The 72,089-nt window shown below is 42.5% G+C and overlaps 2 protein-coding genes across 9 annotated transcripts in view; one reads left to right on the forward strand and one right to left on the reverse strand.

The window, feature by feature from the left end:
- The first annotated feature begins 2,326 nt into the window (after window positions 1-2,326).
- On the forward strand, window positions 2,327-46,166 carry LOC124038393 (ligand-dependent corepressor-like). Of its 3 annotated transcripts, none has more exons than XM_046354226.1 (8): window positions 2,327-2,459; window positions 18,128-18,193; window positions 20,423-20,502; window positions 25,990-26,122; window positions 26,365-26,691; window positions 27,416-27,512; window positions 39,751-39,883; window positions 41,141-46,166. In XM_046354226.1, exons 1-8 carry the CDS (start codon window positions 2,363-2,365, stop codon window positions 46,109-46,111), a joined length of 5,904 nt encoding a protein of 1,967 aa, XP_046210182.1. In that variant the 5' UTR covers window positions 2,327-2,362; the 3' UTR covers window positions 46,112-46,166. The 3 variants fall into 3 exon arrangements, with proteins under 3 accessions (XP_046210182.1, XP_046210184.1, XP_046210183.1); XM_046354228.1 differs by lacking the exons at window positions 39,751-39,883; window positions 41,141-46,166 and adding exons at window positions 29,044-30,138; window positions 31,826-36,696; XM_046354227.1 differs by lacking the exons at window positions 39,751-39,883; window positions 41,141-46,166 and adding an exon at window positions 29,044-36,696.
- Window positions 46,167-48,707: 2,541 nt separating this feature from the next.
- The window catches only part of LOC124038394 (slit homolog 1 protein-like), a 194,382-nt gene continuing 171,000 nt past the window's right edge, over window positions 48,708-72,089 (reverse strand). For 2 of the 6 annotated variants that reach the window (XM_046354230.1, XM_046354229.1), the window contains 13 exons: window positions 65,861-65,932; window positions 63,721-63,884; window positions 63,401-63,525; window positions 62,863-63,097; window positions 62,658-62,751; window positions 62,374-62,511; window positions 60,498-60,726; window positions 60,056-60,186; window positions 59,588-59,790; window positions 58,188-58,476; window positions 57,794-58,005; window positions 52,590-52,622; window positions 48,708-52,432 (listed from right to left, as the gene is read on the reverse strand). In XM_046354230.1, the coding sequence (XP_046210186.1) occupies window positions 52,194-52,432; window positions 52,590-52,622; window positions 57,794-58,005; window positions 58,188-58,476; window positions 59,588-59,790; window positions 60,056-60,186; window positions 60,498-60,726; window positions 62,374-62,511; window positions 62,658-62,751; window positions 62,863-63,097; window positions 63,401-63,525; window positions 63,721-63,884; window positions 65,861-65,932 (2,164 nt within the window). In that variant the 3' untranslated portion in view covers window positions 48,708-52,193. The remainder of the gene's footprint in view (window positions 52,433-52,589; window positions 52,623-57,793; window positions 58,006-58,187; window positions 58,477-59,587; window positions 59,791-60,055; window positions 60,187-60,497; window positions 60,727-62,373; window positions 62,512-62,657; window positions 62,752-62,862; window positions 63,098-63,400; window positions 63,526-63,720; window positions 63,885-65,860; window positions 65,933-72,089) is intronic. The other 4 variants (XM_046354234.1, XM_046354233.1, XM_046354232.1 and 1 more) reach the window with 3 other exon arrangements.

Genomic DNA, 72,089 nt, shown 5'->3' on the forward strand with positions numbered 1-72,089 from the left:
CACAAAAAAACAGTCTCGACGTCAACAGTGAAGAGGAGACTCTGGGATGCTGGCCGGCATGCTAGTCTATACTCAGCCTTGTCTCAGGGTAGTAAATTGGTGGTTTGATGATATCCCTCTAGTGGTATGGGGGCTGTGCTTTGGCAAAGTGGGTGGGGTTATATCCTGTCTGGTTGGCCCTTTCCGGGGGTATCGTCGGACGGGCCACAGTGTCTATCGACCCCTCCTGCCTATTTATGCTGCAATAGTTTGTGTTGGGGGGGGGGTTAGGGTCAGTTTGTTATGTCTGGAGTATTTCTCCTGTCTTATCCGGTGTCCTGTGTGAATTTAAGTATGCTCCCTCTAATTCTCTCTCTCTCTCCCTCTCCCTCCCCTCCCGGAGGACCTGAGCCCTGGGACCATGCTTCAGGCCTACCTGGCTTGATGACTCCTTGCTGTCCCCAGTCCACCTGGTAATGCTGCTGTTCCAGTTTCAACTGTTCTGCCTGCGGCTATGGAACACTGACCTGTTCACTGGACGTGCTAGCTTGTCCTTGACCTGTTATTTTGGACTGTCTCTCACTACCGCACCTGCTGTCTCTAACAGCCAAACTGACATTTACTCCCGAGGTGCTGTTGCACCCTCTACAACCACTGTAATTATTTTTGTTTGACCCTGCTTGGTTATCGATGAACGTTTGAAAATCTTGGCCATGTACTGTTATAATCTCTGCCACGCACAGCCAGAAGAGGACTGGCCACCCCTCAGAGCCTGGTTCCTATCTCGGTTTCCTCCTAGGTTCTGGCCTTTCTAGGGAGTTTTTCCTAGCCACCATGCTTCTACATCTGCATTGCTTGCTGTTTGGGGTTTTATGCTGGGTGTCTGTACAGCACTTTGTGACATTGGCTGATGTAAAAAGGGCTTTATAAATACATTTGATTGATTGATCACCCACGTTAGCCAGAGTTGAGAATACAGGGAACATATAAAAAATGTCTCTATGCACTCGGTCTCTCCAGACGCAGCTTTTTCTTGAAATCGGCCATTTTTATCATTTGCATGGAAAATGTCGCTATCGCGTCACTGTATGGATGGGTTCGAGCAGCAGTCTCATCTGTAGGCCTACATATCCCGGTACAACGGTCCAATCGTAATCCATGTCCCGTTATGGAGGCCTACTTGTTCAGAACATGGAATATCTAACCTACAGTTGTATTCTGAGGCAACTCTTTGCAACAAAGAAAACCTTCATTTGTGTACAAGAAGCTGGCATTTGAAATGTCAGCTGTCTCATCTAATTGGATTGCAAACCAATTTGATGTTCAGGCCCTGCTTAAAATCTGCATGTGCCATATCTTGAATTCTACACGTGTCATTGGAAAGTCGGATTTCACTGATCTTTTTAGCAGTTGGTCTTAAAACCTCTCAGCAAGCATCCATGACTGAGGGCATGACCAGCTTTTCAACTACGTCACTTCGAAATGTTATGAGAGAGTAAGTATGAAGCCTTCAGTAAACTCTCATTGTCTGTGAAATTATTGTGCAGAATTTTCGTTTGGTTATTCATGTCTTTTTTTGTAAAACACAAATTATGGCTTATCCTTGATGTAGATGTTTTTGTTTCTAAATATCTGCACAGTTTGTGTAGCTATACTTAGTCATGGCAACACCATTTGTTTACTGCAGCATGTATAGGTCAGCGCATTGCAAGTATTTATTGGTGTCAAATATGTTGCAGACCTGCAAGTATTCCTCCATGGACTGGCACTGGTCCACAGACCAGGTTTGAGAAAGGCTGGTATAGGCTGTTGATCATTTTATTGAGACCACACTAGGCACACTTGATATTGCGTGCCCATCCGAGAATCAGGGATGAGGGGCATCATCGGGCACATGAGATACTTTAACAAGCAACTCATTCTCAAACCCTGAGCAATATTACATTTAATTGATTACAAATTACATGACCCTCCCCTGAACTACATTTAAAAAATACTAAACACTCCCCCTGACTGTAATTGAAAAAGCATGACCCTCCCCCATTTTCATTCAGGTAACTTTTGTGTACTTTTGACCTCTCACTTATTCTTATTCTGTCTAGGCTAAATTATATATTCTAAGAAAAGTTAGACATGAAAGTAGGCCTAAGACAGTCTTCTATTCAAGATCAGTAAATAATGAATATGTTAATATGTTTTTCAAGTTAATAAACTGTAGGCCTACTGCTGTGAAAATAGTAGCGCTTTGAATGCGCAGAGTGGAGCATTGACAGCACTGTAGTGCACATAAAGAACAGTAGTGCGCCTATTCTTCATTGCGTGCGCGCTCATCTAGCGCTTTCTCTTTGCCAACGCGCGCGTTCCCGAGAGGGATCGGTAGAAAATGGCGAGTCTGTGCAAGAAGCAGCAATGCACGATCGAGAGGCGAGGCTTTCGGCAGGAACTTGACTCGTGGCGGCACAAACTCATTCATTGTGTAGGTAAGTATGTTCAGTAATGCACGCCGAAGGGACAGTCAGGTTTTCAGGTACCTATTTACTGTTTTTGTTGACTTCTTCGCCATCAATGTTGCAAAAGAATTCGGGCTGTGACCATCAGGGGTAACACAGAGCGACTTTTTTTATCCTCAACTGTTCCATTTCCTCTCGACAGTCACTGTTGAGCGCAATGAAATATTGTTTAACGTTACATCGAAATGCAATTACATGGCTCTGAATATTATATTTACTATTTTTTTATGCATTTCAGGTTATCTGTGTACCTTTTTGGTTTTATCTATAGCTATAATTTGTTTAAAGGGCTCTGTGTTTGTTGTAGCGGGAGTGTCAAACACCGCACTAATTATGAGCGCATATTCCGTTTACTGAGGTGCGCGGTCCCGCGCGACTTTACAGTATTTTTGGTGGGGGGTGGCGGAGGCGATGCTCGGGGGTCAACGAGCTTTTCTCCAAAGTAGCTATCGGGGGCGCGCATTGCTGCAATGAGGAAGTAAGGTCAGACCATATATTTAAATTACTAGAGAGTCTGTCATAAACCCTCAAAGTTCCAGAATTATTAGGCATAATTAAGTAATAAGGCACAAGAGGCAGTGCTGTATCATGAATACAGTCACAGACAGGTAAATTACATTGTCCAGGACGACGTGATAGTTGAGTGCCTTATTGCTATTATAAAACTGTTACCAACATATTAAAATAATAAAGAATTACATATTTTCATTAACATTATTTTCAATTGATGCAATTTCATTCTTCCACCAGAATATATATTATTTTGGTCATGTTGCTTTAGACACGACGCAGTCTTTAATTATTTTTGCATAGTTGCTATGCAAAAGCACTGGTCATCCATAAAAAAATGGTTGCTATGTGGGCTGGATAACGTTTTCGTCGCTAGATAACCAGCCAACTTCAGCTAATTTAGTCACGGCAAACATTGAACCTGGAATGATGGTACACTAGCTGCATTTTTGTTTGCTTGATGTTTTTCTGTTTGTATTTATTTGGATGTCTCCATAATAATGACGTTGATGTGTGATTTTAACTGGCTCAGCAAAAGTTGTCTTGTCTGTGCACATTTCACTCTATGTGTGGTACTACAGAGCTCGAAATTCAAAAGTGAAACATTGTTTCCAAGGTCTGAAAGGTAGACAGCTAAGTTTATATTAACCCCGCTGTACCAAACTAAGTGCTAGGCTGGAAGCAAGGGGAAATAATGTGCGAGTTGAGATGAAGAGATGATTTGGACAGCAACATGAACATGATATTCTTGTGGAGGCGCAGTGATCATTTTCAGATGGAACTGTTAGCAGGCATCGGTGTGTCTGTGATGGCCAATACAGCACGGCTTAGAACGCTGCTCTTTCAATCAGCATCCAGGATCCAAACCACCAGATTTATAATGCTGATTTTACTTATGCAGGATAATTAAAGTAAGGCACGTGATATATCAAATTATTTAATAGAATTGTTAACCTAATATATTGTCATATAATTATAAATAGTTTTTTTAACCAATATTCTGTATAAGTGTGAACAGACCATAAATGTCAATGTTTTGTTTTCTTGGAAAGCTGTGTACAATGTCAGTACTTGTTGCATTTACAACTTGTCTAAGTTCTATCAACTGATTTCAGCCAGTGCATGGCTGCCTGTGGATTGACTGCATTGTTTGAATTGGAGGATGGCATATTGGCAGTTAATTAGAAACATTTATGTAATAATTCCTCTAAAACTGTCTGGCTAGTTAACAAACATACCGTACAGATAAGTTCTTCAGATTCATCATTTCAAAAAATATCTTGTCACATCACTGGCAAACTATGACTGAAATGGCTGACTTTTATCCCATCATAAGAAGGTTCATGTCCATTCTAGTATTTTAATTGGGTTAGACCCTCTAGGGGAAACTTGCTTCTTGGAAACAAAGTTAGTTAGTCGGCTTGCACTTTTCATCAACATTTGCCCCCATTTCCCCATGTGTATTTTCCTTCAGTACTCTAAAAGTGGTGTGCAACATCTTTGTATCTGAGTTTGTTCTTGCTCTGAGAAGTAGTATTAGTTTTTTTTGTTGGCATTGCATCAACCTTACCTACAATGACCTACCTTACCTACAATGACCTACCAATCTGGTTAATAGTAGAATCCCATAAAGTGCCTTTATATCTGTGCATGTGCCCTGTGGAAATAGCCAGGCCTCCTTTTCAGTGACCCACTCACCTACTTAGAGGGAGTTGAAGGTACTGTCCAAAGAACAATTTGGACCTCTTCTCCCATTTCGTGCTGAACTCAAGCCTGGCCAAATGCACTGTACTGTAAATGAACAGTAGAGTGAAACAACATATTTGGCCAACTTTCCTTGTCAAGATTTAAAAAAAAAAAATTTGTGGGGGGAAATGCATTGGTGGTAGCATACCTCAATGTACATTTTTATATTTCACATGCTTACTGAACATGACCCTGATCCCAGGTGTTTACTGAATGCAGTGAAATTAGAGTGGGAGGGGGGGGGGGGTAAAAGAGAAACCGAAACAGAAAGGACATTCTTGCTGTCCACTTCCCCAGGCCAAGTCAGCCCCTATGGTCAGCACTCCATCCTTGACCCACAACTGTCCTATTGTTCCCCTGCTGCTATGCTACAGTATGGAGGCCTGGGGAGCAGACTTCATAACAGCATCCCCCATTATTACCTAAAGTCAAGACAAAAACAGCCTTTTGTTCAGGTTTTTGGTGGAAAGACCAGAGTAGCACCGGCCTGCTCAAACTGAAATGGACATTTTGTTCCATGTTGTGTGTGTGTGTGTGTGTTGTTTTCATGTGAACAGAAAAGTCATGGAGCAGAGAGGAGTGATTGTCCAACAGAACAGCAGAAACTATTGTCTATCAGCCTCCGTATGCAAACGTGTGTATCCACTGTACATGAATCCTCGGTCTTGTTTTGGGAATGTTTTGCATTCCAAATGGCTTGGAATATCAAGGACTATGAATGCCAGCGAAACATAGAAGGCCAATACAGACTTTATGGTGGAGAAAAAGTTGATTTTGGGAGGGGGGTCATAACAATTTCAGATGGGACAACTGAACTGCCCTTTTTTACAACTGGGAGCAGGGGATCACAATCTTCGTGAATTGGATGTGGCGCCCAGGCTAGTTGAAATTGTATTTCACGACACTGCCACAACCCAGAGCTGCAGTAGGGGACAATACGGGGTACCTCTAAAATCCAACCAGTGTTGGGATACAGTCTAGTTCTAGATCTCTGGTGCTTTTGAGGTTTCTGAGTTTATAGTGCAGTGTTTATTTTGTATTTCTCAGTTTGAGATTGGGTCGAGGGTTAGCAACAGTCTCTGTACGACCACAGCGATTTCAGCTGAAGCCACAGCTAGGCCTAGTTCCTTATGATTACCTTTTGAAGTGTAGCGTATTGCATCTAGGGACTTGAGGGCTAGGTGGAGGACCCCCCCCCCCCCCTCCCCTGAAACAATGGAAGATTAAATACCGTGGTCTCCAAACAATGACATTGGTGACGGTTAGAAAACATTGTTTAGTGGATGTGCTTCTGTTATCCTGTTTAGCTTCTCCTTCCGTGACATTATTTAGTTTCTACAGATGCCATTGTTGTGACCTGTGTCTGTGTTATTACAGAGGGATGTGCTTAGACTACCAGTGCAGAGGCTACATATTTACACTAGTGAAAAATGTGTTCCCTCTGACAGTAGATTACTTGTATTGTCAACATAGTTATGAACCATGTAGCTGTTGCTTTGTTTAATCTTCTTGCCTTGAATAAACTGCTAAGGCCTATATCAGTCTTAGAATTCATACTTCATCCATAGTTATGCAGTCTAGCCCAATTTGCTGAATTCTTCATGCAGAGCCCACAATAACTAGGCCTACATAAGAAGCCATTTCTCTGTCCATAATATATAGATATCGATTTTTATATTTCTTTATACTCTGGTTCTCTTACTTCCTCCTTTCCGGTTCTCTCTGTCTCTCTCTTTCTCTGTGTATATGAACAGACAAAGCCTTCTGCACACAGCCCTGCTAAGGCTTTTTTAATGGAAGGTAGAACCCCCCCCCCCTACCCACCAATCATCTTTTTATTATAGCCATTCCTTTTTCACAAAGGAAATGGTGCACTTTTCATCTCTACAGGTAGCCAACGTTTTCCGTTGTATCTTTTAGCAGATCTATGTGTGTGACTAAATTGCTCGTTTTGCCTAGCCTAGATAAAACTATGCCTTGTTTCTAATTGGTAGGTTAACCATGATTTGGTGTATAGCCTCATTGTAATGGCAGTAGCCTATGCCAAAGGTCCGGTAGGCTTTACAGAGAGATGCACGAAAACTCCAACATCCTTTATCACATGGCTTTGTAATTGGTGTAACCTAGAGATGTACATACAGCATGTGTGTAGGCTGTAGTCCCCGTAGGTTTTGTTATTTTAAGAGCAGCAAAATGCCATTGGACTGTCTGGTGGCATCACATTTAGGTTTAGGCTGGTTTAGTGGAGCGTGGCTTTGTTTCCCTCTCAGAATGCTGCTCAGATCCCTCGCCACGTTCGTTACTCTTACTGGGTAGTATAACGGCATGCTGCTGCTCCCTATGTCGACTTGTTCAATGCCCTGTAGAGATGGAACACTACCTGTCGAAATCAATGTTTTGTTACCCACGTGTCATTATTGCATTGTGTAGGATATATCATTACCAGAACATCTTAGGTGCTCAATGACCTGTCCAATGTATTGCTCTATCAATATGGATCTTTTGGCTAATACATGTGTGTTAGCTACATGATTAGGCTATCATCGGCTCGAAGAAATAAAGCATAGGCTAGGATCATTTGTATATGATAGGCTTGTACCCCTAGCCCAGTGTGCTTGATTTTTAGTGTGCTCTGTGCTTTTTGTATCACTCCTCCTCATCCCCTGTATCTGTATCTGTGTCTGTGCACTTATCTGCATTGAGCCTCACTCTAGCATGTCAATGACCTCCTTTACACTGTGTGTGAGTGAGATCAACTGCACTGACCATGTGAACGTCATATGATCAAGCATGTTTTTAAGCATGATAAGACCTTGAAACTGATTTGGGTCCTCTATTTTGACCGGCCCCAGAACACAACTTGTGTGTGGTTTTAGTTATGACGATTACTTTCTGGAGCTCTAGGCTGAATGAGAGAAGCTCCCCAATTAGCTTTTGTTAAGATCCCCTCTGTTTTGCTCCCTGTGAAGACTTCTTAGGAGAGAGGACATGTCAGCTATTACCCAATAGTATCAGTGGAGTGGAGAACAAAGATGGGGGTTAGCATGAAGAGAGTGAAACTGTGAATCCTAAACCACCACCTCGTCCCGACCTGCCTCTGTTGTCACGTGTTGCTGACAACTCCGATGATGACTTCCAGAGTGGTGAGGGGATCAATAATCCCATCAACTTTGGGAAACACCCGTTACTTGAACGATGCAATTCATGTTCCACTTTGAAATAATAAAACAAGCATGAAATTCAAATGAATAAATTCCTCCCTGTCATTTTACAACATATAAGTTAAACATTTAATTTGGGAGGTAATTCATCTGTTGTGTCATATCTCAATTACACAAACCAATTGCACGTGGCATAATTAGTCACACCTATCCATTCTTTTGTATTACATTGCACAAACCCCAAATATATCAAAGGGTCTAATTAGCCCCTATACCCTCAATTTTCACTCAGCTTTGGGACGCTTGTGCATATGGCGGAGTTGCGTGTTCACATGCAAATGGAGAGGAGAGGGGAAGGGACTGATTTGGGATTCATCCAGAGGGAACATGGTACACAGCCCCTAACCACAGAATCTTACAGGGAAAAGAGAGGCGAGGTTGACGATGAAATGTTTGCATACTATTAAAATTTGTGGAGAGAGAGACATGATGTAACATCTTTCTCCAGTTCAAACAAACTGGTGTGAAGTATTGTACCCTTATTTCACTGCTTAGAAATGGCCAGGATTTTAAAGTAGGCTAGAGGCTGCAGGTAGCCTAGCGGTTTAAGCGCATTGGTTCGAATTCTGGAGACAACTAGGTGAAAAAATGTCGCTGTGCCCTTGAGCAAGGCACTTAGCCCTAATTGCTCCTGTAAGTCGCTCTGGATAAGAGCTTCGTCTAAATGACTACAACGTAGAGAGCATGCGCTGAAAATCAATCCCCTTTATCATTTGTTTACGTTCATGAATAGGATTCTGATTCACAGGCTACTGAATTGATTTACTTAAAATAGAAATGACTGCAACTCTGCACCAGCTACACTTGGAGATCTGAAAGATGCATCAAAAGAAACAGCCTACATCTCAGTTTTCACTTTTCCTCATCCATCATAACCGTTAACACCAAAGCTTGTGCACGCATGTGCAAACACAGGGCTCTATAAAATATTGTATTCCCTCCCTAAATTTTGTTTTCTGTAGTTGGTTTTCTCAGGTTTCTCTTTTTCAGGTTTCAGGTTTGGAGTTTTGGGTGTAGCCTTTTATGCAAGTGCACTAGCGGTCTTTCTCTAGCGCTCCTGTGATTGCAGAGTTTGCAAAACAAATGACCAATGGATTGATAATAATCATATAATCATGATATCTTTCTGCCAGCTAGGCTACTAACCTAGTTAACATTTCTATTAGGCTTGGGCGGTATACCGGGGATTGTTTTTCAATACTGTCAACTGTGTTTTATTTTGAATTTAAATTAAGTTCAATAATTGGAATATTTGTAGCTACTCTTAGCTTATTGTGTTCTTCGTTTCACCTGTCACATAATTTGACATGAATTGACATGAATCTTACGGTAGTTCCCTAGAACAGTTGATCTTGTCACGTGTTTGGTTTGTAAATGGCACAACGGGAGAAAGCAGGAGCTGGTGAGTCCAGCTGTGTATGTAGATAAACTTGCTAGTTAGCTAAGTAAGTGGCTGAGTTAATAAGGAGACGGAGCACCATATAGTGTTAGCTTTCTGCTGTGTTTGAGAAGTCAGTGCTTTGGATGAGTTATCTGTACAGCTGCCACTCCTGCAATCTTGATTTCCTTTATTTTTTTTCTCCTCTCTGTTCTGCTCCTCCCCCCTATTCTCTAGCAAACCAGGCAGGCCTGTTGCCCTAGCAACTCCACACACTGCCCCAGAGCCAGTACTGTTCTTCCTTCAGACAAGCATCTGTTTACTTTGTTCATTTGCACATTGTCTCTCCTTCACATTTGCTTGTAAATGTCCAAACTCACAAAAAACATTCGATAGCTACTATCCGTACTTGTATAATTTTGACCTGGTTTGCCTGTCTTTAATTTGTTTTTCATTTGCGCTCATTAGCATATTTAGCAAGCAACCTCTATTGAAATTCGCTATTAGTTTGTGCTAATTTTGTTCGCATTCTGGTTAGATGCCTAATGGACTTTTTGTTGCGTTTTTCGCACCCACTTGTGTACTATGACGGCAATACAGTAAATCGTGGAGTGTTTTGAGACTGGTGTTTTGCGGTATCCATGAGTTAAAGGGCCTCATTGCCAAAATCCCGAAGTATCTCTTTAAGATCCTACATCTCTATCCTACTGAATGATGTACTGTGTTTTGAGGAGACTAGGAGACAGTTTACTATAGCAGGAAACTTATCCTGGAGCAACAGGAAATGTGGATTATAATTAATGTAATTTTCTTTGTAGGGGTTAATGTTTTTTATATATATATTTTTTATTTTTTTATTTTTTTCTTCACCTTTATTTAACCAGGTAGGCTAGTTGAGAACAAGTTCTCATTTGCAACTGCGACCTGGACAAGATAAAGCATAGCAGTGTGAACAGACAACACAGAGTTACACATGGAGTAAACAATTAACAAGTCAATAACACAGTAGAAAAAAAGGGGAGTCTATATACAATGTGTACAAAAGGCATGAGGAGGTAGGCGAATAATTACAATATTGCAGATTAACACTGGAGTGATAAATGATCAGATGGTCATGTACAGGTAGAGATATTAATAATAATAATAATATAATAATTATAATTATAATAATAATTATTATTATTATTTATTATATGTTATATTGGTGTGCAAAAGAGCAGAAAAGTAAATAAATAAAAACAGTATGGGGATGAGGTAGGTGAAAATGGGTGGGCTATTTACCAATAGACTATGTACAGCTGCAGCGATCGGTTGGAGCAAATCAAGTCTGACATTTTTTAAAGTGGAATTACAAACATCCAGTCTTTTTAAACCCTTGAGTACACTACATTACATTTGCATTTCTTTCCTTGCAGGAACATTTTCAGCATTGAGTGATCAAATTAAGATCTTACATCTGTACATGCTCAAACACCCAAGTGGGGTAAACTGATAGCAGCCTATACCATGATAGCCTATAAACTGGTATCTTGTCCACTTTTAAGATCACTTATCCACTCTTCCACTACTGTAATAATAGTAGTTACTCTAGTAGTCCAGTCTTTTAGATTAGGATAAATTGCCCCTAGACACTAATGAAGGTCAGATTCTAGGTTTCCCTTAACCTCCCCGAATCTGAATCATTTAAGGTGATCCTAGATCTGTGCCTAAGGGGACTGCTACCCAGAGCTTTGCTAAAAGGGGACTTCAGTAGTTAAGTGCTTCTGGGAGGGGAGATGGTGTCACTCCAAATCTCTTCCCCCATCCTCAGCCCTGAATTGGTTACAGATATAGGTCAGGAGAAGGCAAAGCGAGATTGGGTAGTTAGTCACACTGAGCGGTGAGCACCGTGTAGCTGCATGGTAGGCCTAACTAAAGACAGACATGCTGCAGCTGGTTCCTCGTAGGAGCTAGTAGCTGAAGGGTCGTTCCACCTCAAACCATAAGGAGGATTTCGATACCCACCACCTTGGAGTGTTCTGAAATATTTAGAAACAGATACGTTTTGCATTTCTGTAAAATTATTTTGTTGAAATATTGATTGTACACTGAGAAATGAAGCTAATTGATTTAATCTACATTTGAAATGTATAGGATTCATATGATATTCACAATTTAAAAAAATGTTACCTTTTATTTAACTAGGCAAGTCAGTTAAGAACAAATTCTTTTTTTTCAATGACTGCCTAGGAACGGTGGGTTAAGTGCCTTGTTCAGGGGTAGAACGACAGATTTTTACCTTGTCAGCTCGGGGATTCGATCTTGCAACCTTTCGGTTACTAGTCCAATGCTCTAACCACTAGGCTACCTGCCACCCCAAATATAGTACCTTAAATTTGATTTGGACCAAACTTTTTCTAACATTGGGAATCCAAATAAATGGTCAAAAGCCAGCCATGGACCCCAAACCAACAAAAACTATACAGTATCAGTTCTCATGGCTTGCTGAAGTGACATGGAACGACCCTCAACTGGAGCTCCTATAACATTTAGATTGAATAAGAGATCTAATAAGTGCTCTTCTACACATACTGTAATCGCCTTTTGAGTTGTAGGAGGGTTGGCCCTAGTTCAAACTGCTAATATTACCTCACCAAACAAACAGTAACTCTTTGGAAGAGCGGGGATAGAGTGCTGTCTGAAACCGTTTAAGTGTGCCTTGTTGGACTTTGGAAGATAGTTCGCCAGTCTGTGGCGTTTTCGGCGCTGCGGGTGAAGCACGGCTTTTTCATGCAGTGCGCCAGAGCAGTTCCACTGCCGGGAGACATGGTAAAGCATATTAATATACTGTATGTTACTTGCATGCAAACAAAGGATGCTTTGCTACCACACCCACAACGGAAGCACAATCATGGTCTCTGATTCGTCTCGGATTAGACTTTAAGTCATAAACAGCGCTAGGATACAAGCATTGCGAAGAACTGCTGGCAAACACAGGAAAGTGCAGTTTGAATGAATGCTTACGAGCCTGCTGTTGCCTACCACCCCTCAGTCAGACTGCTCTATCAAATCATAGACTTAATTATAATAAGCACACAGAAATACGAGCCTTAGGTCATTAATATAGTCAAATCCAGAAACTATCATTTTGAAAACAAAACGTTTATTCTTTCAGTGAAATATAGAACCGTTCTGTATTTTACCGAACTGGTGGCATCCATAAGTCTAAATATTGCTGTTACACTGCACAACCAATGTTGTGTCATAATTATGTAAAATTCTGTCAAGTTAATTACTGTCTTTTTTAGGAAGAAATGGTCTTCACACAGTTCACAACGAGCCAGGCGGCCCAGACTGCTGCATATACCCTGACTCTGCTTGCACTGAACGCAAGAGAAGTGACACAATTTCCCTAGTTAATATTGCCTGCTAACATGAATTTCTTAACTAAATATGCAGGTTTAAAAACATTTACTTGTGTTTTGGTTTTAAGAAAGGCATTGATGTTTATGGTTAGGTACATTGGTGCAATGACAGTGCTTTTTTTCGCGACTGCGCTTGTTAAATCATCACCCTTTTGGCGAAGTAGGCTGTGATTCGATGATAAATTAACAGGCACCGCATTGATTATATGCAACCCAGGACAAGCTAGTTATCCTAGTAATATCATCAATGTGTAGTTAACTAGTGATTATGTGAAGATTGTTTTTTATAAGAGAAGTTTAATGCTAGCTAGCAACTTACCTTGCTGCACTTGCGTAACAGGTGGTCAGCCTGCCACAGTCTCCTCGTGGAGTGCAATGTAATCGACTTCCAAAAATGCCGGCTACCGATTTATGAAAACTTGAAATCGGCCCTAATTAATTTAATCGGTCAACCTCTAATTTGTATGGTACATCTAGAATCCTGCCATCCTTATGCTCAGCAATTTAGTTACATTTTGATATTAGGCCTCTGAACTGTAGATTGACAGTGTCTACTCTAGATTTCTGGAGACAAGGCACAAAGACCCTAGAAATTAAAGATACCAGTGTTTTCAATTGAAAAACATGGCAAATGGTGAGGTACCTTTCTTTGTAATATTCTGTGATACTAGCCTGAATCTTTTAAGATTGACCTTAATTGATTTCCTCACATTAGGTAAGTAGTGTTGCCTAATGGCTATTGGATCATATTTTGCAGTCTCTCTTATTAACTCTTTGTTCCACACCTCTTTACCTTGCGCCTTGTTACTGCCATGCCTGTAGGCTATAGGCTAGCTTCAGAATCGTATCTCTACCCTGTAGGCCTATTCTACCCTATATACTGTAGGCATATACCGTGGGTTATCCACAGTAGCCTAATTCATTTCTTCAATTAGTGGGTTAGGACTAATGGTTTATCAAGTGGTCACGATCCCTAGAAGAACTCCCATGTCACTGCTTGTAATGATTCCTTCATATATTGGATGGTTTTCAGTAGCTTTCTTCCATGCATTTGGTTGTATTCAGCATCATCACCATATCCACACCCCATTGTTGAATGCTCTGAGTTAGCAAAATTTGTTGTGGAGTTAACTCTTCATGAGATCCAGCATGTCAGCTACATGAGGTTGCCTCTAGAGCACATTTTACTGGCTCCCCCTCTACCTACCTCCCTTCGCTGGAAATGTAGGCCGCTGCGTTCACCAAAATTGTATTTTTTTTTTTTTTTTTTTTTTTGGGGGGGGTTGTTTCTTTGGAATTGTTGTTATTAGGTCTTACGCTAGTAATGACGTTGTGGGTATGATTGATCACTTCTTTTTATTAAAGCAGGTATGCAGTCTAGTGATTTATACAAAATCGGAGGAAAATAACTAGTAGTTGTTTATTACAATGTTGTTCTAGCACCCTGAGCTCATTGTTGTGTTGCTACTGACAGCCCTTTTAATAGTGCATCTCACTGCCTCATGTTTAAATGCCCTAAAATAAATTCCTGAAGAGTGACTTGATTTAATGGCATTGATTTGTCAAACCAAAGTGGATGACCTATTTTTTTTCTTTTTTTCTCCCTCTGAAATATTCCCGACATGGGATTGGATGGTTGGGTTAGCTAGCCGCTGCAGATGAAGTCCTGTTCACTAACCCAGAAACAGCACATCCCTCCCTCTTCCTCCAGCTAGGGGCTAGTGCTAGCCTATATTTTCACTACTTTTCTGTCTTTGCCTGTTCTTTTTTTCCCCTCTTTTCTTCTTCTGGAGGGGGTTGTAATTGGGGGAATGGGAGAGAGGCAAGGTTTTAAAATGAGGACTAGGTTAAGTTCTGTGCATGAACCCAGAAACGGAGGAACTCTCAGCTCTAGCTGTAGGCTTGAATGGCTAGATTGAACCATTTATTTATCTGTTACTTTTGTCACATTCTGTTCTGGAGGTGGAGGATGGGGTTGGAACAAGGGGATTTTAAGAGGGTTTTTACATTATTGGCACTTTGTTGGTTGAGGAAGAGAGTGGATGGCAAGTTGATGATGGGTTGATGACTTCGATCGTAGGTTGGTTTTGCTCGTGGAAACATTAAGTATTTGTATTGTATTAAAATGCACAAACGTGCTGTGTTGGTTTTTGTGTCTAGATGCAGTATTTTTCCAGTAATGTAACTTGTGGAAAGTGTTTAGGATGTGTGACTTTGGCTACATAAATAGGCAAATGACGAACATTTAGTTTTTGTATCCTAGTGGAGTAGACTACTGGAAGATACACTTGTTGAGAACATACTCTGTCCTCTTATTTGCACCAAAACAACACGATGGTAAACAACACGTATTCTGTTGTTGCAACTATGGTGTTGGTCTTTACTAGAGCATGTTGTGTGGTTTGTGACGTTCTACAGACAAGTGGACAGATGTCGCCTCTGACCTCTAACGCATCAATGGACATATTGCACTGAAAATTGGCCAGTGTACCAAGGTAATCTCTTGTTAAACCATCGATATGGGCTAAAATCACCCACACAGTTGATCAATTGCTACCATCATTGGCCACGATTGACTATTTCTTAAAGCGGATGAATGTCGAGATGTTCTGTTAGTCCTGATTGCTCCCAACATCTTTCAATAATATTTTGCCCTCTGAACAAATTGATTCTGCTTTGTTAGTACACTTAAGGGAGATTTATCTATTTCACAATCATTCTGTACGACTGAAATAAAGTATTTCCTCAGTTGGCATACCACGGCAAATCTGTGGCAATTTACCCAACACTTTGTATGAATGTAAAACTATCGTTGGTGTAGCCTATTCGTATAATTTGTTGTCCATTTAATTATATGTATCTTATCAACATCAGGGGGATATCCCTGGACTGTCCATATTTGAAATCTGTAGGCTATTAAATCAAGTCAGTCGTGATGAGTTTGGCCTATAATAATTTTGTGTCAAATGACAATGTGGTTAATGGTTATTTCAAATAGCACGCATCATTTTATTTATTTTTAAAGGTGAAACGTTTGCATGATATATAGGCATACTTCTATATTCTTATAAAAAAAATGTTTTATTCATCAGCCTTACGGTGTCCGATGGGTCGATGTTTCATTGGGGGGGGGGGGGGGGTGGAGAACGTAGAAGCAGCTGTCTAGTATCATAATCACTTGACAAGGTAACAATGAGAGATCAACTAATCTGTTGGTTTATTCTTGTGGGTTTAACACACAGGTGCATGTAATCTCCCATTAGTAGCGTTTTAAGAAATCCAGTGGAAGCAGGTCTGCCTGTTCGTTGCTATAAGTACCTATAAAGTAACAGGGTTTTAAATCTGTCATAAATCCCTGTGTGACATGGCAAAGGGAAGCTTGTTGTGTGCAACAAGGAAGGGCATATGAATGAAACATTTGTAATTAAATGCATTTCTAGCCTGTCTATCTATGGGTAACAGGGTTGACATGGTATGCTAGACCCACTCGGTTTCCCCCAGAAAATGACCAAAAAGAGTAGAACTAGCTCACCTGCTTTTACACTTTGATTTGACTATTAGATGTTCAATGTTTCTTTTGGCTAAAAAAAGGCATACTTTCACCATATTAAAACGGGTCCAATTCAAGTAGCAGGGTTGATCTTAAAATGAGGGCCAGGTTTTTATTTTTTTAATTATTTTTTTACCATAAAATGATTCGCTAATCATTCGCTCATTAAATAAATAATCTTCAGAAATTACATTTTGAGGCAACAAAATAACCCCAACATTGTAAAGCCAAGTTAGCTGGGTTAATATCTCCATGGAAGTCAAAGGGTGCATGGAGGGACATGTCACAAGGCAGAATTCTGATAATATAAGTCTTTTTATTCATCTACAAAATCTGTATTTAGTTATCCATGTGGTCTACGCTAAAGGGCACTTCGTTGAATATAACAGGCTTTTAAAATGCAATATTGGTGCACAATTATTAGTTAAAATATTTAAAGGGGTGCAAAAGGCATTAATTTTGTGGAACATCACACTTCTTATATTAGCCTATGTTTTGAAGTGAACGGTGCTCCGCCTAGTGAGCCAGCCACCCTTTCTCTATAGATGAGTGAACTAACTCCTGCTGATGGAGGTTAAGACTCTTTGGACGTTAATAGGGAATTGTGTTGACAGTCAGTGTATAGTCTAGCCTACGTATTTTGTGTGTGTGTGTGTGCTGGCACAATCATTGCATAATTGTGCAACTGACAATTATGGACAATAACCTGAACATTTTTAAAAATCATCTTTACTTGAGGGAAAGGTTGGTCGTTTATTTTACAAGCAGAACTGCACGGTCGGGAGAAAAATCTTGAATTCCAAAAGCTCCAAGTGGTCAAAATCATTAGCTTTTGAGACCGGGGTGACCAAAGCTGTGTTGTATTAATTAGTCTAAGTATGCTGTAGCAACATTTTGAAGATTCATTACAAACTGAAACCCTTTTTTCAATAAAAATGACAATTATCACAATGTCGTTCCCATGGTGTGTATCCCGTTGCCTCCGTCAGTACAGTATGTCCAGAGCAGTCTGTGAGACATGACAGATTCTGCACTACTATTGATTGACAGACCCAAACCCTCTGACCGTTGCCTCCGTCAGTGTAAGTCGCTCTGGATAAGAGCGTCTGCTAAATGACTTAAATGTAAATGTACAGTATGTCCAGAGCAGTCTGTGAGACATGACAGATTCTGCACTACTATTGATTGACAGACCCAAACCCTCTGACCGTTGCCTCCGTCAGTACAGTCCAGAGCAGTCTGTGAGACATGACAGATTCTACACTACTATTGATTGACAGACCCAAACCCTCCTCTGACCGTTGCCTCAACATGTTAGCACACCAAACTGTGTAGTCTTTCTTGTTGCTTGGCAACTGGCAGACCCTTGTGCATGCTATATCATTAGTCAAAACGTACGTGCATTCTATTTAATGTGTTTTTTTTATTTTTTATGTGAGGCAAGAGGAGATTTGCTGAGGGTGTGCTTCAAGATGTAATTGAAAGTCAAAGTGGGGTTGTGGAGAATTAGGCATGTATAGGAAGGATGGTGTTTGATCACAGAGAATGTCAAAGTTTCTCAGTAATTGACACTTTGGTGGAAATACATTTAATTGGGCTCCTTGGCAGTAGACTAGGGCCTATGTACTTACTCCATCATACATTTACAGTGAATGCATTGGGAAGCATAGGCCTACATCTTAAACTGTAGGCTACATGTTTTTGGGCCTCTAATGGATTGAAATTCCCCAACATTTGTAGAATGAAATGCATTTTTTTTTCATTTTGCCTATTCGTGGGTTTATGGAATGTTCTATGTATTCATGGAATGTATTGTTCTTTTTCCACAGGTTTTGAGAGCATTTTAGAAGGGTTGTTTGGGTCGGGGCTGCTGGAGGATCTAACGTTATTTAAAGGTGAGTCAATTTGTTGCACTGACTGACCCACAAACCCACATCACTGCTACTCTCATTAAAACCGAAATCATGTCCATCCCATGTCATAAACACAAATCGTTGTTCCAGGACTTCTGAACTGAAGCCCGCGTTGATTTGATTAACAATTCCATAGTCAAACACGTCAAGAAGTTTAGTCCTAAGTATTTAGTATTTTCTGACTGTACGTAGGCCTATATTTGCCCCCCTATCACAATGCTGTGCTATTGTACCATGTGGTACCCTTCCACAGTCACTCCTCCTTGTAAACAGTCCGCTTGGCCTCTGGAAAGAGACACGCTTTGTGTTCATATGAAGTTGGAGTTTGGGCTGGCCTGGAGCCAATGTTAAAGCCTGTACAGTTCTTTCAGACAAAATGCGTGATATTTACTGACTACAATGGAAGCCATTTATTTAGAGTTTTGGCGACTTCTGCTCGAGCGCTGTAGAAGACTACCCTAAATGGGACTATAGTACCAGTTGCTTTGGTTCCAAGCAAATGTACAATACGATCCATACAATCAAAATGATGGGGAAGTTGGTGGGGTTACTCAAGATCACGTGAGTGAATAGATTTCAGCTAGAACACTATCATCATTACTAGTAGGAGTGAACTGGGTGTCCTGAGAGTCAAAACCCTCCTAGTGCTGCAAGAATGCATTCTTGTGCTTGACAAAATAAACATACAATGTGTGCTAACCTTAACTCAACCATGCTCTTTCTTCTGACAAGAAGGTTACTGATTTGAATTGAATACTAGGACCACTATTGTTAATTGCTGTACTTGATCAAGACTGGACTTGATTTTATACCTATTGCTTGGAGAACATTGAAGACAATATTAACTTTAGATATCGGTTAAAGATGAGCTGACCATGAAAGCCTATTCCATCAGACATTGATTTATTTCTCTATTTAATGTAGATGATTTAATAGGCTCTTAAGACCTAGTTCAACAGTGAATCAATGTGAAACTGCCCACCTCTGACTAGGTATATTAATGTACTCTATTATTAAATTATGCTCTTAGCTGAAGGTTAGTAGGACTCGAAGCAAATGGATTTCCATGGCAACCGACCGACTAGGCACAAATTCCCAGTCTCTGACACCATTTGGTAACTTTCTTTGTTTTAATTATCTTCGATGAGCTCCTTGAGCTAGTCTGTTCATGTCCTTTACCTTTTTTGAACTAAACATCAGTCGCACTTAGACTGAGTGTGACTGAGATCACGGTCTAGCCCAGTGGTTCTCAACTGATTTTTGCCTCAGGACCCAAATTGGACCAGGTTGTCTGTCACAACCCAATATTCACTGAAATGCCATCTAGATAAGCAATTTTAACGCTATTTTGAGTAAATGTATCAATTTATATGACAAGGGAAAAGAACATTCCCACCTTTTCCATTGTCAATAATAGTTTTGCCCATATTCTTGATGAATTTTAGTAAGCTCACTGGTTTGAGATCACAGAATCAACCAAATCAAATGTATTTGTAACATACACATGGTTAGCAGATGTTAACGCGAAGGTAGCCAAATGCTTGTGCTTCTAGTTCCGACAATGGAGTAATAACCAACGAGTAATCTAACCTAACAATTCCAAAACTACTACCTTATACACAAGTGTAAAGGGATAAAGAATATGTCCATAAAGATATGAATGAGTGATGGTATAGAACGGCATAGGCAAGATGCAGTAGATGGTATAATGTACAGTATATACATATGAGATGAGTAATGTAGGGTATTAGCAACGCTAAATAGTGTTGCTAATAGCTCTATATTGAAAATACTAATTTAATAAATTGTTTTCAGAGATTAAATGATACATTTTTTTTAGAAATGTACACTTATCTGCTAATCTCATTTTAGAGATTCATGTAAGCAACCAAACAATTGTGAATATAGTGCATAATATACACTTTTAGTATTACATAAGAATCACTAACTTGAAAATAAGATTTTTATTTTTTATTACCAATCGATTGTCAATGTCTACTCGTGTTTTTTTCTTTCCACAATAAGTGGTTGACTCTGACATCTGTGATTCATATAAGTTCTAGTGGACTGTTGTCACTGTATCCAGGACTTCTAAAGAGGTTTTCTTTGGGAGAATTTGTGTTGCTTTTTCATGTTAACCACCATCTGAGATGTTTTTGTCATACTCCACCCTGTCCGCTCCTTTCTAAAATGTTTCTCCTGGATCCACAGACTGTGAGCCTGAAGGTGTGTCAGACTGGTCATTTGATGAGAACTGCCTGTTCTGCTGCTTAAGACGGGACAAAGTCAAGGTAACTGTTTTTTTTCTTCCTCCATTCTGTCTTCTGCGGTTCCACCTGTAGTGATTGAAGTGTTTCCATTATCCATTTAGGCAAATTGTGCATTAATAATGAATTGGAGACAGATCTGTTTCATGTCTTCCGGTAGCCCGCAAAAGCCAGCATGGATAGAATGCAAGAATTTACTTATATTTGCCATATTCTAATCGTTCTCATGTGCCAACCTATCACCACAGGCCGTGCCATGGTGAGACTTGCACCCATAGATGACAAATAATTAGATGGTGAAACGCGCATCCCAAGTTATAAATTGTATTTGAATGTTTAAGGACTCCTGGAAGATTAGTCCAAATGGGGACTAAAAGAGAATCAAATCAACCAGAAAAGCAAGGTGATGAAATTCAGGCATTCTTGAAAGTCAAGACAATCCTTGTCCTGCACAGAAACATACTTTTTATAGTTGAAAAATAGATTTAGCAAGCAGTAGGCATTTAGAATTAAATGGTGAGTGGAGCTTTATACTTACATGATGACATCACGTGCCTTATATATATTGTTTTAATTCAAAAGTTTTCATAATTTGTATTTAACATTTTTTTTAATGAACTTTGACAAAATAATTTATCAGCCTTTTGAACATTTCTCCTATAGCTACCGTTTCCATTACATGTCGCAATGTATATATTTTTTGAAACATTGCTTTTGATTAATAAGGCTTGCACGCTCCCTCTCTTGGGATTCATCTGTAAAGAACTAATTTCTCCGGTGTGCCAGTGGCTATCGGAGGTGAGCATTTACCCACTGAAGTCCGTTACGACAACTGCAGTCAGGTCAAGACCCTGGTGAGGACGATGAGCACGCAGATGAGCTTCCCTGAGGCAGTTTCTGACAGTTTGTGCAGAAATGCTTAGGTTGTGCAAACCCAGTTTCATCAGCTGTCTGGGTGGCAGTTCTCAAACGAACTCACAGGTGAAGAAGCCAGATGTGGATGTTCTGGGCTGGCATGGCTACGCGTGGTCTGTGGTTGTGAGGCCGGTTGAGCGTACTGCCAAATTCTCTAAAATGAGAGGTGGCTTATGGTAGAGAAATTAACATTAAATTCTCTTGCAACACCTCTGGTGGACATGCCTGTCATAAGCATGTTAATTGCACGCTCCTTCAACTTGAGACATCTGTGGCATTTTGTTGTTACAAAACTGCACATTTTAAATTGGTCTTACACCTGTGTAATGATCATGCTGTTTAATCAGCTTCTTGATATGCCACACCTGTCAGGTGGCTGGATTATTTTGGCAAAGTAGAAATGCTCACTAACAGGGATGTAAACAAATTAGCAAACCAAATTTGAGATTAATAAGCTTTTTGTGCATATGGAACATGTCTGGGATCTTTTATTTCCGCTCATGAAACATGGGACCAACACTGTGTGTGTGCGCACACAGGACTGCTGTCTGACCCTAACTCATTCATTGCTAGAGTTGTCTGGGCTGCTCCCCACCCCACTCATGCTGCTCACTCACACACTTGAATAATGCAACACGGCATGTAGAAATGTTGAAACTGCTCATTACTGTTCGAGAAACAATGTCCATACAGGCTAGAAAACTTGACAATGCAAGAGGATACCGGAAGCTTCCCGTTTGAATTATTGGCTTACTTTCCTTGCTAGCTTACAACTGAATGAATTCACTACCCTAGTACTTTGATTGTGATAATATGCCAACCATAATTCAAATATATGCTGATTTCAAAGTTGATTGTCACCAAAAACGTATTCACTTCCTCGCCTCAGTCCGATTTCCACAAGATTCCGTAGCTATATTCTGGATCGTTACTATAACCACCGTCATCAACTGCCTATTTCTCTTCTTAAAATGTGATTTTAAACCTAACCGTATCAATACTGTTAACATTATTTCTAACCCTAACTAAAAATAAAGACCCAAAATGTAGAATTCTGCCTTGCGGACTTTCTTAAAGAAGCAGTGCACACTTTTATAAAAGAGATTTTGTTTATGCAAATGTTGTTGATTAGTACAATAAAATAATGTGCCCCTAGCAGTTGCTAATAAAATACATCCTAAATGGAAGGGACTGTCATCTTTAACCTCATGAAATCAGCTAAAACAACCTCAAACTCTATGCATGCACACAATCCTATTGAATAATATGCATTCACCTGTTTTGTGAATAGACCTATGCTACATCTTGATTTACTAGGTTTATCAATAGCTTTACTATTCAAATACATTATTTCTATTGTTTGGTAGTTAGATTGGTAAAAGAACAAGTCAAATTGATTGTATAATTGATTAAATAATGCATAAATTACACTCCAATTTTTTTTGTTGACATAATGTTCAAATGTAATGATCTTGAACTCAAAAGATGCCCAGCAATTGAACGAAGCAGTAGCTGAGTTTCTGTCTGGATCAAGTGCCATTCTTTGACTTTGACTAATATGCCTTATTTGATTTTGGTATAGAGTATCGTGATACTTAACCTGGTATCGATATCAAAGTCAAAACTGGTATCGTGACAACACTAATTCTGACTGACTGTACAGAATCTAATGGATTTGGATTGGAGGACAATTTGCTCAAAGTTCACCCAGTAACTGGCCCTTACAATCATGAAATAGTGCATTCGGAAAGTGTTCAGACCCCTTGACTTTTTCCACATTTTGTTACATTGCAGCCTTATTATAAAATTGATTTAAAAAAACACACACACACACACACACAATACCCTATAATGACAGAAAAAAACATGGAAACATTTTTGCACAATAAACAAATACCTTATTTACATACAGTACCAGTCAAAGTTTGGACACATGTACTCATTCCAGGGTTTTTCTTTATTTTTACTATCTACATTGTAGAATAATAGTGAAGACATAAACTATGAAATAACACATGGACTCATGTAGTAACCAAAAAAGTGTTAGATTTGTTTATTTTAGATTCTTCAAAGAATCTTGATGACAGCTTTGCACACGCTTGGCATTCTCTCAACCAGCTTTACCTGGAAGGCTTTTCCAACAATCTTGAAGGAGTTCCCACATATGCTGAGCACTTGTTGGCTGATTTTCATTCACTCTGTGGTCTAACTCATCCCAAACCATATGTTGGGTTGAGGTCGGGTGAACCAAGCCATTAGATCTGTGGAATTGTCCGTAGAGCACAGAGTCAGGACTGTGTCAAGGCACAGATCTGGGGAAGGGTACCAACAAATTACAGCATTGAAGATCCCCAAGAACACAGTGGCCTCCATAATTCTTAAATGGAAGCCGTTTGGAACCACCAAGACTCTTCCCAGAGCCGGCCATCCGGCCAATTGGGAGAGAAGGGCCGTGGTCAAGGAGGTGACCAAGAACCTGATGGTCCCTTTGACAGATCTCCAGAGTTCCTCTGTGGAGATGGTTGTCCTTCTGGAAGGTTCTCCCATCACTGCAACACTCCACCAATCAGGAATATATGGTTGAGTGGCCAGACAGAAGCCACTCTTCAGTAAAAGGCAAATAACAGACTGCTTGCCGTTTGCCAAAAGGCACCTAAAGGACTCTCAGACCATGAGAAACAAGATTCTCTTGTCTGATGAAACCGAATGCCAAGTGTAACATCTGGAGGAAACCTGGCACCATCCCTACGGTGAAACATGGTGGCGGCAGCATCATGCTGTGGGGATGTTTTTCAGTGGCAGGGACTGGGAGACTAGTCAGGATTGAGTCAAAGATGAATGGAGAAAAGTGCAGAGATCCTTGATGAAAACCTGCTCAGAACCTCAGACTGAGGCAAAGGTTCACCTTCCAAAAGGACAACGAACGTAAGCACACAGCCAAGACGATGCAGGAGTGGCTTCAGGACAAGTCTCAATGTCCTTGAGTGGCCCAGCCAGAGCCTGGACTTCAATCCGGTCGAACATCTCTTGAGAGACTTGAAAATAGTGTGTGCAGCGACCCTCCCCATACAACCTGACAGAGCTTGAGAGGATCTTCATAGAAGAATGTAAGTAACTCCCCAATTACAGGTGTGCCAAGCTTGTAGCGTCATACCCAAGAAGACTCAAGGCTGTAATCACTGCTAAAGGTCTCTCAACAAAGTACTGAGTAAAGCATCTGAATACTTATGTAAATGTGATACTTCAGTTCTTTATTTTTTTACGAAACATTCTAAACCTGTTTATGCCTTGTCATGAACACTTTAATCCCTTTTTAGAACAAGGCTGTAACGTAACAAAATGTAGAAAAAGTCGAGGGGTCTGAGTACTTTCCGAATGCACTATATAGAGGCAGAGCTGCACATGAAGAGAAATGAAAAGAACCGACTGCTCTTCCTCCCCTCCTCAATGCCTACTGTACTCATCTAGCAGAACATGGACGTTGTCCCTAACTACAGATACAGGCCAGGGTCAGATTGTTTTTTTATCTCCCGAATGGTTCTGGTTACATTGGGGGTTGGGATAATCTGATCCTAAATCAGCCACAAACTCTGCTGAAGGCTTCCCCATGCTTCCCACCCCGAAACAGTTTGGAACAGTTTGTGCATATATGACAACATTTGGTGACGTCATATATGACAACATTTGGTGACGTCATATATGACAACATTTGGTGACGTCATATATGACAACATTTGGTGACGTCATATATGACAACATTTGGTGACATTTTTGTTCTCTTTGGTGTTCGGCAAGTTTTTATTTTTTATTTATTTTTTAAGTTTTTTTTTCTCCCCTGGTTGTTCGCGCGCACAATTGTTTTTCTCAAGGCAAGCCAAAGTCGGCAGCCGAAGTTCACTTGCCTTTGTCGGGGGTTGGTCAACGGTAAGGATTCTTCAATAAAGTGTTTGTCATCCAACCGGAGACTAATTGTTTTCATGATTTTAAAAATTCACTTAATACTGTACAAAACATCTTAGATGTAAAATTGTGGGTCTAAGATCACCTCTGCAAAAATGTTTGATTTCTTGAGTTCTGTCATTAATTTTTATCTTAGATTAAGTCTCACTATTTTGAAGAAGTGTATGTATACTGGTTATGGCGTCTCAAAATGGACAAACTCTACTATTGCCCTTTTCCTCCATTTTTAAACTATTTTTGCGACAGTCTTATAAGGGAGTATGCGAGCACTCTGCTAGTTGCCAGCTGAACTGAAGCATGCTGAGGTCTTAACCAATACAGTACATCTTTAGTTTGCTCTGACAAATCTGCCACATAATTAGTCTTTAAGCTTTCCTAGATCAAAAGGTATGAGCGCTGTGTAGGGGTCTGTATAATGAAGATTATTACCGGTGCTCTTCGGATACTCTTGTTTTTTCCCAGAGCCCTATTCATTTGCTATTCATTTGCTATTAATTTGTCACGTCACTCGTGCAGCAACGGTATTTCTATATTTGTAAAGGTCTAACATACACCACAGGTTCCTACTTCTGCAGTGATGGTGTTATTTGTTGTTTCTCCATCACTTAGCTGTTTTCTGTTTCTCTCTTCTCCTAGGAGCACTTAGTTGGCCTGAGCAACCAGGGGTTGGAGAGTGGGGCTAAACCCCTGCTGGTCAAAGACCAGATTAAGATCAACAGACTCGAGAAACGAGCTGAGGAATTTCTCAGTGCAGTCCTCTACAAAAAAGGTAGGTCTTTACAAGAACAGTGTTTGTTACATACCACATCCTGTGTGCTTGTGTTAAAACCATTTCTGGAAGATTGTATATTGAAATTCTAGTGGGAATAGTCTGTCTGGAAGTGGGCCTTATGTGTTCTTAGTTACATTTGAATAAACTGTGCTATGGTTGAGAGAGCCCATGAGCGGAAGCTAAGGGTCAACCATCTCTACAGATATCTTTGATATTATTTTCCCCTCTCCCTCCCTCAGATGTCCCCAGCTTCTCAGACCTGCACATTCCAATAGTGGCTCGGGAGATAATGCAGAGGATGATCCGCCAGTTTGCTGCTGAATATACCTCAAAAAACAGCTCTTCTTCTCAGGACATCCCCTCTGCCCCCAGCCCTGCTACCCAGCCCCACTCAGATCAGAGCCTGCCACCTCCCCCCTCGCTGCCCCCTGCTGCCAGCCTTGGTGGTACTGCTACATCCTCCGTACCCAGCCAGAACCCTGTCCTCTCCAAGCTGCTTATGGCCGACCAGGACTCGCCTCTCGACCTCACTGTCAAAAAGCTTCCTCCACAGCCTGTAGAACAAGGTAAAACTAGCAGACGCACTAGTTCTTGTATTACGCTGAACCAGCAGACGTCTGGTATTATGCTGAACCAGCAGACGTCTGGTATTACGCTGAACCAATAGATGCACTAGGTCTGGTAGTAGATATAAAGTAACCTGTTCCTCACTGTCAAGAGGATGCCGCCACAGCCTGCAGTACAAGGTACCAGAATCAGCAGATTAATTACCCTACTGTACTGCACAAATCCTGCACACCCATAGAGAATGATAGAGGCCTCTAGTGGCCAAAAGCCCATATTTGCATGAGCAGTGTCATTGAGGGCTTCCACCATTTTAATGTAGTTAACTGGTTGGGGCTTCCAACTTCATTGGCTGATTCCTCCTGATGACCCTGTTGTAGTCATGTCCAACTGGGTCATAAGGAGGGATCAGCCAATCGTGAAGAAAATGGACTATTTTAAAATTAATAGATAAGCTAAAGATCCACCAAGAAATACATATAGGAGTAAAGCCTCACAACTGCCCTGATTGCAACAGAAGATTTGCTCGATTAGATAAGCTTAAGTCACACCAAAAAATACATGCAAAAGACAAACACATATTTCATTATATTTCACATATTTCACTGCCCATGCTGTCACAGCTGCTATAATGGCTCCGATACAAAGATTAGTCCTCCTCGATGTTCACACCTGACAGAATGGCTCTTGCTTTCTAAGTTACTAACCCTTATGTCCTGTGCCTAGATGGAGTCCTGGACCTGTCACTCAAAAGGGGATGGGCCAGAAGCAGCATGTCATCGCACCACAGCCCTCACTTTTCCCAGATGTCCACTCTCAGAGGGTAAGACCAATTTTTATTTTTTATTATTTTTCTCCTGTCACCTCTTTCTACTTTCTGTAGGGCTTTACCACAACAAACTCTCCAATCTGTCCAAACAAAAGTTTCTAACTATCGGTAGGAGGTCCTGAAAGGATTGTCACCAACCCTGGTCCTGGTCCTAATTCCTTAAATACACAATAAAATGTAGTTAATAGATTGAAGAAATAAACCCCTAACCAATAGCGCTTCCTATTCTATTAATTACACATCATGTTCAATGATTTACATTGACCGAGCCTTCATTTCAAACTGGAAAAAAAACAATTTGAATCTTTAATCCAGTGAACTCTGTATTTTGCCCGAGGGGAATTCCTTGTGATATCATCACGCCATGGTATGGACATCAGTGCATTTGAAATGGAACACGGCACAATGAAATTTTGATTAATTTAGCGCCAGTTGCTCCGCCCTCTAGCTGCACCCCTCTTGAGGAGGAGGGGAAGGGAATCAATCTGCTTGTGCTGTTGATCTCGTTCAGAACGTACAGCTCTGTACTCAATGCAGAGATCCACAGATCTAGTATCTATCACTCTATATCCCCTCATGCAGCCCCATCTTTGATTTGATATTCAAAGTTGAAATGGCAACTGGTCGGAGGAGGAGGGAATATTTAAAGTGTGAAGAGCAGACGCCCGTCAAGTCATAATGTGATATTGTCTCATAACTCTAGCGGCAGTTTTGAAAAGGGCACTCTTCTATTTGTCCGTGATTATGGCCTCTCCTCACAAATTGCTGTATCACTAATGAATTAATCACCCATGAATTTAATGTGAGAATTTTCAATCAATAAGATCAGATTTTTCTATCACACACAACAGTACTGTGTGTGTAAGTGCCTTGTTTGTGTTAACCATGCAGATAAGTATTTCAGATGTTTTCCTAGAGTAACAATATTTCTGTCAGGTTGATATTGTGAGGGTTTATGTACAGTAAGAAGCCCTATAACATCCCATACTGATGGCTTACTCTTTTATTGCTGTGCTTGTTCAGTGGTAACGTCACTCGCTAAGGGCTATACATTAGCATTAGTCATTTGGTAACCGTCATCCTGCTCTGCTATTAAATGCCAGACTGCTTTACTGCAATGACCAACATTGCCCTCTCTGGACAGGGCTGGACACATTTCTCTTTCTTATGTTTTCAATTTTTCTTTGAATTTAATTTCTTTGCCCTGCATATCCTTTTTAAAATTTATTATTGTTATGTTGACTGACGCATAATTTGTATATAAATGCAAAGCCAAAACAAACAACCCAAATAAACTAATTCCCAAACTCGAGGATTTTTTTGTTCTTAAAAGGAGCACACACACATATCTAAAAAAAATAATGTTTTTTTTAACCTAAGCAAGATAAAGTGATGTTACCTAAGCAAGATCATCCAATAAAGGAGTGGCCAACATCCTCCCTTCCCCAACCCATCCTCCCCTAGAGAGAAAGAATAAAGCACTGTGCAAGCTCTGCTTACACCAAATTTCCTTCCATCCAATCAGGCGTTCCCTGAGAGCTGACGGACAGGCCGGGCTGCCTATGAGGAGCCTGCAGGATGGGAGGAGGAGGGAGAATTTCGGCCACTCTGCCGCTTTAAAGCCCACCTCGCCACTCGGTCATGTGCCGCACATCAAACAGGAAGTGAACCAGGATTCCGACACAGAGTTGTCTCCCAACCAGAACTACACCTCCAGACCCTTCGACCACCTCTCTCTCTCTAGGTATGGTTCTCCGTCCTGGGCCTCCAAGACCCACTTCGGGGCCCTCTTGAAGCTCCGGGCCAACCGCGGAGCCGGGGACCACCTCAAAGACCTACCGAGCCTGCTGGAGGCTGCGGGGCTCTTCAAGTCCCCCTCCTGTGGGAAGGCAATCCTCCAGGCCCGGAGAGACCAGGGGCTCTCCCTTTCTCACTCCCCGCCCGTCGACCTCAAAATCCCCCAGGTGCGAGGCCTAGGAGGCCTGGGTGTGGACCTCTCCTGGGGCTCCCTGAGCTCTGATTCCTACAGCCTCCCTAGCCCCCACTGTGAGAACAGCCTCGGGAAGAGGCTTAGGTCCATCCTGCCCAAACACGGTCGCCGGGGAAGCAGTGGAGGTCTGGACGGTCCTGGAAGAGATGGGGAGTACTGGGGTTCATCTGATGCAGACCGCCCTGCCTCTGGGGGGCAGTACCCTACCTCTGACCCTGAGGCAGACCTCTGCAACAAGCAGCCGAGGAAGAAGAGGGGAAGATACCGTCAGTACAACACAGAGCTGCTAGAAGAAGCTATAGAAGTGGTTATGGGGGGGAAGATGAGCGTGTCCAAGGCTCAGACCATCTATGGGATCCCTCACAGCACTCTAGAGTATAAAGTCAAGGAGCGCCTTGGCACCCTGAAACACCCGCCCAAGAAGAAGCTGAAGCTGATGAGCCACATGGAGGAACTGGAGGGTATGGAGGCCCCAGAGGGCAAAGAGGCTCTGGATGCGCCCCTGGACCCCCAGGAGTCGCTGTGTGAGGGGAGACCGTCTGTGCCCAGAGAAAATGGCAGGGAGCTGCTCGGCACAGGCCTCTCACCAGACAAGTGATTTTATTAGGATCCCCATTTTCTGCTGCCAAGGTACTTGTTGATGACGCAGTACTTGTTGACGATGATGATGTTTTTATCCAGACCAGGTAATCGTTTGCATTTGTCAGACAGTGGCAGTGACTGAGTCTATATAGTGCACAAATAACCTGTTTTTGTATGTTGATTTTATTCCAAAAGCACTTATATTTACTCTGCTCAAATCCTCTGACTCAATCTGACCTATTCATCTTAGGTCTTTAATTGTTTTAAAATATTTATAAAGCCTACTATGTGGCGGCTGTTCAAGTCAATCGGAAACTAAAGTGTCTCTCTTTTAACTCTCTAGCTTGCCAATATCCCTAGACATTGTTTAAAACACTCCACATTTGAAATATGTTTTGGTAGTTTTTATGATTGTGCTGCCCTTTTCTACAATATGTTAACTGTTCAACCTAACACTGCTTTAGATACGGTGCCAAGTTAATCCTAAGCAGTACCCCAGTTACTACAGCACTTAGACCAGTGGTCTCCAACCCATGTCCTGGACAAGTACAGGATGTAGGGGTCTTATTCTAGCCCAGCACGAAGACACCTGGTTCAATATAAACAAGGCCTTTTGTAAGTGATTAGTTGTATCGTGTGCCAATGCTGGGCTGAAACAAAAGCCTGCACACCTTCAGCACCCAGGTTGGAGACACCAGAACATGTATTTGTTTGGGTCATTAGCATGATGCTCAGCCCTCAACATGTTATTGGTTATGTAGAATCAAGGCTTGTTTGTTTTAAACTCCCTATTAATATTTAATATAAATAGGATTATTTATTATTTTACTTTATCTTGAAGTCAAATGCTGGTGGACAGACTCTCTTTCCCTGTCACTGTTTAGCAAATGCACACCTGAGATTGAATAGACCAAACTGCAGCAAAAAGAATATGCGGTTGCAAGGATTCATGCAACCATTGTCTACTACTGAATATCTTAATGTACATTTTGTATGTTTGTTTGTTGGGAGAACAGATTCCCCTGTCCACAATTTCACCACCTTCTTAGTTACCAACCAAACCTCAGAACTAAACTCTCCAAAAGCACGCCAGATTACAACCACTCCGACATGTCACATTCTGCGGTTGTAGGAAGAATGGAACATTTTGTTACTCGTGTTCACTCGTAGCCTTCACCACAACTCAGGATAATGTTTGTGTGGGGCTGCAGTACTTGTCAGAATGCATATCTCGATCTTTATCAAAACTGTATATACTATGTTAGATATCTATACACAAACATACCTCTCTGATAGATATATAGCTTACTTATTTCCATGCCTCTTGTATCATCTGAAAAGGGGAAATCTAGTTTGTACATCCGCAAACAGACATTTTTGGGACGTCTTACCATTGACTGATATGTGCACCAACCTTTTTCAGGTGTTCTCACAACCTACCTTTAACCGATCTCCATAGAATTGATTTACCATTTTAGCCTTCTGGACATTCTTTCAATTTGAATCTGAGCACAACAAACTTCAGGTAGTCTCGTTACATCTAGGGATGACTGTCCCTACTTAATAGAAGGTAAAGACAAGGGACAGGTGGAAATGTTCATTCTTAAACTTTTATTTTTTATCTTAACTGTATTCCAAAAATGAATGATTTTATTGATCTTTTCCTGATCATATGTTAGATTGCAGCTTTTATAGTACCTTATTTCAATGCAGTAAATTGATGTGTCTCAAACAGGTTTTCACCATGTGGCACATAACACTAAGGAAATGATGTGGAGAAGTGTACAATATGCAGAAGCAGAGATGGTCCGTTGCTGTTTCAACATCATGATGCTCTTAGACGACATCACATAGTTCCACCGACGCCATATTTGTTCCTCCGCGGTAATACCGACCAATAACTGTTTATGGAAATGTCACAATTGTACACCCAAGTTCACCTACCTAATTCTAGAATCGGAACTGGAATCCAGATGCTCATCGTAAATAGAATGCTTGGGAGCAGCAACATGGCGTCTGGCTGTGAATTTGTCCAAACTACTCTGAGTATATGTATGCTACTACTCACCCTATCAACAGTTATACCTCAGTACATTCCAGAATGTTGGATCAAGCTCCTATGGTCCTTGTATCAGGCTTATATTACAGTACTTTCTTACTGTCATCAGACAGGTGTTGTTCGTACAGTTCTTGGAAATCTTTATAGATAAAGACACAGTAAGATGGTTTTTTTTCTTCTAACTCTTAACCCAGTAAGTTCTTATGCAGCATTCTTGAGACTGGGCCAAAATTCTAACTTGAGATTCACACACATTGCCGTCATTCATGTAAATCGTAAATGCTTTGGATGTAAATGAGATATTTACACAAGCATTTACACAAGCATGTGTTTTATCAAGTTGTATTTCGGCCTACAGTGAACACATAGCGATAAACTCTTAATAAAGAGATTATTCCTAAAACTTCACTATCACATGAAATGCAGAAAACAAGAACCTTCCTCAGGCAAGGCTTGGCCATACGGTCTCCTCTTCAGGTTTAAAAACATGAAAGGTTTAAAAAGGACAATGTAGCATTTCAGAATCTCGGTGACATGTCCTTTAGTCTTGTAGGTGGATATAAGGATGGTGACCGCTAATTGGTGTGAATTTAATTCCTACTTTTAAATGTACATTGTATATAGATGGGTGGGTTGTTTAGCAACAAAAACTGATGCGTGCGCAACCGTGGAGCAAAACCGGCGGGGTTGTAGACGACATGGGAACTATTTCCTCCCCCAAATCTTTATTCAAAACATAAATAAATGTGCACAATCAGCACTTGTCTCAAGTACGTTATGTTGGTTAGCTAACTGGCTAGTTTTTGCCATATTAGCATAGACGTGAAGAGTCAAAACAAGACCGAACAAGACACCTACAACGCCCCACATGGCAGCTTCTTGTTATTGTTGCTAGCTATCTGACCATCCAGAATCAAACAAACTCCCTTCTGCCCCATTGACGCATGTGCATCGTTTTTGTGACGTCAGCTAACCCATCTATATGCAGAATCTTTTGATGACCTTGCAAACTAACTGTGATCAACATGAATAGCCATATATAGTTAAGTCCAGGCATATGCTTCACTGGAGTTACAATGGATTTACAAGTTAATTTTATTGAAATTGGTCATCAGAAATTAATCAAATTGGCATCTTTTTTGTTTTTGAGGTTGAGTCCATTTAGTAGCGGACGGGCCACAAAGAAAAAAGTCAAGTAAATGACTTTAATCAGAGTAAACTAACATTTTGAGTTGCCAGGCTTTTCTGGGTTACCATGGAGCCTTGGTCCTAGGTAATTGCTTGCCATTTTAAGTCCAAATACTGATCCAAGATTACACTATTTGGAGAGAAACAATTCCAGGTTTAGATTTTCCAGCTCTGTTTTGATATTAGCATTTTGCATGCGATCTGTTCTTGCATGATACAAAGCAAGTGAGACTCGTGTTTAATACCACGTATGGAACCTGTGGTGTACGTCTTTAATGTTGAAATAACACAAATCTACAGTAGCAAATCTGTTGGTTTCTACTACCTCATTTCTAGAAAAGGATTGACCCTCTTCTCCAAATAAATACAACTTTGAGGCAGTGGTGTACGGATGTAGCAACATCCCATAAACACAAGCCAGGGATATGGGCAAAAGCTCTCTTGCAGTCCAGGTTGATGTGCTTAAATCTGCTAGATATTTGTTGACTTGCTGCTTTAGATATATGCCATAATCTTGCTATTGTTGTCATCAGTTTAGTGATTTGCCGCCCATGGCCTATCAGGTCCATTCAGCTACCGAAATAATTGATGTTTTGAGATGACTTGAGCAAGAATGATGAGCAAGAATGTTCTTGGATAAGGCGGTTCTATGAGACTACTGGGATTTAAACCCTTTTGTGAATAATTCAAGGTTCCGTAAAAGTTTTGTGCACCCTGCTTGACTCTATGTTAAAGGTAAGGAAGTTTTAGATGTACTGTGGTGATTGGGTTTTGTATGTTAGGTAAGTGTTTCTACTGATGTTGTGTTTTTGAGTATCTTGTAGCCATTCTTCCCAATTATTTGATTCGAACCTACACACTTAATAACACATAGATGACACTCAAGATTTGCAGACCCTTCAAGTCAATGTGAAGATTTATCTTGACATGATAGATGTTGTAGTTCTTTGACTCATGCCATATTTTAGGAGAGAACGATGCTTCTCCTAACTTAAATAGCCCTGAATGTAAACAGTTTTAACACTAATTCTACCAAACTATACTCAGAGACAGATTTTACAGATGCATATATAAAACTAGTCGTGTATACATACAAATAAATATATTGCTTATTGGTACATAGTATAGTTATATTTAGCTCTTATCACAGATTCAGGGAAGTACAGCTGAGATGTCAAAACTACTCTCATTTTCCATTCTGTTTTGACTGGATGTTGACGAGGTCACGTCTATGATAGTGACCGCGGTCTTCAAATAGTCCTTTTGATTAAAGACAGTGTGCTGATGTGTACATACAGTATGTGTATAGTATACTGAAAAGGTGGGGTTTGGGGTTATTGTAAATGCTTTGCTTTCAAATAAACTCAAAAAAGCAGACCATGGCACTCCTGAGCGCAGACTACTGTTCTGTAATATTTGAACGTATAAAACTACTTCTATTAATGAAATTGCTGATGACATTTAAACTTAAATACCTTTTTTATATTTAGGAAAATGTATGAAGGAATTAGATTTTGCATGATTTCCAGTGTGTGGATTGAAGGCAGCACGTGTTGTATTGTTGGCTATGTGAAGTGGAATTCGTGGAATCCTGTAGCTGAAGGATTTGTTGAAAACACGGAAGTGTATGCAAGGCAAATTATTGTCACAGACAAACTTTGAGACTAGAATTCTTAGTCAAATCTGGCCATGATCTATACAGTGGCCTACTTTTAAGATTTGTTTAACTAACTCCTATATCTATATACCATGTGTTCTTAATGTTTGCTAAATCATTTTTACTCGCTCTATGAATTCTAAGGTAAATAACACTGGTGCATATATATATATATATATGTGTTTGAAATATCTGTCCCTTCTGTTGCTGTCATTGTCTCTTGCTCTATTTCTGCTTGTCTCCCCCATCCTTTTTGTTGAGAACACGTGTGAATTGTCATTTTCATATTCATATTATTGTGGTCAGATATTAACTCCCCAATTTTGAAAGAAAAGTGGAGAGAGACATGGAAACCCTCAGGGACAAAACACACACCCCTCATTCCTTCAGGTACTGTCTATACACGTAGGCATAGCAGGGATTTGAAGTCCTGTAAACAAAATCCAACACACCAAAAATGGGTCAGATACTAGTTTAGGCTAAACCGTGGCTGTTTCAGTTTAGCTTTTTTTTGTTTCTTAAAAATGTTTTATTTATTTTTTAAGTTGCATGTGGATTGTTTTTTGGCCTTTTGCACAATTATTCTTTGACTTAAGGTGGTCCTGTGTTTGAGCCAAAACATCCATTTTTTATCTCTGTGGTTTTTATTTTTTAAATCATTTTAAAACGCAATGAATGTCTATGTAAAACTCAGTTCAGGTAAGATGTTAGCCAAACATGGTTTTTTAAGCTGCATTTATGTCTCCAGCCCACAGTGCCTCAGACACCATAGTTATCACACTGCGTTGATAATGAACTACTGTTTAACAGAATACATTTGGACCTACTCTCTGAGCATCTGTGGAAAAGGTGAAACATTGAAGAGAAGGAAAATGCATTCAATCATCCATTTTGGTAGATTGACACTGCGTTTAGTCAAACATCTTCTGATTTAACACAATTATTCTAATGCAAGTGCAATGTATTATTTATTTTTTTAAATTTCGTGATTTGTTGGGAAGATTTATTTAGTTGGATGTTCTCTTTGAGCAATCATTTCTATTCTGTCTATCTAAGCCCTTCTGATTTAGAGCTCTGCTTGGTAGCCTAAATGTTGCTACTTTGGTTTGACAGCTCTACGGCTTTTACATTAAGACTGTACTATATTGAGTCTGTAATAGCAAGTTATTCCTTTTCAAACGTTTGAAAGCAGCCCTTTTTAGTCCTATGCTGTGGTCTAATTGGGATGACTTGCAATGCTGGGACATTATACTTCAAACAGAGGACTGAGGGACATTTTTTAAATTATAAAAGAAAATATATTAAATATCTTATTTCCAGCTTTAGTGTCCTATAAGCAATTCGGTTACTTTTTTTGAAATACCTAATTCAGTATTCAAGACAAACATTAAATAAAACTGTATTTGTTTCATTTATGTGGTCAGATGCTCAGATAGCAGGTACACCTAAATCTAACTAGACCTCATTTCAGTAATTGCCATTTACAGTTTGGCAGACTCAATAGACTTACATTTTTCTACTGTAATTTATGAATGTTTTTCTTTTTTGTACTATGTTATTAGAACTTCTTGGCTATGGTCAATTGTCTTTCTAGTACAGAGGACTTAATCAGTAAGTTAATTTGATTGCACATGTACATTTTCCAATTTTGAATGCAATTTTGATTTGATAACTTGACTAATAAAATATGCTATGTAATCTTTTAAGTGAAGTGGTTATGATCTTGATTTTATGTATGTTGCATTGAACCTGGGGCACCAATGATTAATTGTCTTTGTGCATGTGTAAGAATTTACTCAATGTATCCTGTAAGGAAAAAATGCCATTTTGAAAAAGATCAGCTGTAACAGGTCATTCACTGGATGAAATAATCACTTTTCAAAATCACCTATTCTTCTAATAAATGTTATTGTGAAAATAAATTCTCTGTCTTTTTCAACCAAAACACTTTTAGCGTAGTATTTAAAGAAACTTTCAAGTAAACATTTTTTTTTGCTACTAAATGGTGGATGAATGTGCACTGTGTACAAAACATTAGGAACACCTTCCTAATATTGAGTTACACCCACTTTTGCCCTGAGTACAGCCTCAATTCGTCAGGGCATGGACTAAAAGGTGTTAAGTGTTTAATGGTTCCACGTTCATTCTACAGATCAGGTGTTCCCAAACTGGGTAAGCGCAATGCCGTCGGGGGTACGCCAAGAATAAGTGTGATTCACTTTTTTCCTCCCATTTTCAAACAGTCCATTTATATTTTCCACCATTTGGGTGAGTTTTTTTTCTGGTCTAAGTAGCCTTGTTTCACTGCCAAAAATATAATGAAACCATCTAGTGTTCAGTGAAATAACAACACAATGTCAAATACAGGTAGCCCAGTCAAATAATTAACATCCAATCACATTAACTGAATTCCACTAACGGTCCATATGTAGCCAATCGTAGCTGCTGCTCATGTTGGTATCTGTACTGATGGTGCAAAAGCCATGACAGGGAGACATAGGGGAGTGGTAACGCGCGTGCAAGCAGTTGCTACCGATGCCACTTAGGTACACTGCAGCATCCACTGAGAGGCTCTTGCTGCCAAATGAATGCATGACAGCTTGAAAGACGTTTTGGACACTACAGTGAAAATGGTTAACTTTGTTAAAGTAAGGCCTCTGAACGCTTGTGTATTTTCTGCACTATGCAATGATATGGGCAGCGACCATGTAATGCTTTAACGGAAGCTTTTACAGAAGTGCGCTGGTCATCAAGGGGCATAATATTGACACTTAAAAAAAGAAATTGAGACAACTTCAAGCTCTTTACTGACCCATCGCTTTCACTTGTCTGATCACTTGCATGATGCAAGTTCCTCACCCAAATGGCCTATCTGGGTGATGTTTTTCTCACCTGAATGATCTGAATATAGGATTACAGGGACTCTTCACAACTATAATCAATGTGCAGGACAAAATTGAGGCTATTATTAAGTTGGAGCTCTTCTCTGTCTGAATTAACAAGGACAACACACAGGTCTTTCCATCATTGTAATTTTTTTTTTTTTTGTGTGTGTAAATTAGCTCAAGCTTACGGACAATGTGATATAGGGTGCGCAATTACATAGGTAATTTCCCAAAATGGATGACACAAACAACTGAATTCGTTATCCCTTTCATGTCATGCCTCCAGTCCACTTGCTGATATCTGAACAAGAGGGCCTCATTGAAATTGCAGCAAGCGGTTCTGTGAAAATTGAACTGAATCAGAAGCCACCGCCAGGTTTCTGGATCGGGCTGCAGTCAGAGTATCCTGCCTTGGCAAATCACGCTGTTAAGACACTGATTCCCTTTGCAACCACATACCTATGTGGGAATGGATTATTGGCCCTCACTAGCATGAAAACTAAATACAGGCACAGACTGTGTGGACAATTATTTAAGACTTAGACTCTCTCCAATACAACCCAACATTGCAGAGTTATTATTTGTGCCCTGGTCCTATAAGAGCTCTTTGTCTCTTCCCATGAGCCGGGTTGTGACAACTCGCACTCATTCGTGTGTGTGTGTGTGTGTGTGTGTTTGTGTGTGGCAGGCTTACAATGATGACAAAAACAAAATTTGAGAGTGCGCTGACCCTGATGGATCAATTGCTGTATGCAGTGACTGTTTTGAAGGGGTACGGGACTATAAAAAGTTTGGAACCACTGCTATAGATGAATGGAAATAATTTTAGAGGATATCCAGGCCTGCTGGAAATGCTGACATGGACAAGTGAAATCAATGTTTGGTTTGGGTTTTACTAAAACTGAAACGAACATTGAATTATGGATCAATTGCTGTTCCCCATTTTTATATATAATTTTTTCCCTAGCACAAACAATACATTTTGTGCATATATTATGACGACATTTTGTGACATTTTTATTAGTTTTGGACCTGTTTTCGGCTGTGCGGGCACATTTAGTTTTTCCTCTCAAGGCAAGCCGCAGTTGATGGCCGACGTCAACGCCCCGTAGTCAGCGTTTGGTCAGATGCAAAATTGCACACACCGACAGCTTCATTGCATTTTGGTCCACCAGAATTACATTCATGTCCAATGAAACACAGCGTTTTCCTTGCAGCATTGTTTTGCCTCGCTGCGTTGCAGTGCGTTCGGTGTGGTGCGTACGTTGGATTTATCGAACGTAGGCGTCAAACTGTATGCGCGGACCACTTGACAGAAATGGTACAAGGTGAATGTTGAACTTGTGTTGCATACATATCCAGATGATGCTGCGTACCATTTTGCACAAGGACGCTGTAGGTGTGTTAGAATTGTAAGATCTCCTTGGTAAGATAGTCAAAATTAATGATCGATTTGTTCGATTAATTCAGACTATTTTGCTGATGTGTAGACTGGCTTTTTAAGGGAGTATCCGAGCACACACTTTCGGCTAACCAAGCTTGGAAAGACGCCAGCCGAACTGAAGCATACTAACATCCTTAGCGTTTTCGTGATTACATTTCTTACTGAACTATAGAAAAACAATTTATTTTTATGGGTGTTGTGAATACCACTCACTGTATGCCTTAATGCATTGATCCCACTGTATGGCAACATTTTAAGAACCTATAGCTATCGTAACTCTCATTATGTGGTCATGTGGTTATAACCAGACTTTTTTTCTTTCTAATAAGTTTCCATAGATGTTTTTATATGCTTTTGGAAAATTATAAGCCTACATTTTATATTCATGACATTAAATATAAACATCCTTGTACTGTTTGTCTTGCAGTGAATGTCTAGAGCTGAGTCCAGTGAAGGTCAGAGACCTCCAGTCCACTTCGACGCTGGAGCAGTTCATGATGAAGCTGTGTCTGCATCACCAGAGGCAGATTGTCGACGCTCTGGGCTTCCTACAGACAGAGGTCTGTATAGGCATTGCTCTCATTGTGTATTTTCAATTCAGTACATTTGAATAGATCATTTCTGATTGCTTTTCAGGGACAATAACTAACAAACCAGAGGACGCAGATGCCTAATACATTAACCTCTTGAAACTAGGGGGCACTTTTTTATTTTTGGAAAAATAACGTTCCCAAAGTAAACAGGCTATTTTTCAGGACCAGAAAATAGAATTAGCATATAATTGACAGCTTAGAATAGAAAACACTCTAAAGTTTCCAAAACTATAAAAAATATTGTCTGTGAGTATAACAGATAGCCTGAGAAAAATCCAATCAGGACGTGACTCTTATTTTGAAACCTCTGTGTTCCTATGCATCCCTATTGACCATTGAAAGGGATATCAACCAGATTCCTTTTCTATGGCATCCCTAATGTGTCTACAGCCTTTAGACATAGTTTGAGGCTTTTATTTTGATGAATGAGCGGGAACGACCACATTACGTAAGTGGTCAGGTGGTGGCTCTTAGAGTGATTTGTGCGCAAAAGACAAAGGCGGCCCATTGTTACTCCCGGTCCTAGTGAAAAGCCAACTGTCCCGGTTGATATATTATCGAATAGATATTTGAAAAACTCCTTGAGGATTGATTCTAAAAAATGGTTTGCCATGTTTCTGTCGACATTATGGACAATTTTGAATTTGTCTGCGTTGCCGTGACCGCTATTTCCGGTGGATTCCTGGGCATAACGCATCAAACTAACGGAGGTATTTGGATATAAAAAATATCTTTATGGAACAAAAGGAATATTTGCTGTCTAACTGGGAATCTCATGAGTGAAAACATCCGAAGATCATCAAATGTAAACGGTTCATTTGATTGCTTTTCTGATTTTCATGACCAAGCTTCCTGATGCTAAGTGGACATAATACTATGCTAGGCTATCGATAAACTTACACAAACGGTTGTCTTGCTTTCACTGTAAAGCATAATTTCCAAATCTGAGGCGACAGGGTGATTAACAAAAGGCTAAGCCCTGTTTCAAAACATTTCACTTGTGATTTCATGAATATAATATTTTCTAGTAATATTTTTTGACTGTTGCGCAATGCTATTCAGCGGTTGCTTATGACAATTCTTCCGGAGCCGGTAGGGGTAGTTCTAAGAGCAAAAAGATACAGCCTGGAAGTTAGAGACTGAGGCTCTGTGGCGTGAATAGGTTTTGTCTATGTAATAACTGAGTTAAGGTACTGAATAACCTCATTGTTCTCTTTGTTATAGGTCAAGACTATATCCTCCTCCAGCACATCACCAGCCTCTGCCTTCAAAACCTCTTGCTCAGTCAAGCATGGCGCCCTTCAGGGTCCTAGTCCTGAACCCTGCCTGGAGAAGGGGAGGACTGGCCAGAAACTTCCCATGGCTTCCACTCCCAAAGGACTGGTGGAGGGGGGAGAGACAGTTGGTACCAGGAGTAGCAGGTTGGCAGCCCCAGAGCAGACCCCTGAGACTGATGTGTCTAGAAATGTATCTGGGGCCGCTGGGCCAGCCTTAGATTTCGGTAAATCTGGCCCAGGGGAGTCTAAGGCTTTGGCAAACCTCAGAAGCACAGAGGACGGTGAGAGTAAACCTCTTAGTGACCATGCTCCTCTAAAGATCAAAATCATGAAGTCCAGCAGCCTGGCTGATGGTAAGAAGCTGTCCTGTGTGCTCACCACCTCTCTTCCTGCTCTCGCTAGTACTATGGATAAACAGCAGGGCAATTCTGACTCTTCAATCAGAGCAGATAGTTACAGCGATGGCCCCAGCTCCTCTGTGAAAAGGCACAATGATGTTAATCATCCAATAAGACAAAGAGGCTCCTTTGGACGTACCAGAGATACGCTGGTCAAACAGAGTCCACCCCAAAAGACTCCCACCATCATACCCCCAGTTTCCCCCAGGACAGCAAGGAAGACCTTGAAGGGGTCTTCCTACCATCGGCCTAGGGACGCTTCTTCGCTGTGTCAGTTTGTAACCGACCCAGATCTCGGCCACTGCGACATTGTCTACATTGACAAACCAATCACAGACTGTTTCCAGAAATGGCAGCACCGTCGGTTCCCGCGAAACAACGCCAGGAAAAGCACCAGAGGTCACATGTACGTGGAGGAGATGTGGGAGCTTAAGACTGTCCGTACATTAGCCAGAAAGTCCGCCCGCAACTATAGTGGCAAGTCTCTCACTCCAATGCCAGATCTCAACACTCTGGTCACCCCTAAAAAGCTGCTTGGCAAGCCTGAGGGTGTACCTCTTATGGATATGCCCTTCATTGGAGGTATTTTAGAGACGGTCAGTCAGAGAACTCCCTCGGAGCATTCAGCTGAAAGGGAGTTGGCTGGGGATGTAGAGACTGCAGCAACATCAGCCAGTGAGGTGGAGCTAATCGTTGAGACTAATCAGACAGACCAGAGTCTATGCAAAACACAGACTGCCCCTCCATCTCCTTCACAGTGTCCCTCAGTGGAGAACGAGCAGAGTGCAGGGACAGACTCAGAGCAGCCAAGGCTGAGTGTAGCACCAGATAGTCTAGCTCGTACTGTGGTTGAGACCTCACATCAGGATTTAAACTGTGTTATTAATGACATCGTTTTGAGTGAAAGCCCAGAGCAGGTGGTGATGGGGAAAGATGTGAACCCATCACATAAGACTTCAGAAGAAGCTGAGCTTGTCCAGGATCAGCTGCAGACTGTGCCAGAGGGCCAGAACGTAATCTCCGATACCCAACAAAAGGAATCTGAATCCCCGAGCCCTTCCATGGAGAGCACTGGAAACAAGGAGGAGAATGAGGTAGTGAATGCAAGTGTAATTGGTAAAGAACAGGCCGAGCCACTGGAACCTCAGAGTCCAGTTGACCAGAAACCATCTGAGGGCTCTGGAGGAGAAGTTGGCACTGAGGTTCCCACAGAGAGTGAAAGGATGGAGGTGCAGGAAACGGGCAAGGTTGAACCAGACTGGGCTCTAGGTGACGGCAACAATGTGCCTGAAGAGAAAAGGACAGATGCTGATTCGTTCTCTAAAAAGGCAGATGAGGCAGTTGTGAAACGATCACCTCCAAGGTGTTCTGAAAAACAGGATATTCCAGCACGGGTGATTCCTTCAAAGGTGAAGGAAACTGCAGTGATTGAGACCGAGAATATGATTATATGTGGATATGTGAATGGTAGACCTATAGCGCAGTCTGACAGATGTTTGCGTGAACGGCCAGCTAAAAACACCCCAGAGTCTACTCCTACGAAGACTAAACGCCCCACTAAGACCTCTCTGAAACAATCCGAGAAACCTTCTGAGAAGATGCCAGAAATTCCTCAAGTCTCATGCCCTCCAGCCGAACTGATCAAAATCCCTGTGTCCAAACATCCCACAAAAACCTTTAAAGCAACTCAGAACCTGCCTGACACGAAGACCCCTGTGGAAACGAGCCAGATCACGTCTGACGCAAGGGCCCCTATAACAGCAAGACTGAACATTCCTGACACTCCTCCAGTCGCAGACACACCAATCGACTCCACCAGACACCCTGAGCACAGACACCCGCTCAGATCAGCCAGACTGCAACAGCGAGCAGCTGTTGCCTCGCCCCCCCTCCCTGTCGCCTTGCCCCCCTCCCTGTCGCCTTGCCCCCTCCCTGTCGCCCCCCCCCTCCCTGTCGCCCCGGCCCCCCTCCCTGTCGCCCCGGCCCCCTCCCTGTCGCCTCGCCCCCCTCCCTGTCGCCTCGCCCCCCTCCCTGTCGCCCCGCATCTTCTACCTGTCGCCTCGCTTCTCCTACCTGTCGCCTCCCCTTCCCTCCTAGTTGCCGTTACTTTCATTGTCCCCCCAAAACCATCTACCTCCCTCCCACTCCCCTGCATCAAGTTTAACCCTCCCCTCCCTGTTGCCTCTTCTCTTCTTCCTATCGTCCCCAGTGCAGTCACCCAGAGCTCCGAAGAGCTGAAAGTTGCAAGAGCTCAGCCAGCTCCAAAACCCAAACCCAGCAAGACACAGAACACTGCAGTGGAAACTAGGGTGCAAACTAGACCAAAGCTCAGGTCGTCAATGGTGGTAGTAGCAAAGGAGGTTGAAGAGGTTGTGAGCCTGCAAGTTAGCAATGAGGTTTCTGCTCTCACAGAGGGTACAAGCATTAAAAAGAGTGAGGCGCAAGCACATAGTAGTCCACTAATACACAAAATAATTCCCCAAAAGGAAGGAGAACAAAGAAAATTTACTCCATCTGAGGGAGAACCAAGCAAATTGACTTCCCTGAAGAATTCAGAGGAACCAATTTTGCTGAAGAAGGCAGAGGCACCAACTTCAATGGATAGCAAAATTCTATCTGGAGATTTCAGCAAGTCTTCCATCAGCAGTGCTTTAGACAGACCTGGGCGAATGCCATTGAGGAGTGAGAGTAGTAAAACTGAAGTGGTCAGCCAGTCCATTACCCCGACAATTCCACCGACTGCGGTGGTGAACAGAAAGTCCGCTTTGAGAGTCCAGAGGTCACCCATGTCCTCAACCAGTGCTCCAATCACAGCTGAGAAAAGGAGTGGGGTGGCATCTTCCATGAGGCTGAAATCCCCAGTGAGACTCTCATCACCCATTAAGGTTAAGGTCAAACCTGAGAGGATAATCAAGTCTCCACTAAGGGATTCTCCTTTGCTGGTCAGTTCTCATCTTCCCTCCAGCTTAGACACTCCTCTCCTCCTGCCCAAACTGGAGCCCCTAGTACAGTCTCGACACAAGTTCCTGGAATTACTAGACATAGAGGAAAACCAACAGAAAATATCTACTCTCAACACCATGTTCGATAAGATGCATAGAGGCTGGGTACAGATGGACAAAGAGGGACAACCAACGCCCAGACACAAGAACAAGGCAGACAGACAGGCACAGATATGGAAGAGCAAGCGCCGGGTCCGCAAGCCCAAGTCCGCGGAGCACCAGAGGTACTCCCTTGTCCAGATGCTTTTCAAGAATGATTTGGACCTAGCCAGTATCTGCCGCTGGTACATGAAGTCAACAGAAACCCAATCAATGGTCATCGTAAAGAAGGTGAACACACGTCTTCTCTCTGAGACCCAGCTGCTCTTCCCCGGTATGTCCCAAGGGCTGTCCAAAGGGGTCTTCCCTAGCCTGCAAGCCGAGCGCTTGAAGAAACACTTGAAGAAGTTTGCCATCGCTTCCCCTGTGAAGAGCAACCCTAAGAGCCAGAAGCTGATTGCTAAAGCCCTGGAGCAGGAGGTCAGTACAAGTACTCCCAAAGGGAAGGAGAAGAGAGAGCTGACCACGGCCACCCGGATCTCCACCAAAGCCTATCTCTCCTCTGCAGAGGCACAGGCAACCGACGGCCAGAAGGCCTCAGCGAAGGCCAAGAACCCAGCCAGTGCTCGGATCCTGCGGAAGTACTCCAATATACGTGAGAAGATGCAAGGTCAACAAAGCTCCAAGAAGCCAAAAGGGGCCCCAAGAAAAGTGATCAAAGCTTCCAAAGTCAAACCCTCTAAAGTCCCAAAAACAAAATTGACAAAAGTAACTAAATTGAAACCGGCCACTGCCCAGAGGCAGAAATTATCTGTTTCTGGAGATAAAAGTGTGAAGGAGCCAAGTGTAGTCAAAACAGCGAGAGCGCAGTCATCTCCTAGTAGAAAGACTCCAGTAAAAGCTGCTGTCCAGGAGAGATCAGTCAAGACGAGCAGCAGCAGTAGAACCGTAAGAGATCTCAGTAGGAAAGAGAGTGCATCACCACAGAGGTCTACCCAAAGAGCGATGAGCACCCCAAAAGCACAGAAAAACACCCTTGCTCCTTCCATCACCCCTAAAACTCATTCAAACAAACAGCAGGTTGGAGAAGAGAAGGCAGAGGTGGGAAAGAGACACTCTGAAAGTAGAGTATCTGAGACTAAAGGCCCTGAAAGTAAAGGTGTTGAGAGCAAAGGCTCTGAAAGTAGAGTATCTGAGACTAAAGGCTCTGAAAGTAGAGTATCTGAGACTAAAGGCTCTGAAAGTGAGGTTGAGTCTCAACAGAACATGGCTGTCAAAACGCCAGGCTCTCCTGACCAGGTACTCACAAGGTCACAAAGGAAGATGGAGGCCACTCCATCCCCCTCAATCTCTCAGAGTGCAAACTCTAAGCCTGCCACAAAGAGATCAAATCCAACTAAGAATAAGACTCTGAAAGCTGCCACAAAGAGAAGCCAGGAGAGCACACAGAATCCAGCCAAGCGGATCAGGAAGAAATAGCTAGAAATAGCTACAGTAGTGTGCAGAAAGAACGTAACAGCCAAGCTGGTTATAATAAGGGGTGGGGGGGGGGGGGGACTTGGCAATGCCAACACTTTTGATAAGCTTCAAAGGCAAAATGCAAATGGTGACTGGAAGATATTTAAAGTCTACTGTGGTTGCTGTGTTTTCTGAGATGGTACCTATCAGACCAGTGTTGTTATACAGAGGCAAAACTCAATCTGGCCTCTGGTTTGGTAATGTGTAATTCTAACTCTAACTGGGCTGTGGAGATTATTTTCTAAGTGTATATCTGCATTGGAAACATGTCAGACATTTTAGATTTTGGTTTGATGCTAGGTTTATTAGTTATTCAGACTACAGCATGCCATGTCCTTTTTGTTTGTCCTAGTGTTGTGTAAAGATCACACAAGTCTCTATTCCACGCTTTCATTTTTTTTGTGAGGTTTAGTAATAATGGCATGAGAACATCAGTACCATGTTGCTAAAAACAAATATTGATTTTCTGTGACTGCAGCACAGCATGGCAAGCCAATCGTTCAATTGAAATTAGCCCAGGTTTCACTGAATATCATTCTTAGATCTATAGCCTATATTCATCAATGTCTCCAGCCCATCTCGTGATCCGAGTGGTGCACGTGTGTGTGACTTTTTGCGACCAGGTGCCTTATTCATCAGATGTAAAGTAATGTGTTGCTAACAGGTGAAGCCTCAATTCTCTGGCCATTGCACAGGCACATACTGTAGGAGGAGAAAGGGATTGTTGTAGATATGGATTTGCTGCAGGTCTGCACACATTGTGTCATGTTGACTTGGTCCTTCAGAACTCTTCTCCAGGTTATTGTATAGAACTGGTCATGGGTGCTGACCTGCAAAACTGTGTATCTTCATGCACAACTTCCCTCATGTCTTCCCTACTCTCCTCTGTCTTCCTGCTATAAACCCACCCTGCTTCTCATCATGTACTGTTGTTTTGAATGTGTAAAGGAGCGTCATGGGTAATTATTCTAATGAGTTCTCTTTGACGTGTGTGTGTTTGTTTCGTTTTAGATTCTGGGGTTATTTCTGTTCCTGAGCAGTAGCCTTATAACTGTTGTTACCGTAGTTGTGTTTAACTTTCAAAAACTGTCCGAGTTCTGTTTTGAAATTTTCCCAAATGATAGATTTTTCTTTGCAATACATGTGAGATGTGTTAACACCTGCCTCTCTTATATCTCTGATCCTGTCCCTTATATTCTCTGATTCTGGTTAGTTTAATGGTGACCTTTTCCCTCTGGTGTGCTCATTAAATGCTGTTGCATGTGCTTTCGCTACCTGTAGTGTTTACATTTAAATGTTCATTTCTCCAGTCTTTCACCTGTGCAGCAACGGCCCACTCTCGAAGTGCAGTATTCACCTCAACTATTTCTTATTAAACATGTATTTGTTTGTTCTATCTGAAAACTAGCTTTTGCTGCGGAAACTTTGACTAAGACTATGCATGGTACCTTTCCTCTCTGGGTCGTGTACTTGAATGAGCATTAATGACTGATGATAAACCCTTGAAAGACATGCCATTGGTCAATTGTTTTGGAAGGGGGTCACTTTAAGGTCTGCTGTTTGAGAGCAGATACCAGGGAATGATGCTACAGTACATAGATCCACAGGTTGTATCTAATGTTAGATGCATATGTTTTGCCCATACTTTGAGCTTGTATGGTAGGGTGTGTTTACCTGTTATTTGGACTATATTGTAGTGTACTGACCCCTGGTGACCATATAAGAAAATTGTTGGAGAAAAAATGTGTTTGTGAATGATCAGTCTGTACTATATCCCAATGTTATAGAAATAACCTGTCTGGCATGTTTTATTTTTGTGTATTTTATTTCTCAGATAGTTATTTTATTTCAGGAATACGTTTTCTTGATGCTTCCGTACTTCAGCAATAGCCTGACCTCCGTTTGTCAAAAGAAAGAAGACATTTTAGGACAGTTTTATTTTTATTATGGTTATTTCACTTTAAAAGTAATAATTTGTAAATGCAAAAAAGGTATAATTCATGTTTTATATTGTTATTTAAGAAACCCCTCTAGATAAATGCATACAGTAGATCTACATGAAGCAGTCCACCAAATATCAAACTTGAACATGTTTTATTCTTTACTGTGGATATTTATAGTTTGGGATTCTGTATATTGGAAAATAAATAACTGATGTATTTGTGTTAATCCCAATAATGAGACATATTTGAAGTTAGTGACTTTGTATTCTTGCTGGAGTTGATATAAAGATGTTTGAATTGTATATTTTGTGTCATGCTTTTTTTTCCCATCTTCAGTAGTTAGCTTTCATTAATCGACTGTGTCATTCTATGAGGTTGAACTAAAACAACTGTATTCCTCACTTTATAAAATCATCAGTATTTACTTTCCTATGTTCGTCATACCATCATGGAAATATAATTAACATTCCACTGTACTCTTCCTCCAATGTACCTTCATGTTTTGTATAAAGAAAACAAAACCCCTTATTCCTACTTGGGTAGCACTGTCTACCCCCCCCCCCGATCTCACACACACTCCATTCAAACCAATGACGAGACGTTAACAGTCCATGTTAAAAGCACACACATTAAAGTTTAATGAATGAAAAGTGGAGGAGGTTCAGTAAACATTTTGTCGGTGGCGATAGATAAAGATAGATCGATAGATACTACATACATTCAGCATCACTGGGACTTCAGTTCAATCCCACCATCACACCTGCGACGGAACACAACCAAAGCAACAGAAGTAGCACATCTGTAGGAAACAGACCAGAGAATTAGTATAGTTTTTGTTCTGTTTGTTCTTTTTTTTACCAGTTCAATACAACAGAGACACTGCGTCTTTCACAATGACATGATACGGAGTACAGTTCTCTCTCGAGGATGGTGGATGAGTCTTTACAGGTTTCACCCTAGAATGAATGGAATCCGGCTGAATTGCAATGATCAATATCCATGTTTGCAAGTATGAAAGTCCTTTTTGTGAGAGCTGTGATAAACTCATGTTGAAATCTGCGAGGCATAGAGCTAAACGTTAAGCTAAAGGATGAGATGACAGTTCATCAATATCATACAATGTGGACACCATAAGGGATAACCTCAGGGATATATATAAGACAAGGTTAACATCGGGGCAAACAAGGAGTCCACTGCAACAGGACACTCTGGGTACAAGTTGTTCTTAAGCATAGATCTAGGATCAGCTTTCCGTCCCCAAAGCTTTTCCTTAATCATTAGTGGGGAAAACCACCAAACTGACCACAGAACTGTGTCTAGGGGCAACTTCATCCTACTCCGCAGGAAACCCGTCCTGTAGGTCTCCCACTTAGAAAACAAAGAGGATAACAGCTGAACCATACCGCTTCAGGAGTGAGCTCAATTCATGTTTATACACATTTATACATTCAGGTTGGACTGTTCTACTCTGCGATTGGCACCTTTTCATCTCTGATTTGTGTTCTATAGCCAGTCAGAATGGACATCTAGGGCTAAATTAATTTACCGCGAATGCAGTCTCTGCTAGCGCGGGAACATTGCCTTTAAATTTCAATCACCTTATAACGCTGAAGTTCAGCGATACAGATTGAATCCAGGCATTATCTGTGCATGTTAAAATAGGATTGAATCCAGGCATTATCTGCATGTTAAAATAGGATTGCGGTAAGTGGATCCAATGGCAAACATACAGAAAGATGGCAGGTCTACAGTTTGCTGTCATTCAGCCCATGGCCTCACCATCTTTTCACCTCCCACCACAGTACAATGATAAGATGGCAGCACCAATTTAATGCAGGTAAAATGTAGACACCATCTTTGTGAACATCCACAATAAGTAAGCTTCCTACAGCAGCTTGATTTCAGTCGACTGTGACTTTCACTAAAATCTTATAATTACTTCTACCACGGAAAATGTCCCCAATTTAAAATGACAGGAATTCAGCCTAATACTTAAACAAAATCAACACAAGACAATCCGAACCCTTTCACAATATTTCAGAGTATGGTATAGTAAATACAGGAAAAATGTATTTCAGAGTGGGAGGGGCATCTCACTCATTTGCATTTTAACTCCACCCACTCGGGCTCAACAGCCAATGAGGAATGTGTCTGAGCCAGAGGGGAAAAAATACTGTCATAACTGGCTATTAAGTGATGTCACAAATACCTTACAGCTTTTTTTTGTTACACTAGTTTTTATTTTAACTTTTTTATTTATTTTTATTTTTTGAAAATCAGCAACAATTATTATGCCTTTTATACTCTACAGGAAAAAGCTTTAAGATAAAATAAATAAAAAATAAAACAAACAGCACACAGACTTTCAAATGAATTAGATGTCATATTCACATGGAAGACAACATATACAATATTAAACATGTTTCTACATCAATACTGCTGCCTACACAACAAGGCCAACCATTCACTACCTTGTTTTGGACAATTACAAACTACCTTGTTTGAGCAAGTGAAATAACCAAATAAAAACAGCTCGGGAACCAATCAAATGCCATCCTGCCTGTTCCAATAGAAGCTTCCAGAAAACAAAGATTTACTCTTTAACATATAAAAATACTATACCAAAATGAAATACAAATATATATATTAGAATCTGTTAGGCATTTCTGTATAAAGAGAGGGCTAAAGGTGTTAGGTTACATCAGAAAACAAAATATAATAACAAATAAAAACAAAACAATGCAAAACAAATAATTGAAATTAGACGTAACAAAACAAATATTCTGAACCTTTTTGTTCCGTAATAATAAACATAATAAAAAGCTCTACATATCAATTTGCAAACTTCTCACATGCAAGTTTGCACACATTTAATACTGCAGGCATTGAGGGGAGGGGCCTAATCATCCTCCTGCTCAAAGGGGGAGGGCTTATGCAAATCATCCTGAGGCAATGCATGCTGGGGGATTGGTCTCCACCGGGTACTGCCTGCTCCAGGTGGGGGTATAGCTTATAGCCTACTGTAGGGGAATGGAAGGTCTACCTGCCTCACAATGTGTATCAGACAGCCCCTTCTGACTGCTTCTAATGGAACGACCCTTCTGCTCAGACAAGAATGTCCTCTAGTGTGGTGCATGCGTGCATGTTGTGTGTATGTGCTGTGAAGGGCAAATGACTGTGATTCTCAGTGCTGGTATTCAGTGCAGTGGTCTTATCAGTAATGAAAAGAATGGACATCTCTTGTTCTAAAAACTCCAGGATAGAGTCCAATAAGAAATCGGCCCAGATATAGCCCGACCTAACCCCAGCTCTGCTCAGCACAGCTCAACTACAATCTGGCCCATCTAAACCTGACCTAACCCGGCTCAACTCATTTACAGTCCAGGCAAGCTTATACCAGCCCACACCAGCTACAGTCCAGTTCCAGCCCAACTCCTGCTCAGCCCAGTCCTGCCCTGCCTAACCAAACTTAACTACAACCCAACTCTACTATCCTCCCTCTGTCATTTTTTTTTTTTTTTTTTTACATCTCTGTACCTCTTCCGTCCTGCCACCCCGACCAGACCGGACGTCATATTACACATACAGCCTTCGGGAAGCAAAGAAAGCAGATGGTGCTTAGGCTATCTGAGGCCTAATGGATGGATGAGCCAAGGGGCCAGAGGTTTAGACCAGGTGTGTATGAGGGGCTGGTTGATGTCTGGCTCTGAATGCAACACCTTTGCATCTCTAGAACTCTTCAAAACAATGTTGCAGATACAATGGTTTGGTTGTTGTTGTTCACACTTTTCCATGTTGTTGTTGATGGTGTTTGTTTTCTCTGTGTTTCTGTACGTCACACAGCCATGGAAGGGGAGGAAATGTCCTATTTTATAAACATTGTTGTCCATAATATATAGATAGAGGTTTTTATATATATTTCTTTATACTCTCTGGTTCTCTTACTTCTTCCTTCTTCCTTCTCTCTCTCTCTCTCTCTCTCTCTCTCTCTCTCTCTCTCTCTCTCTCTCTCTCTCTCTCTCTCTCTCTCTCTCTCTCTTTCTCTCTCTCGCTCTGGTGCACTTGGTGGTGGCGGTAGCAGGTTTGTGTGAAGCGTGCTACTACATGCAGCCCACGCAGCCACACTTGATGGTCTTCTCCACTTCCTCGCTGAACGAGGTTCCATCGCTGCACTCAAAGGTGTATTTCCGGCGTTTCATTCGCTGGCTGGCACAGCAGGCACCTGTGTCGCAGGCGCCGGAGCACTCTACCCAGGAGACCATGCGTGTGGTCTGACAGATGGTGTACCCACGCTGCACCTGGTAGAAGTCCCTCACGGGCTCCCCCCGACACTCTGACTCTGTGGGTGGAGGAACGATAAAGACACATTCTGAGACTATGGTATGATGAACATCAAGAGAAGCCCTTCACCTTAACATTAAGATACATTTTAAGAAAGTTTATTAAACAAAAAAATGCTAAATGTTTCAGACACAAAGTCATCCTTTCATGGGTACCTGTAGTTGGTTTAGGCTGGATTACCTCTTGGTCTGTTGGTATCAAAGACAAGCAACAACAGAGACAAACTAAGTAAACTAGGATGCCAGACAGTCCACATTCTATCACCTATCTGCACCACAGAGCTCCTCTGTGTATTCACAGTAGTAATGTGTGTGTGTCCCCTATCTGCATCACAGAGCTCCTCTGTGTATTCACAGTAGTAATGTGTGTGTGTCCCCTATCTGCATCACAGAGCTCCTCTGTGTATCCACAGTAGTAATGTGTGTGTGTCCCTATCTGCATCACAGAGCTCTCCGGTGTATCTACAGTAGTAATGTGTGTGTGTCTCCTATCTGCATCACAGAGCTCCTCTGTGTATCCACAGTAGTAATGTGTGTGTCCCCTATCTGCATAGCTCTCGGTGTATCTACAGTAGTAATGTGTGTGTGTCCCTATCTGCATCACAGAGCTCTGTGTACAGTAGTAATGTGTGTGTCCCTATCTGCATCACAGAGCCCTATCTGCATCACAGAGCTCTCTGTGTATCCACAGTAGTAATGTGTGTGTGTCCCCTATCTGCATCACAGAGCTCAGTGTATCTACAGTAGTAATGTGTGTGTGTGTATCTACAGTAGTAATGTGTGTGTGTGTCCCTATCTGCATCACAGAGCTCTCCGGTGTATCTACAGTAGTAATGTGTGTGTGTCCCCTATCTGCATCACAGAGCTCTCCGGTGTATCTACAGTAGTAATGTGTGTGTGTCACCTATCTGCATCACAGAGCTCTCCGGTGTATCTACAGTAGTAATGTGTGTGTGTCTCCCCTATCTGCATCACAGAGCTCTCCGGTGTATCTACAGTAGTAATGTGTGTGTGTCTCCTATCTGCATCACAGAGCTCTCCGGTGTATCTACAGTAGTAATGTGTGTGTGTCTCCTATCTGCATCACAGAGCTCTCCAGTGTATCTACAGTAGTAATGTGTGTGTGTCTCCTATCTGCATCACAGAGCTCTCCGGTGTATCTACAGTAGTAATGTGTGTGTGTCTCCTATCTGCATCACAGAGCTCTCCGGTGTATCTACAGTAGTAATGCGTGTGTGTCTCCTATCTGCATCACAGAGCTCTCCGGTGTATCTACAGTAGTAATGTGTGTGTCTCCTATCTGCATCACAGAGCTCTCCGGTGTATCTACAGTAGTAATGTGTGTGTGTGTCCCCTATCTGCATCACAGAGCTCTCCGGTGTATCTACAGTAGTAATGTGTGTGTGTCTCCTATCTGCATCACAGAGCTCTCCGGTGTATCTACAGTAGTAATGTGTGTGTGTCTCCTATCTGCATCACAGAGCTCTCCGGTGTATCTACAGTAATGTGTGTGTGTCTCCTATCTGCATAATCTACAGTAGTAATGTGTGTGTGTCTCCTATCTGCATCACAGAGCTCTCCGGTGTATCTACAGTAGTAATGTGTGTGTGTCTCCTATCTGCATCACAGAGCTCTCCGGTGTATCTACAGTAGTAATGTGTGTGTGTCTCCTATCTGCATCACAGAGCTCTCCGGTGTATCTACAGTAGTAATGTGTGTGTGTCTCCTATCTGCATCACAGAGCTCTCCAGTGTATCTACAGTAGTAATGTGTGTGTGTCTCCTATCTGCATCACAGAGCTCCTCTGTGTATCTACAGTAGTAATGTGTGTGTGTCTCCTATCTGCATCACAGAGCTCTCCAGTGTATCTACAGTAGTAATGTGTGTGTGTCTCCTATCTGCATCACAGAGCTCTCCAGTGTATCTACAGTAGTAATGTGTGTGTGTCTCTATCTATCTGCATCACAGTAGTAAGAGCTCTCCGGTGTATCTACAGTAGTAATGTGTGTGTGTGTCCCTATCTGCATCACAGAGCTCTCCGGTGTATCTACAGTAGTAATGTGTGTGTGTCTCCCTATCTGCATCACAGAGCTCTGCCGGTGTATCTACAGTAGTAATGTGTGTGTGTCCCTATCTGCATCACAGAGCTCTCCAGTAGTAATGTGTCTCCTATCTGCATCTACAGTACAGTAATGTGTGTGTGTCTCCTATCTGCATCACAGAGCTCTCCATCCCTATCTGCATCACAGAGCTCTCCAGTGTATCTACTGTGTATCTACAGTAGTAATGTGTGTGTCTCCTATCTGCATCACAGATCGGTGTATCTACAGTAGTAATGTCCCCTATCTGTGTGTGTACTCCCTATCTGCATCACAGAGCTCTCCGGTGTATCTACAGTAGTAATGTGTGTGTGTCACCTATCTGCATCACAGAGCTCTCCGGTGTATCTACAGTAGTAATGTGTGTGTGTCTCCCATCTGCATCACAGAGCTCTCCGGTGTATCTACAGTAGTATGGTGTGTGTGTCTCCTATCTGTGTGTGTCAGTAGTAATGTGTGTGTGTCCCTATCTGCATCACAGAGCTCTCCGGTGTATCTACAGTAGTAATGTGTGTGTGTCTCCTATCTGCATCACAGAGCTCTCCTGTGTATCTACAGTAGTAATGTAATGTGTGTGTGTGTCTCCTATCTGCATCACAGAGCTCTCCAGTGTATCTACAGTAGTAATGTGTGTGTGTCTCCTATCTGCATCACAGAGCTCTCCAGTGTATCTACAGTAGTAATGTGTGTGTGTCTCCTATCTGCATCACAGAGCTCTCCAGTGTATCTACAGTAGTAATGTGTGTGTGTCTCCTATCTGCATGCAGCTCTCAGTGTATCTACAGTAGTAATGTGTGTGTCTCCTATCTGCATCACAGAGCTCTCTGTGTATCTACAGTAGTAATGTGTGTGTGTCTCCTATCTGCATCTGCATCTACAGAGTCTCCTATCTCTCCAGTGTATCTACAGTAGTAATGTGTGTGTGTCTCCTATCTGCATCACAGAGCTCTCCTATCTGTGTATCTACAGTAGTAATGTGTGTGTGTGTCCCTATCTCACAGAGCTCTCCGGTGTATCTACAGTAGTAATGTGTGTGTGTCTCCTATCTGCATCACAGAGCTCTCCGGTGTATCTACAGTAGTAATGTGTGTGTGTCTCCTATCTGCATCACAGAGCTCTCCGGTGTATCTACAGTAGTAATGTGTGTGTGTCTCCTATCTGCATCACAGAGCTCTCCGGTGTATCTACAGTAGTAATGTGTGTGTGTCTCCTATCTGCATCACAGAGCTCTCCTACAGTAGGTGTATCTACAGTAGTAAGTAGTAATGTGTGTGTCTCCTATCTGCATCACAGAGCTCTCCGGTGTATCTACAGTAGTAATGTGTGTGTCTCCTATCTGCATCACAGAGCTCTCCGGTGTATCTACAGTAGTAATGTGTGTGTCTCCTATCTGCATCACAGAGCTCTCGGTGTATCTACAGTAGTAATCATCACAGAGCTCTCCGGTGTATCTACAGTAGTAATGTGTGTGTGTCTCCTATCTGCATCACAGAGCTCTCCGGTGTATCTACAGTAGTAATGTGTGTGTCTCCTATCTGCATCACAGAGCTCTCTACAGTAGGTGTATCTACAGCTCTCCGGTGTATCTAAGTAGTAATGTGTGTGTGTCTCCTATCTGCATCACAGAGCTCTCCGGTGTATCTACAGTAGTAATGTGTGTGTCTCCTATCTGCATCACAAGAGCGGTGTATCTACAGTAGTAATGTGTGTGTCTCCTATCTGCATCACAAGAGCTCTCCGGTGTATCTACAGTAGTAATGTGTGTGTCTCCTATCTGCATCACAGAGCTCTCCGGTGTATCTACAGTAGTAATGTGTGTGTCTCCTATCTGCATCACAGAGCTCTCCGGTGTATCTACACTATTAATGTGTGTGTCTCCTATCTGCATCACAAGAGCTCTCCGGTGTATCTACAGTAGTAATGTGTGTGTGTCTCCTATCTGCATCACAAGAGCTCTCCGGTGTATCTACAGTAGTAATGTGTGTGTCTCCTATCTGCATCACAGAGCTCTCCGGTGTATCTACAGTAGTAATGTGTGTGTCTCCTCTGCATCACAGAGTCCAGTGTATCTACAGTAGTAATGTGTGTGTGTCTCCTACTATCTGCATCACAGAGCTCTCCGGTGTATCTACAGTAGTAATGTGTGTGTGTCTCCTATCTGCATCTGCATCACAGAGCTCTCCAGAGTGTATCTACAGTAGTAATGTGTGTGTGTCTCCTAGAGCTCTCCTGCATCACAGTAGTAATGTGTGTGCTCATCACAAGAGGTGTATCTACAGTAGTAATGGGTGTCTCCTATCTGCATCACAGAGCTCTCCTAGCATCACAGAGCTCTCCAGTGTATCTACAGTAGTAATGCGTGTGTGTCTCCTATCTGCATCACAGAGCTCTCCGGTGTATCTACAGTAGTAATGTGTGTGTCTCCTATCTGCATCACAGAGCTCTCCAGTGTATCTACAGTATTAATGTGTGTGTCTCCTATCTGCATCACAGAGCTCTCCGGTGTATCTACAGTAGTAATGTGTGTGTGTCTCCTATCTGCATCACAGAGCTCTCCGGTGTATCTACAGTAGTAATGTGTGTGTCTCCTATCTGCATCACAGAGCTCTCCGGTGTATCTACAGTAGTAATGTGTGTGTGTCTCCTATCTGCATCACAGAGCTCTCCGGTGTATCTACAGTATTAATGTGTGTGTGTCACCTATCTGCATCACAGAGCTCTCCGGTGTATCTACAGTAGTAATGTGTGTGTGTCTCCTATCTGCATCACAGAGCTCTCCGGTGTATCTACAGTAGTAATGTGTGTGTGTCTCCTATCTGCATCACAGAGCTCTCCAGTGTATCTACAGTAGTAATGTGTGTGTGTCGCCTATCTGCAACACAGAGCTCTCCGGTGTATCTACAGTAGTAATGTGTGTGTGTCACCTATCTGCATCACAGAGCTCTCCAGTGTATCTACAGTAGTAATGTGTGTGTGTCTCCTATCTGCATCACAGAGCTCTCCAGTGTATCTACAGTATTAATGTGTGTGTCTCCTATCTGCATCACAGAGCTCTCCGGTGTATCTACAGTAGTAATGTGTGTGTGTCTCTATCTGCATCACAGAGCTCTCCGGTGTATCTACAGTAGTAATGTGTGTGTGTCTCCTATCTGCATCACAGAGCTCTCCGGTGTATCTACAGTAGTAATGTGTGTGTGTCTCCTATCTGCATCACAGAGCTCTCCGGTGTATCTACAGTAGTAATGTGTGTGTGTCTCCTACCTGCATCACAGAGCTCTCCGGTGTATCCGGCCTCACAGTGGCAGTAGGCCTCTCCTGTATCAGAGATCTGGCAGCGCCCGTGTTTACAGTTGTGGCTGCGGCAGGGGTTAAACAGTTCCCCCTGCTGGTTACACAGGGCACCACGGTAACCCTCCACACACTCACAGCGGTATGACTGCAGGTCCAGGGGAATACACTTGCCATGCACACACCTGGGGAGAGGGAATATAAATCAATCATTCAGCAATACAGGTCAGCTAAGACTAAGAGTCTTGGGTTGAACATATGTAAAGACTTGTCTCAAACCATTCATATGAATTGCATTTTGAGACTTAGTGAAAACCAGTTGAAATGCAATGCATTATCATCATAACCCCAGTGAGTTTGTACTGACTTGCTGCCCTGGCATGGGTTGGTGGCCGGCTGGTCACAGTGTGGTCCGTTCCAGCCCGGCTGGCAGTGGCAGACTGGTCCCTGTGCCCCGTCCGGCTGGCAGATACCATGTAGGCAGTAGATCTTCCTACAAGGTTCACAGCCTGGCACCACGCCCGGCTTCATCTGGGTCTTAGTGAAGTCCTGCAGCTCATTGTTGATATACAGATTCTGGATGCAGCCGTGGAAACTGGAGCCATTCTGGATCTGCCAGAGCCGGAAGGCTGCCGAGTGGACGTCCACGGGCATACCTGAGAGATGGAGGATAGAGGGGGAGAAGAGATAGGAGGAAGAAGGTTAGAGATGTATGAGAGTGGAGAACAGGAAAACAGAGAAACCATTAACAAGAGACTGATATGGAATGAAGGAAGAGGCTTTTTCAAAGAGACATATGCAACTGGATACAATTATTTACATTTGACTATTTTCAATTCAAGAGTTTCTCTGATATAATAGTGGTTTGACACGAAGTCAATTCTGAAACGACAGTACATGAGGCACAGAGTCTTTGAAACAGAGGACCGTGAAAAGGAGAAGGGGTATTGTCTGATGTGTTCTCTTCTATACAGCCACAGACATACACCACAGCACAGTACAGGACCTCACCAAGACATCACATCACATACTCTGAACACACAGGCATTTCTGATATCAGATCAATTCTGTTTCAACAATCAATGCTTTGATACCAAGAACGGCGAGTCGGGTTACAGAGTATAAGTTGTATAGGTGAAGAAAAGAAACCAGGAAAATGATGATCCATGCCAATAAACCAACCCACATATCCAGAGGGAAGACTGTGTCTGGTAGGACAGAGGTAGGGACCTATAGGAGTGTGTTTTAGAAGGATAAATGAAATAGTAGGAATCACACAAATAGAATAGAAGACTATGTGATGTATTATATGTTAGGAATACTGTATGTATCCTGAATACTGTGGGCATTAAGGGGTGATGCTCATAGGGCCAAGGGACAGGGGCTATATTACTATATTAGTACATTGTGTTGCTGATTGTGTATGGCTTTATATGTGATAACACCATTGTCAGGCAGGAGTGTGTGGCTTTATAGGGGTGTTTACCTACAGTATATGTGTATGCAAGTGTGTGTGTGTGTGTGTGTGTGTGTATTGTGTGTATGCTGGAGTGCTCTAACAAACACAGTCGTATTGGGGGATGGACTGGGTGGATTGAGGATTGGAGTTGGATAGGTTGCAGGATTGGGTCGGGATATAGCTCGCTTGCAGTGGTTGGGGTTTTGGGATGGGGGGGTGGTTGGGGTTGGGGGTTGGTTGTGGTGGTGGGTTGGGGTTGGGTTGCGGTGGGGGTGGTGACATTGACAGTAGTGTAGTAGTTGTAGTGCCTGCAGCAGAGGAGGAGGAAGTAGGTGTGTTCTGGAGAGGGCCCCTACCCCCCACGTATAGCGGAGCCTCCCCGTTGAGGGGCCGGACCCCCCTCAGGCTGTCCATGGTGGTGGGGAGACCCCCGTCGATGGACAGGTTCACCATCTGGTCAATGGTCACCAGCTCCACCGTGTGGAACTGACCGTCGTTGATCGTCTCAGTACTGTAGACAGAGAGAGGGAGGGAGAAAGACAGAGAAATATACAGGGGGAGTGGAAGAAACAGACAGACAAAGAAAAGAGGGGAGGACAAACATTTATTAAACATTTGGTTGATGTGTGTGTGTGTGTGTGTGTGTGTGTGTGTGTGTGTGTGTGTGTGTGTGTGTGTGTGTGTGTGTGTGTGTGTGTGTGTGTGTGTGTGTGTGTGTGTGTGTGTGTGTGTGTGTGTGTGTGTGTGTGTGTGTGTGTGTGTGTGTGTGTGTTCACCTGTAGATAGCATGTCCAGGCAGGCTGCCAGGGTCGTAGCTGACCTTAACATGACCCTGGAACAGCTCCACGGCGATGTGGTCGTTGTCCCCATTATACAGCAGGATACCGTTGTCCTCCGCTGTCGACACCTGGGGGCAGATATCACAATATAATAGCATGTATTGTGATGATATGATAAGACATCATGTCCTACATTAGTTACACAGGCTGAAAGTTAACTTGAGATCCTTGTACGTAACTCAAATCTTCTTGCAGATTTCCATTTGACAACCGTCTAAGACTAAGATACTGTACATGCATGGATCTCAAACACATGCTTGTTGAATTGCTGATTCAGTACCTGCACTGTATAAGCTGTGTGTGTGTGTGTGTGCGTGAGCGTGTGCACACATTTTTGCTTGTGAGTGTGTTACAGTACCTGTAGTGAGATGTTAGATACCTGCAGTGTGATGTTAGCCTGGGGCCAGTTCTTGAGGTCAGAGAGCAGCAGGTAGGAGTCTCTGTCTACGAAGTTCACACTGACCAGCTTCTCACAGCGAGGACCGCCGAACCCAGGGAGACACTGGCACAGTGCCCGGCCTGCCCGCTCCACACACGGGGCATCGTTCTGGCAGTCTGCCAGGTCACATAGAGACCGCGGTGAGGAGGGCATCTCACACAACTGACCACTTTGGGGGGAGGGAGAGAGAGAGAGAGAGAGAGAGAGAGAGAGAGAGAGAGAGAGAGAGAGAGAGAGAGAGAGAGAGAGAGAGAGAGAGAGAGAGAGAGAGAGAGAGAGAGAGAGAGAGAGAGAATCAGTAAGTCCTAATGAGAGAGAGCATTTCACAACTGATAAGAAAAAGTGGTACCCTAGAGATTATACCACGGATGAGTCAGAATCAGTAAGTCCTAATGACAGATGTTAGGCATTTCACAACTGATAAGAAAAAGTGGTACCCTATACGTATTATACCACGGATGGCTTGATACTGTTCTACGTTGTGTGAGTTCTAAGGTGTGTGAGTTCTAAGGTGTGTGAGTTCTATGTTGTGTGTTAGTTCTAAGGTGTGTGAGTTCTAAGGTGTGTGTGAGTTCTAAGGTGTGTATGAGTTCTAAGGTGTGTGAGTTCTAAGGTGTGTGAGTTCTAAGGTGTGTGTGAGTTCTAAGGTGTGTGTGAGTTCTAAGTTGTGTGTGAGTTCTAAGTTGTGTGTGAGTTCTAAGGTGTGTGTGAGTTCTAAGGTGTGTGTGAGTTCTAAGGTGTGTGTGAGTTCTAAGGTGTGTGAGTTCTAAGGTGTGTGTGAGTTCTAAGGTATGTGAGTTCTAATGTGTGTCAGTTCTAAGTTGTGTGTGAGTTCTAAGGTGTGTGTGAGTTCTAAGTTGTGTGTGAGTTCTAAGGTGTGTGTGAGTTCTAAGGTGTGTGTGAGTTCTAAGTTGTGTGTGAGTTCTAAGGTGTGTGAGTTCTAAGGTGCGTGTGAGTTCTAAGGTGTGTGTGAGGTCTAAGGTGTGTGAGTTCTAAGGTGTGTGTGAGTTCTAAGGTGTGTGAGTTCTAAGGTGTGTGTGAGGTCTAAGGTGTGTGTGAGTTCTAAGGTGTGTGTGAGTTCTAAGGTGTGTGTGAGTTCTAAGGTGTGTGAGTTCTAAGGTGTGTGTGAGTTCTAAGGTGTGTGTGAGTTCTAAGGTGTGTGTGAGTTCTAAGGTGTGTGAGTTCTAAGGTGTGTGAGTTCTAAGGTGTGTGTGAGTTCTAAGGTGTGTGTGAGTTCTAAGGTGTGTGAGTTCTAAGGTGTGTGTGAGTTCTAAGGTGTGTGTGAGTTCTAAGGTGTGTGAGTTCTAAGGTGTGTGAGTTCTAAGGTGTGTGTGAGTTCTAAGGTGTGTGAGTTCTAAGGTGTGTGTGAGTTCTAAGGTGTGTGAGTTCTAAGGTGTGTGAGTTCTAAGGTGTGTGTGAGTTCTAAGGTGTGTGAGTTCTAAGGTGTGTGTGAGTTCTAAGGTGTGTGAGTTCTAAGGTGTGTGTGAGGTCTAAGGTGTGTGAGTTCTAAGGTGTGTGTGAGTTCTAAGGTGTGTGTGAGTTCTAAGGTGTGTGTGAGGTCTAAGGTGTGTGAGTTCTAAGGTGTGTGTGAGGTCTAAGGTGTGTGAGTTCTAAGGTGTGTGAGTTCTAAGGTGTGTGTGAGGTCTAAGGTGTGTGAGTTCTAAGGTGTGTGTGAGTTCTAAGGTGTGTGTGAGGTCTAAGGTGTGTGAGTTCTAAGATGTGTGAGTTCTAAGGTGTGTGAGGTCTAAGGTGTGTGAGTTCTAAGGTGTGTGTGAGGTCTAAGGTGTGTGAGTTCTAAGGTGTGTGAGTAGCTCACCTGTAGCCATCGGGGCAGGAGCAGGAGTATGCGTTGAGTTGGTCGACACACTGAGCTCCGTTCTGACAGCGATTCTCCTCACAGTCATCATAGTCCACACTGCAGTCATCACCAACGTAGCCCGGAGAACACACACACCTGCAACACACACACACACAAATGTTAGTGTTAACGTTAGCCCACTGAGCTCAAGCCTAAGTCTGGGTACCAACATCTTCAAGTCACGCACGCACGCACGCACGCACGCACACACACACACACACAAGTTGACATTGTGTACTCACTGAGGTCCAGTAGAGCTGATGAGACAGGTAGACTGGTGTTGACACGGACTGACACCTGGAGCACACACATCCTCCATCTCCTCACACATCTCCCCTGGAGAGAGAGAGATACATTACATTTACATAGCAAAGGATGGAAAAGTGAACCATAATAGGCCCACTCAACTGTGATAGGCTGGTCTAGTGGAATATGTAAATGTGTTACCGGTGTAGTAAGGAGGACAGAGGCAGGTATAGTTGTTGACACCATCTATACAGTTAGCTCCGTTTTCACAGTCGTTATCTTCACAGTCATCCATGTTGGTCTGGCAGGTAGGGCCTTCAAATCCAAGGGGACAGGCACAGCTGTATGCCTCCTCCTCCTCGTTTAGTTGGCAGGTGCCCCCATTGGCACAGGGGTTACTGACACAGACGTTCAGAGCAGTCTCACAGTTCCTACCCTGCAGACAAACAGAAAAGAGCGATGGTCACCAACCAACTATGCTCCCAGAGAGCGACAGTATCTGTGAACAAACTGATTACACGCGTCAAGTGAATGTCTGTCAATGTATTTCAAGTTAATGAATTTTCATGAATTGAGTCAGGTGTGTTAAATCCGGGCTGGAATAAAATCCTGCACATCCTGAAAACAGGCTTTAAAAGTGGTCACAAACATCAACAGCCACAAAGACGATAAGTAAGTGTCGCGAGGGGCTGGAACAGAAGCCCAGTCTGGAGGTAAAAGTGTTCATGTGACATCTCACCTTGAATCCAGGAGGACAGCTGCACCTGTAAATCTCCACCAGATCACTGTGACAGATCCCCTGGTTGACACACGGACTGGACAGACACGGGCTACACTTGGCCAGGACGCCACTGTCCACCTCACCTACACACACACATTGTATTACTTTGCATGATGCTTACCTTTCCAGTTCATGTAGTTTTGAAGTATACAGTACAGCTGGATCTACACAAGAATTAGCATGAGACATGGACTGGTGAAAAAGATGCTAGATTTTTGAGAGAACAGCTAACAGCACCTCTGGTTTCTTATCAAACTAAATGAATGACTCCATCTCACCATGGCACTCAAACTTCTTGGCAGGGGTGGTGAGCAGCAGCTTGCCCTCCATGCCCGTCGGTCCGGCACAACGGGCGATGCCAGGCTCCTTGTATCCCGTCTTCACCCAATCAGACAGCCAACGTAGACGGCAGTCACAGTACAGAGGGTTAGCACCAATTGCCCTGAGATAAAGGGGTCAGAGGTTAAGGGTCAGGGACAGTCAGAGGGTTGGTATCAATCACCTTGAGGAATTAATCAATCAATTAAACATGGCAGAAATAAGGATGAGTCTCAGTCTCATGAAGGTTCACTAGATGTAGTGGCACTATCTGACCAGCAGGTGTCTCTCCTGTCCTTCAGATAACACAGATAACTACATTCTCAACTGTTAAGGCACAGTACTTATAGAAAAAGAAACCATACTTAATTTTCAAATTGGTTAAAATTAGGTTAAGTGTATGCTTAGGTTTAGGTTTAAAGTTAGGGGTTTGGTTACGATTAGGGTAAGGTGAGGGTCAGTTATAGATGTTAAGGTTAGGGTTAGTTACGGGAAAAGGTCAGATGTTGGCTATTCAGGCTGCCAATCAGGCTGGTCAGAAAATTCCCCTTAGTCTCTCTCTTCTAGAAAGGACCAACAAGCTATGCCTCTGCTTCTTGAAAGGTTTGCAGAACGCTATCTCTGATTACTTTGCTGTTGGATAAGTTATTTGACATACTTGGGGGGGCATTTGAAAGTAGAGAAAGGAGAACAAATGTCGTTGAATGTTGATACAAAGTGTAGACAAAGGGGGAGTTATTGAGTTGCTAAAAGGGAACTTAACACAACTAGTCATGGCGACTTCTGAATCAATGCTGTGAAAAAACATGCATGCAGGCACAGTGACGCACAGTCACACACACTGCCTGATCGATGCTGCTCCATTACCCAGAACCACAGGCTCGTGTTTCAAGCCAGTCCAATAGCTGATATCTGACATCTGCTAACATGAAAGGCACTTGACTGTGGATCAATGATAGACAAAGACAAGGAACCCCCACAAGCTTCTCTAGATCTTTCTCTCTTTCTCTCTACCCTTTCTTCTTCTTGTCCTCCCTTGTATACCCCTCCCATTCCTCTCTCCTTCTCTTCACAGCACTCTCTTCTGTCGTCTTATTTCCTCTTCTCCATCCCTCTCTCCTCCCTTGCCCTCTGTGCTCCTGACATGGATAGACCTATTGATTTACAGCTGATGACTTTGACATGACAGACAACCTGGACCCCACTGGGAGTAAAGACCTGCTTCAACCTCCCAAAGTTACATACAACCACACACAAACATGCTGATGGACACACACACACACACACACACACACACACACACACACACACACACACACACACACACACACACACACACACACACACACACACACACACACACACACACACACACACACACACACACACACACACACACACACACACACACACCTCCCTACAAAGCCCACAGACTGCGAAGAATGTTATGAAACCTACACGGTGTGTGTAATGTTTCGGTGACGTCACAGTGGAGGGGTGTGTAGCATCACCGCAGCTCTGTGGCTGACCAGGGGAGTTCAGCGGATGTAAAGCCCACCAAACAGCTCTAGTGACGGACTACTGTTAGCCACCATCCCCCTGACACACACACACACAGAGGTGGTCTGGGCTGGTAGTGTGTGTGTCAGGGGGATGGTGGCTAACAGTAGTCCGTCACTAGAGCTATTTGGTGGGTAAGTGCGTAAGTTTGTGTGTGTAAGTGCATAAGTGTGTGTGTGTGTGTGTGTGTGTGTGTGTGTGTGTGTGTGTGTGTGTGTGTGTGTGTGTGTGTGTGTGTGTGTGTGTGTGTGTGTGTGTGTGTGTGTGTGTGTGTGTGTGTGTGTGTGTGTGTGTGTGTGTGTGTGTGTGTGTGTGTGTGTGGCTAGTCTTCAGAAAGTGGGTGGTACATTTGGGGCAAGCAGATGGTAACAAACAAGATGCTTCTGTTTATATGTGATATGTTTTATTGATACTGGTGTTGCTTTAGAAGAGTGTGTATGATGAATATTTGCGTGTGTACTTCTTTGTGTGTGTGAAAGGTGTATGCATGTGTGTCTGTTTGAGTGTATTGGGCATGCTCCGGTGCGTGTGTGTACTCACAGGTGAGACAGAGAGGCCACGTCACTGAAGATGCCGTCAGGAAGCTCGGAGATCTCGTTGCCATGGAGAGACCTTAGAGACGACAGACAGAGTGGGAGGTGATTAGGATTCAACAATGATCATCTAGATCTGCTCACACCGTTCTGTTCAAACAGCCTAAATGTCAGATCACATTTTGATAAAGTCGACTGTGTCGAGATTTGTTCAGCAGTTTCTGTAGTCAGACAATGCAGGGTCGTTATGTTAGAACTACAGTTGCAGAGACCCTGAGGTCTACAGGGAAAGAGGAGTGCATGGAGAGAGCTCCCGTGTGAATCAGTTAGCTACACTTCTCTCTCTAATGACTGCAGCTTTACTGTCTGTTTCTCTGCAGCAGGTCTGGGCAGGGGAAAGGTTGGCTCTATGTCTGCTATGTGGAGCTCAGGGCTGGCTGGCAGAGACAGACATAGGGCTGCAGTGGAATCCAGAGTGGCTGGTGTTGGGTTACTCAACTGAGTACTGAGCAGAGTGCCTAGGCTGAGATTACCAGACAGGGTGGTAGGGTTCTGACAGCTAAAGGGGGGCAATGAGGGTCGATGGGGGGGGGGTCTGTGAGTGAGCGAAGGGGGAGTTAGGACTTCTAAACAGTGCTTAGTGACTGTTGTAGCCGGCTACCACCTGGTACTCACCCTGCACCTGAGAGACTGCTGCCCTATGTACAGAGTTGAACACTGGTCACTTTAATAATGTTTACATACTGTTTTACCCACTTTCTATGTACGCTGAGTGCACAAAACATTAAGAATAGCTTCCTAATATTGAGTTGAGGTGGAATTAACAAGTTACATAAATAAGGGATCATAGGTTTCACCTGAATTCATCTGGTCAGTCTATGTCATGGAAAGAGCAGGTGTTCATAATGTTTTGTACCCTCAGGATATATAATGTATTCTAGTCATGGCTCATCCTATATAACTTTATTTTTTTATGGATTATGTGTGTATTTATATATATTTTTATTGTTAGGCATTACTGTTAGAAACAGTGCAGTAATAGCATTTTGCTGCACCTGCGATAACATCTGCAAATCTATGTACTCGCCCAATAAACTTTGATTTGATTTTGATTTGCTGCCTGGAGTGGGGGGTGGGGGGGAGAAGGGGTCTGTCAGAGTCCCAGTGCCAGGGCTGCTTCCTTCCTCGTCCTTCAATGATTGGGTGACGAGCCACTGCGCTAACCGATAGATATCAAATCAAATTTGATTTGTCACATATGCCGAATACAACAGGTGTTACCTTACAGTGAAATGCAAACTTACAAGCCCTTAACCAACAACCCAGTTCAAGAAATAGAGTTAAGAAAATATTTACAAAATAAACTAAAGTAAAAAAATCTAATCAAAAAGTGACTCAAGAAAATGGCATAACAATAACGAGGCTATATACAGGGGGTATGTGCGAGGTAATTTAGCCGAGGTAATTTATAAAGTGACTATGCATAGATAATAAACAGCGAGTAGCAGCAGTGTAAAAACAAAGCACGCACGAACGCACGCACGCACGCACGCACGCACGCACGCACGCACGCACGCACGCACGCACGCACGCACGCACAAGGCTTAATGGCAGTAAACACAGGGCTTTAATGGCAGTAAAATAATATGGCTGTACTATTTTGTCAGGCCATTAGCAACAGTCTCAGTCTCTTTGGCTGAAGCCCAGATACCTACTTCTAATACCCTTGGCTACTGACCAAACTATTACTATACCTTCCTGTTCAGTACAGATGTGCTATCTTAATTTGATCACTATTGTTGAAGCACATTTTCCTGCGCGGCATAAAATACAAATTGTTAGTTATTCTAGTTTTTAAAAGACTTTTAATGTTTGTCATTTCCACTTTAAAGTGGCAGACTTGATGTATCCCAAACATGTATCAACCCCTACAAAAGTGTTCATTAATAGGATTATTTTCCTGTTGTGAGAAACATGGTCAAATTAAGATAGAACATGTACTGTACTAACCCCTATTTAGCTCTGTACACTCCTTTAATGTATCCACTCTAACCCTCATATGCCCCGGCTGACTGAATAGCCCTTACCAAGGCAGGGGGTGAGGGAGAAAGATTTGCAGTGGGCAGTTGGCCAGTAACAGTGTCTCAGAGAGAGAGAGATGAGAGGAGCCAGGGAGTCTCTGATACAGAAACATGATCTTTACTAAACACACCGGCACACTGCTCTCCTGGCCTCCCTTTTTCATGTCTCTTCCTTTACCTCAGTTCTGAAATCTCTCTTTCTTTTTCTCTCAATTTTTCTTTCTCACCCCACACTTCTTGGCCACACCCTGGCGCTGTCTTGACACACTCCCTCTACACCTAATACCTAATACCCAACACACGCACGCACGCACGCACGCACGCACGCACGCACGCACGCACGCACGCACACACACACACACACACACACACACACACACACACACACACACACACACACACAATACCCAGCAGGCCAATTAGCAGCTTATTAATCCTTATCCAAAACCACAATAAACATCATACACAGGCACACACACACACACACACACACACACACACACACACACACACACACACACACACACACACACACACACACACACACACACACACACACACACACACACACACACACACACACACACCAAACCACATCCATGCCAGACCCAGACCCTTAGCCTGTTTGAAGCTGCGTGCACTAATGATTCCTAAATGTCTTTACTAGTCTGTAAAGCTGAAGGGGTGTGTGTGTGTGTGTGTGTGTGTGTGTGTGTGTGTGTGTGTGTGTGTGTGTGTGTGTGTGTGTGTGTGTGTGTGTGTGTGTGTGTGTGTGTGTGTGTGTGTGTGTGTGTGTGTGTGTGTGTGTGTGTGTGTGTGTGTGTGTGTGTGTGTGTGTGTTATAATCAAACTTTTGGCACCTCAGTGTGCTTTCTGTGAAGGGGACACTAAAACCTGCCAACTTTGAACTCTGAACCCCTTTTGGAGTCTTAGAGTTAAAACTATTAAACGTCTGGCCTGAGACACTTTCTGTCTCAGCCTCTCTATCCCTCCTCCCTTTCAGAAAAGAAAGAGCCAGGTACCAATTGACATTTTATAGGAGGGATTTGATTGATCAGACCAGCAGTAAAGACATCAAAGTTTTCTGTTTCATTTCTGACTCCTGTTCAACTGAGACAATAGGGTGGTCCTAGACAGAGAGGAGGAGTGTGTGTGTGTTCATGTGTGTGTGAGGGGGTGTCTGCATACTGACATAGGGTATAAGTTACAAATGAAGCAGACTTATATGGCGCGTGAGTGAAATGTACCAGGAGTCACGGTCATATAGCTTCATTAAGATCAAAGCCAGTGGCTGGGAGCTGAAATACACTATGAACTAATGATCATTCAGCTGCACCCTGATTCTGCTGGTAAAAACAGGACCAAGGCTTTGTGTTTCCTAATGATCATGGAGGCTGACTCTTATTTTGCAGTAAAAAGCAGCTTTGTGTAGTTCTTTGTTGTCAGCAGTGAAAGACTGCCTGGTAAAACACTTGGAAGTCTGACAAGTCTGCTGCTGAACTGCATTTGCATGATAAGTAACCTTGACCTGAGGCTTGAAGACTTGTGTTAGCTCCCTGATAAGTAACCTTGACTTGAGGCTTGAAGACTTGTGTTAGCTCCCTGATATGTAACCTTGACTTGAGGCTTGAAGACTTGTGTTAGCTCCCTGATATGTAACCTTGACTTGAGGCTTGAAGACTTGTGTTAGCTCCCTGATATGTAACCTTGACTTGAGGCTTGAAGACTCGTGTTAGCTCCCTGATATGTAACCTTGACTTGAGGCTTGAAGACTTGTGTTAGCTCCCTGATAAGTAACCTTGACTTGAGGCTTGAAGACTTGTGTTAGCTCCCTGATAAGTAACCTTGACTTGAGGCTTGAAGACTCGTGTTAGCTCCCTGATAAGTAACCTTGACTTGAGGCTTGAAGACTCGTGTTAGCTCCCTGATATGTAACCTTGACGTGAGGCTTGAAGACTTGTGTTAGCTCCCTGATATGTAACCTTGACGTGAGGCTTGAAGACTTGTGTTAGCTCCCTGATATGTAACCTTGACGTGAGGCTTGAAGACTTGTGTTAGCTCCCTGATATGTAACCTTGACGTGAGGCTTGAAGACTCGTGTTAGCTCCCTGATAAGTAACCTTGACTTGAGGCTTGAAGACTCGTGGCTTGACTTGAAGACTCGTGTTAGCTCCCTGATATGTAACCTTGACTTGAGGCTTGAAGACTTGTGTTAGCTCCCTGATATGTAACCTTGACTTGAGGCTTGAAGACTTGTGTTAGCTCCCTGATATGTAACCTTGACTTGAGGCTTGAAGACTTGTGTTAGCTCCCTGATATGTAACCTTGACTTGAGGCTTGAAGACTTGTGTTAGCTCCCTGATATGTAACCTTGACTTGAGGCTTGAAGACTTGTGTTAGCTCCCTGATATGTAACCTTGACTTGAGGCTTGAAGACTTGTGTTAGCTCCCTGATATGTAACCTTGACTTGAGGCTTGAAGACTTGTGTTAGCTCCCTGATATGTAACCTTGACTTGAGGCTTGAAGACTTGTGTTAGCTCCCTGATATGTAAATCGTAATGGCCGATTAATTAGGGCCGATTTAAAGTTTTCATAACAATCGGAAATTGGTATTTTTGGATGCTGATTTGGCCGATTTTGTCATTTTTTTTGCACCTTTATTTATCCTTTATTTAAGTAGGCAAGTCAGTTAAGAACACATTCCTATTTACACTGACGGCCGAGGAACGGTGGGTTAACTGCCTTGTTCAGGGGCAGAATGACAGATTTTTACCTTGTCAGCTCGGGGTATTCAATCTTGCAACCTTACAGTTAACTAGTCCAACGCTCTAACCACCTGATTACATTGCACTCCACGAGGAGACTGCCTGTTACGCGAATGCAGTAAGAAGCCAAGGTAACTTGCTATCTGGCATTAAATTTATCTTATAAAAAACAATCAATCATAATAACTAGTTATAACTACACATGGTTGATGATATTACTAGTTTATCTAGCATGTCCTGCATTGCACTAAATCAATGCGGTGCTTATTCTCGAAAAAGGACTGTCGTTGCTCCAACGTGTACCTAACCATAAACATCAATGCCTTTCTTAAAATCAATTCACAGAAGTATATATTTTTAAACCTGCATATTTAGATAATATTGCCTACTAACCTGGCTCGTTGCAAACTCTGTGAAGACGTTCATTGCACGCAGAGTCAGTGTATATGCAGAACGGAACGGTTCCATCTTTTACTGAAAGAATAAATGTCTTGTTTTCGAGATGATTGTTTCCGGATTCGACCATATTAATGACCCAAGGCTCGTATTTCTGTGTGTTATTATGTTATAATTAAGTCTATGATTTGATAGAGCAGTCTGACTGAGCGGTGGTAGGCAGCAGCAGGCTCGTAAGCATTCATTCAAACAGCACTTTCATGCGTTTGCCAGCGGCTCGTCGCTGAGCTTCAAGCATTGAGCTGTTTATTCATTATTCTTTTAATTAAACGAAGAACACTTAACAAACTAACGTGAAGCTATGATAAACCGAGTGCTGACATGCAACTTCACATAGACAATAACCCACAAAAACCAAAATGGAAAATTATTTTACAAACAAGTTGAACGTTTTTTTGCAGCCTGATCACCAAAACCTCCTCAACCGTCTTTCACTACCATGTAGAAAGTACAGGACAAGACTTGAATATGGATGTTCGCAAGATAAGGGGTGTTAGGGCTGGACTGGGCTGGACTGGGCTGGGCTGGGCTGGGCTGGACTGGGCTGGACTGGGCTGGGCTGGACTGGGCTGGGCTGGACTGGGATGGACTGGACTGGACTGGGCTGGACTGGGCTGGACTGGGCTGGGCTGGCTGGGCTGGGCTGGACTGGGCTGGACTGGGCTGGACTGGGCTGCTGGACTGGGCTGGACTGGGCTGGACTGGGCTGGACTGGACTGGGCTGGACTGGGCTGGGCTGGACTGGGCTGGACTGGGCTGGGCTGGACTGGGTTGGACTAGACTGTGCTGGACTGCACTAGGCTGGGTGGTGTGTGTCTTCTGAGATGCCCTAGCTGTTTATAGTGTCCAGAACAGCTTCACTGGAGTCACTCTACAATTCTCAACAGTACATGAACACATACACACACAACCCCCCCCTCCTACACACACGTC

The sequence above is a fragment of the Oncorhynchus gorbuscha genome, linkage group LG06 (genome assembly GCF_021184085.1).
Source record: "Oncorhynchus gorbuscha isolate QuinsamMale2020 ecotype Even-year linkage group LG06, OgorEven_v1.0, whole genome shotgun sequence".
In the NCBI taxonomy this organism is placed as follows: domain Eukaryota; kingdom Metazoa; phylum Chordata; class Actinopteri; order Salmoniformes; family Salmonidae; genus Oncorhynchus; species Oncorhynchus gorbuscha.

Excerpts from the sequence above, each read along its gene's own strand:
- LOC124038393 (XM_046354226.1), top strand. The coding sequence starts at position 2,363 with ATGGCGAGTCTGTGCAAGAAGCAGCAATGCACGATCGAGAGGCGAGGC. Across the intron at positions 18,194-20,422 it reads GGATCTAACGTTATTTAAAG|ACTGTGAGCCTGAAGGTGTG; the intron begins GTGAGTCAATTT and ends CTGGATCCACAG. Across the intron at positions 20,503-25,989 it reads TAAGACGGGACAAAGTCAAG|GAGCACTTAGTTGGCCTGAG; the intron begins GTAACTGTTTTT and ends CTCTTCTCCTAG.